General features: G+C 37.8%; 1 protein-coding gene across 1 annotated transcript; it reads left to right on the top strand.

Annotated features, from left to right (window-relative positions):
- Positions 1-53,138: 53,138 nt before the first annotated feature.
- On the top strand, positions 53,139-56,296 carry LOC124613697. Its single transcript, XM_047142414.1, has 7 exons — positions 53,139-53,373; positions 53,700-53,893; positions 53,998-54,022; positions 54,918-55,460; positions 55,514-55,753; positions 55,814-56,036; positions 56,131-56,296. Exons 1-7 carry the CDS (start codon positions 53,139-53,141, stop codon positions 56,294-56,296), a joined length of 1,626 nt encoding a protein of 541 aa, XP_046998370.1.
- Positions 56,297-72,089: the final 15,793 nt, after the last annotated feature.

Below are 72,089 nucleotides of genomic sequence, written 5' to 3'. Positions count from 1 at the left end.
TGTGTGTGTATGTGTGTGTGTGTGTGTGTGTGTGTCACACATCTCACAAATTGCATTATGTGGCCTGGAGGTAAGCTAATGTGTCCAAGTTATGCAGGCTTGGATTCTGTAATACAAGCATGGCTAATAGACGCAAGCAGTGTCGACGAATGTGAGAAAGGTTTCTGTATGGAGGTATATGCTCGTAATTCAGATTATGAAGTTTCTGGCGATGAAAGGCAGGATGTTGCAGTAAGCAATGTTCATAATAGGGTTTATTATTGAAGAAACGGCTTCAAGTAGTCTTGCGAATCTTTTGCTGCAAGAGGCAGGATGCACTGGGAAATTCAGCTGAATCTGGGGTAGTTTGGAAACGTTTTTTAAGAAGTGCTACAATAAATAGTAACTTGGACCAAAGTGAAAGTGGTGGGAACCGAAAGCAAACACACGAAGCTCCACGCCGCACTAATATGCGAGACATTACAGAGCTCTGCATATTGTTGGGACTCTTATTGTATTCTGCAGCATTCAAGTCGAAACATAAGGTAATAGAACACTTTCTTCAACAGTTGATTTTGGTAAAGGTGTTTTTCGGCGTATCATGAGTGAGCATCAGTTCAATATGGTTCTTTTAATGTTCGCGTTGACAGTGCTGTTGTCATGGAAGAGAGGAAGAAAACAGATCCTACAGCTGAAATTTTTGAACTATTTTCGAAGTATGTGCATAACTGCCAACCTAACGATGCCACTGGTACCTCGTCATGCGTCGATGAACTGTTCATAAACTTTCGTGGCCGCTGCAACTTCGAATTATACATACCCATGGAACCTGTGAATTATGGTAAAAAACTGATTTGTCTTTCAGGTGTTAGAGATAGGTAGTTTCGGAACGGATATATCTGTGCTGGTAAAGATTCAGATGATGAACGAATGTTCTCCAAATACCGGTACACCGAGAGAAACCAACACAACGATCAAATAGGACTGTCACAGGGAACAAATCGTTTTCTTCTTCAGAGCATGTGGATACCATGAAGGCCAAAGAACTCACTTATGTTTAGACAATGAGGCAAAATATGAGAGAGACACCAAATGAATTCCTTCCCAGTAAATCCAAAAGTGTTGGTTCTTGTCTATTTGGATTTACAAAAGACAGACTGTAGCCTCGTAAATGCTGAAAAAGAACAATGCAATGATTAATATATCGTTTGCATCATGAGGTACCTGTTGACACCACAACTCAGAAATCAAACATAACAGAATTTTATAACCTCACCATGGGAGGAGTAGATTCTCTGGATTAGAACTGCGCCAGCTACTGTAGTTGTCGATATACTAGACGATGGCCAGTTGTAATATTTTAACGGATTCTGTACATTAATGCTGTTAGGTTATGTATAGTAAACAGATAATTCAGTTATAACGATCAGAAAAACAGGCTTGTGTACATGAAGATTTTGGCCTAAACTCTCATCAGATAGAAAGGATATTAAATAACACGAAAATAAATCGGGAATTCTGGGTGTGTATTCGAAGAGTCCTGGGGGTATCGAAAGAGAAGGTTGCTTGCACAATAGAAGAAAAGTTTGAAAAGACTAATACCTGCGCCTTGTGCGAATCACGTCAAAAACATATTTGACTTCTGCATAAAAATCCAATGTGTATTGAAAGCACAAAGGAATCCCTGCAAACAGTGTAATAACACATGTGAAGTACAGGTGGTCTTCCTTGTCCCAAAATTATGTATTCTTTTGGTTACAAAACAATAGTATTGTTTCTTTGAGTTTTTTACCACAGGTACAAGGGTAGTTTGGTAAGCCTGTTAAGAATGAAAGAATGGAACGTTCTTGTTGCACACTCAAGGTTGGTAAGTATCCTTGTTTAAGTCGGTCAGTATGTCGACTGTGACTGAAAAATGAAGAAAACCGAGTATAATATTGTTATTAAACTTTTTCGTTTGAAGAGTGGACTACTGCACAAGTCAAACCAGAAATGGATTAATTTAATGTGGACTCTGCATCATGAAGCCCTTTCATTTCTGGATTAATGAATTTAAACGTGGTCAGACAAGCATCAAAGACGAAGCACTCTCTGACCGTTTACTTGAGGTCACCACAAAGGAAACCATTAACAAAATTCATGATATGGTAATGCAAGACCGCCGAATAAAAACTCTGCGATTGCTCAGTCTGTAGGCACCTCAACTGAGCGAGTACATAATATCCTGCACAGAGAAATGGTTATGTGACGCTGTGAGCAAAGTGGATGCCACGATTGGTCACAGTCGACCAAAAGTGCAACTGGCAAAATATTTCAACATAATGTCTGGTGACCCACAAGACATTTTGCACTGATTTGGGCCTGCTGATGAAACCTGAATCCGTCATCACACACCAAAGTCAAAACAGCAGTCAAAACAATGGACAAAGGCTGCTGAAAGTGCACTGAAGAAGGCAAAGAGTAGTAAGGTGAAGGCCACTTCTTTTTGGGATTCCCGGGAATAGTTCTCAAGGGTTACTTGGTAAAAGGCAGAATCATAACGAGGCCTTATTGTGAATAGAATAGAATAGAACAGAACAGAATCTTTATTTGCCTTTCAGTTTTTCCATGCAATTGGCATCATCAGGGTGTTCAATACATTTTTTTAAATTACAATAATTCTTATTGTACATAATTATGCCTGTGCAGGGCACACAGATAATTCATATGGCAGTTTTTTGTTTCATGTAGCATATCTCTTTTGTGTCACTGTTTAGAAACTCATCAAGTGAGTAATATGGCATACATTTGAGCCACACTTCTGTTGTTTGCTTAAAGTTATTCATCGGTATTTTGCTCACAGCTTTTGAGAGTTTGTTATAAAATTTCAAGCTAAGGTGTTTATGGCTCTTTTGTGTTGACGTCAGCCTTGTGTATGGTAGGTCTATGTTACTATTATTTCGAGTATTATGAACATGCACTTCAGATCTTAAATTAAAGTTCCTTACATTCTCTTTAGCATATATTAAACAATTATAAATGTATATACTAGGTAGTGTCATTATCTTTACTTCTTTAAAATGATTTTTGCAACTTTGTCTTGGTGCTAGTCCTAAAATGCACCTAATTGCTTTCTTCTGATTTCACTTTTTATTGCTGTTTGACAGGCATTTTTTGAGCCTTCAATATATTCATCATTTACTTTACATTTAGCTGATTTTATTTCATATTTGTACAACTTCTTAAGGTTCACACAGTGTTTCCTGGCTTCCTCATTTTTATCACTATTATTTTTTAGTGTAAGTAGCAGTGCCCTCATTTGCTTGAGCTCTGGAGCATACCACTTGTTAGAGTGCTGAGGTTTCTTTCTGTTGTTAGGGGTGCATCTTTTTGTGATAAGTGGACAGTGAATGTCTACTGCCTTTTAATGATATATAAAAACATAGAAAAACATTCATCAAGGCTTTTTATACTGTGTAGTGTATTTGGCCAATCTACCACCTTCACTTCATGTTTCAATTGTACAATATTGCTCCATTTTAGTATTCTGAAAGTGTCTAGCTGTTTAGTTCTTTCTGGGTTCATACTGCCTATTCTGACCCATATCCCGTCATGATCAGATAACTCTAACTCAATCACATCATGCTTTAGTTGATCCTGATTTACATTACTAATTACATTGCCAAGCCATGCATCTAGTCTAGCGGGTTTTTCATTTATACAGTAGCAGTTTAGTGCCTTTAGGCTGTTAACCATGTCATTTACATTTTTCTGCTTTCCCTTATATCTATATTGAAGTCACCTGCAATAAAAATTTTGTTATTTTTGTGTTTAGCGAATAATTTGATTAGTGAATTTAGTTTATCTATAAGAACTTCCTCATCAGATGTTGGTGTACGGTACACAGAAGCACCAATAATTTTTTGAGTATGCAATACTATGGCTGCTACTTCAAATACACCTTCAATGCAATGTTTGTGTAGGTCTATCACTGAATGCTGCAGATTTAAGTTTTCTTTGATGTAGATTGCAACTCCACCATGTGCAATATTTGTTCTACAGTATTCTTTGGCTAATATGTAGCCATAAGGTACACACAAATCTATTTCTTAGTCATGCAACCAATGCTCATTAATACACAGTATACCACAGTTCATTTTGTCTGCCAAGTACTGTAATGCATTAACCTTATGTTTTAGGGATTATACATTAACATGAAATAGCATTAAATCGTTGGATCACTTGAAACATACATTGGGTTCATAAAATGATGAACTGATAGCTGCCGTCAACGATAATTTTGCAGAGTTTGAAAGAACCTACTATTTCGATGGTATGAAAAAGCTGAATAATCCCTGGAACAAGAGCATTTCTCTCAGAGGAGACCATGTCGAAAAATAAGATGAGTTGTGTAAGAATTAAATATTTTTTCCATTCTTTTTACCAGACTATGAAACCACTCTCCCACTGACAAGTTAACTTCTATTTTTTTTCTTTATAATGGGATGACAGATGTGAATGTTATACAGATGTGTTTTTTTCTATCTTTACAAAACATCACTGCTGTGCATCATCGGCAGAAAATAATCGCAATATTTGAAAACGTAAAAAACAGAAAATGTTTTCATATATCCAGTTTCTGATGGTTCAATTTCAAGTATTAGAATCTAAATATGCAGTCAGTTTATTAACAGTTTTACCAATCCACTTAGTACAAAGGTTGGAATCAATATGAGAAATTTTCTTTTAATTTTTTAAGTTGAATTAAAACACATTACATAAAGCATGCATGCATATATTTGTGCCTACATGTAGTATTTTATTAGTTCCTGTCAGTGACTAAATATAATGCTGTACAATCAGGATATCAAATTTGAGATTTCTATATTTATGAGGAAAAAATAAAGGAAAGTGATCTGGTAGACCTTGCCTCAAAACTATGTCCATGTATAAGTAGTCCACAAATTAAGGGTTAACCAAGACATTCAGAGACCGCTAGGTTCTAGATATACGTATCATCAAGCAATCAGTGAGTGAATAAACCTGTCCCATCCATACAGTAACGAAGGAAAATGAAATTGTCAGAATAGTGTTGGATGCCAGAACAATCAGAAGGATCTTTTTCTGCAAATGGACCAACTAGAGGCTTTAGAGGAGCCTGAGATGGGGCAAGATGGATTTTAACCGTCGAGCAGGCAAGCTGTTTTTCATAACACAAGCTGGCATGAGGTGTACTTCGTACACATGTAAAGAATAGCTGTTTTTTTATATTGCCAAGGTAAACATGTATGAGCAGAATCACAGTTTCATCTTAGTTTAATTAAACAGCATTAAAATAATCTTACATTATCTGAGCTAATTAACGGTTTCATTATAAAAATACTAAAATAAACTTTCATTATATCATTTTCGTGCCATGTACAAGTGTTTTCCCACACTAATGACTTACTCAAACCATTAGGAACCTCACTTGCATCACACCCCTGCCAACCACTTAGTTATCTCATGCATAACTGCCTTATTGTTGGATTGTGCTGCTAGCTTGGAATCTGTATCATTTTCTTGCAAGGATCATAAGCTTTTCTCACCTAGCTAGCTGTTGATTTCACGTTACTGCTTCTCACTTGGATGCATGACAAAACAACTTGTCACGGTGTTAGCTGAAGCAACAATGAAGGAATAGGTTTGGTCTCACAACTGTAAAAGAACGATGGAATGGCACAGGACTATGTGTTTTGTGATTAGCACACTTTGTACATAGGTGTGCCTGCTCGAGGGCTAAACCGTCTGCTATTTATTCCTCTCCCAAGAATAAATAAAATATTTACTTTTCATTCTGTATCTGATACAGAGTAGTCATAATATACCATATGTAGAGGAATTTAAAATTATACTTCAGTTGTTTATATTTACCTTATTGCTTGTTATGATGCACTTTGTTCAATGAGGAGACTGAGTGATTAAACAGTACAGGTAATTAAAATTACAACAGTCATGCAATGGTAAAACCTTGTGAGGAAATAAGCAGCAAAGGAGGGATTATTACTGCTCCTTTGAAAGCAAACACAACTTTTCAAGAATATGTTTAGAATTATCTGAAATTAATTAACTTAAGAGATAAGTAACATAAAGGTTCAGAGCACAAAATTCAAGTCACATAATTTACTGTAATTACTGCAAGATTCTGAACTCTGTCAATATAGCTTTATTGCTGCAAATTTTCTGTATCAGACAACACTTCTCATTAAATAATACCACCAGCATCAAAAGTTTCGAATAATTTAGAGTCATAAAAGGTTTATTTCAATATGTGTGGCATACTAACAAGTAGTGGATACTCATAATGTTCTATGCACTTTTGTGAATTACAATCCTTTTGTGTACACTGATACAATCATATTTTTATCACCATATATTCACCACTGTGAGCTTTAACCAAGTCCATGACATTGCTCAATAGTCAGATGATTCTCATTCTCTATGGAAAAATACTGTAAATTTCGAAACTACAACTGGCCACTAACTTCAATGGAGAGCATATATACTGGAATCAAATGCCTTTAAAATTTATTTCATGTCCAGTCTATGTCTTTTTGATCTACTATTCTTGGCTTCAGTTTTCAGAGTGTCAGTTCAGTTCCACTATGTATGAGACTTCAGAATTCTTCAAAACCACGTGCAACAACGAACAAAAGGTAAGTGGAGCATAATGCGATGAGGAAAGTTTTGCAGAGAGGGCACAGGGACAGCAATCTTTGTAAGAGTGATGTTATAGTGAAATTATATTGCCAGATGTAACAAATTTAGGGGACACCAAGACTTTGCATATAAAGCCCCAGTTTGGACAACTGTACCATAATAGTACAACGCACAATATCTCACACGGTGTGAGGACATTTTCTAGTTTTGGTGTAATCTAATGAACTCATATACAGGCGGAATAGTGACAGTTAATAAATGATCTATGAGCGTCTCAGACAGCACAAATGAAACAAAATTATGTGTAGAATATCTATAAGAGGTATCAAGCAATTGCATATAGTGCTTTGTTGTTTGAAAAGAACACTTCCTTAGTTTGGTTTGTTAATACTAATTAATGTATATGTGGAACATTGGCTTGAGACATTTGCAAAATGTAAGTTACATGAAAGGCCCAAATTCGTGGCATAAGCTAAAGTAATTATAGGCAGAAGCCACAGTTAATGGAGCTGACAGCAGCCAATCAGCTTGTGAGATCAATTGGCCTCATATCCCTGGATGTGGCAGTCTAGCATCAAGGAGCAGACCCAATGTAGACATCACAGAATGGAGCAGGATTACGAGCAGCACGACCAAGCAGATGATGCACTGGCAGCTGTACCCAATGTGAAATATTGTAGAAGGTAAATTACGGAAAGTAAGCAATTTTTGAAAATATAATGTAATTGTACAGATAAAAAATTCGCTCACCAAGACAGAGCAAAGAATATATATATATATATATATATATATATATATATATATATATATATATATATATAATTTTTATCTCTAAAATACATATTTAAATGTTGTTGTTGTGGTCTTCAGTCCTGAGACTGGTTTGATGCAGCTCTCCATGCTACTCTGTCCTGTGCAAGCTTCTTCATCTCCCAGTACCTATTGCAGCCTACATTCACCTGAATCTGCTTAGTGTATTCATCTCTTGGTCTCCCTCTACGATTTTTACCCTCCACACTGCCCTCCAATACTAAATTGGTGATCCCTCGATCCCTCAGAACATGTCCTACCACCTGATCCCTTCTTCTAGTCAAGTTGTGCCACAAGCTCCTCTTCTACCCAATTCTATTCTTTACCTCCTCATTAGTTATGTGATCTACCCATCTAATCTTCAGCATTCTTCTGTAGCGCCACAATTCAAAAGCTTCTATTCGCTTTTTGTCTAAACTATTCATCGTCCACGTTTCACTTCCATACATGGCTACACTCCATACTAATACTTTCAGAAACGACTTCCTGACATTTAAATCTATAATAGATGTTAACAAAATTTTCTTCTTCAGAAACGCTTTCCTTGCCATTGCCAGTCTACATTTTATATCCTCTCTACTTCGACCATCATCAGTTATTTTGCCCCCCAAATAGCAAAACTCCTTTACTTCTTTAAGTGTCTCATTTCCTAATCTAATTCCCTCAGCATCACCCGACTTAATTCGTCTACATTCCATTATCCTCGTTTTGTTTCTGTAGATGTTCATCTTATATCCTCCTTTCAAGGCACTGTCCATTCCGTTCAACTGCTCTTCCAAGTCCTTTGCTGTCTCTGACAGAATTACAATGTCATCAGCGAACCTCAAAGTTTTTATTTCTTCTCCATGGATTTTAATACCTAGTCCGACCTTTTCTTTTGTTTCCTTTATTGCATGCTCAATATACAGATTGAATAACATCAGGGATAGGCTACAACCCTGTCTCACTCCCTTCCCAACCACTGCTTCCCTTTCATACCACTCGACTCTAATAATTGCCACCTCGTTTCTGTACAAATTGTAAATAGCCTTTCGCTCCCTGTATTTTACCCCTGCCACCCTCAGAATTTGAAAGAGAGTATTCCAATCAACATTGTCAAAAGCTTTCTCTATGTCTACAAATGCTAGAAACGTAGGTTTGCCTTTCCTTAATTTTTCTTCTAAGATAAGTCGTAGGCTCAATATTGCCTCACGTGTTCCAACATTTCTACGGAATCCAAACTGATCTTCCCCGAGGTCAGCTTCTACCAGCTTTTCAATTCGTCTGTAAAGAATTCGCATTAGTATTTTGAAGCTGTGACTTATTAAACTGATAGTTCGGTAATTTTCACATCTGCCAACACCTGCTTTCATTGGGATTGGAATAATCATATTTTTCTGGAAGTCTGAGGGTATTTCGCCTGTCTCATAAATCTTGCTCACCAGATGGTAGAGTTTTGTCAAGACTGGCTCTCCCAAGGCTGTCAGTAGTTCTAATGGAATGCTGTCTACTCTGAGGGCCTTGTTTCGACTCAGGTCCTTCAGTGCTCTGTCAAACTCTTCACGCAGTGTCATATCTCCCATTTCATCTTCATCTACATCCTCTTCCATTTCCATAATATTGTCCCCAAGTACATCACCCTTGTATAGACCCTCTATATATTCCTTCCACCTTTCTGCTTTCCCTTCTTTGCTTAGAACTGGGTTTCCATCAAAGCTCTTGATATTCATGCAAGTGGTGCTCCTTTCTCCAAAGGTCTCTTTAATTTTCCTGTAGGCAGTATCTATCTTACCCCTAGTGAGATAAGCCTGTACATCCTTACATTTCTCCTCTAGCCATCCCTGCTTAGCCATTTTGCACTTCCTGTCGATCTCATTTTTGAGACGTTTGCATTCCTTTTTGCTGCTTCATTTACTGAATTTTTACATTTTCTCCTTTCATCACTTAAATTCAATAATTCTTCTGTTACCCAAGGATTTCTACTAGCCCTCGTCTTTTTACCTATTTGATCCTCTGCTGCCTTCACTGTTTCATCCCTCAAAGCTACCCATTCTTCTTCTAGTGTATTCCTTTCCCCCATTCCTGTCAATTGTTCCCTTATGCTGTCCCTGAAACTCTGTACAACCTCTGGTTCTTTCAGTTTATCCAGGTCCCATCTCCTTAATTTCCCACCTTTTTACAGCTTCTTCAATTTCAATCTACAGTTCATAACCAATAGATTGTGGTCAGAGTACACATCTGCCCCTGGAAATGTCTTACAATTTAAAACCTGGTTCCTAAATCTCTGTCTTACCATTATATAATCTATCTGATACCTTTTAGTATGTCCAGGATTCTTCCATGTATACAACCTTCTTTTATGATTCTTGAACCAAGTGTTAGCTATGATTAAGTTATGCTCTGCACAAAATTCTATCAGGCAGCTTCCTCTTTCATTTCTTAGCCCCAATCCATATTCACCTACTATGTTTCCTTCTCTCCCTTTTCCTACTCTCGCATTCCAGTCACCCATGACTATTAAATTTTCGTCTCCCTTCACTACCTGATTAATTTCTTTTATCTCATCATACGTTTCATCAGTTTCTTCGTCATCTGGAGAGCTAGTTGGGATATAAACTTGTACTACTGTAGTAGGCGTGGGCTTCGTGTCTATCTTGGCCACAATAATGCTTTCACTGTGCTATTTGCAGTAGCTTACCTGTACTCCTACTATTTTATTCATTATTAAAACTACTCCTGCATTACCCCTATTTGATTTGGTATTTATAACCTTGTATTCACCTGACCAATAGTCTTGTTCCTCCTGCCACTGATCTTCACTAGTTCCCACTATATCTAACTTTAACCTATCCATTTCCCTTTTTAAATTCTCTAACCTACCTGCCCGATTAAGGGATCTGACATTCCACGCTCCAATACGTAGAACGGCAGTTTTCTTTCTCCTGATAACGACGTCCTCTTGAGTAGTCCCCGCCCGGAGATCCGAATGGGGGACTATTTTACCTCCAGAATACTTTACCCAAGAGGACGCCATCATCATTTAATCATACAGTAAAGCTGCATGCCCTTGGAAAAATTATGGCTGTAGTTTCCCCTTGCTTTCAAAATATAATATCTATATGTACAAAATTTAAACAAATGTGCAAGCTTTCAGAGCCTTCTGGCAGAAGGGCTGAAGGGTGTGGATGAGTAAGGAAGGAAGAGGAGAGGTGAGTTTTAGGAAATGGGAAAAGTTAAGAGAAGTCGCACACAGCCTGGGTCAGAGGAGTCTTGTAGGACAGAATGAGAAGGAAAGACAGACCCCTTCTGAGACCATCCAGTAAGCCTCTCCAGATCCACTGACCCAGCGTTCTGGGCGACTTTTTTGAAGTCCCTCATTTCCGAAAACTCACCTGTCCTTTTCCTTCATCCCTCTTCATAACCCTACAACTATTCTCTGAGAAGAAGGATCCCTTGACTCAGAAAGCTTACACTTTTTCTTAACGTCTGTATAAGTTTTCTACTGGCGCCACCTGTTGATCTGCTAAAGGGATAATGATTTTGTGTTCAGAATAGTTAGTTATAAAATGGTTGACAAGAAACTACAAAACAGTATGATGATGATGAGGTTTGGAAGCATACTGTGGTTATCTGTCAAGAAAAATGCAACCAGTACTGAGTAATTTGGTTTTTATTGTGATGATTTGTTAGGGAAACATCGTCTATGGATCAGTGAAATGTGATACAATGAGGTATGGAACTTGCACATTAACTTTTGTTCGATAACAGAAAATTTTAGTTAAAGGGTGGACAAATTTGAAGAAAGGGAAGAAAGTAGTAAGTGATGTGAACAGTAGTTTGGAAAGGTGTGGTAATAATCTTTGTTCGAAAATAAATATGCTTTTAGTGGTGATATACTACACACAGAAAATGTAATTGAAAATAAATGTAATATGGGTCTAAAATTTGCTATCAAAAAAAGTTTTTGATGGTGTTGAGCCACAGACATACCATATTTTTAAAAAGAGAGAGCGCCATTTGTCTGTATGTTACTATATTTATCTTCTATACTACCTATATTATGGCTTTAATGCCATTTTTAAGTGGGATATTTTTTAATAGAGCCCAAAGCAGCAAAACAAGCCTAATAAATTGATGAAATGATAGAGGTAGTTGAGTTGTGCTGTTGTAACAAAGATAATGACTTAATTTGCAAAGTAGAGCATGAAAATACTATTGATGTACCAGTTGTGTGGGTTGACCAAGATATTCTTAAATAAATATCGTTATCTTAGATATCTTTGATAATGCTGAAGTAAATTGTATGTGGTAAATGAATCATGTTTTGGTTAAGGCTAAGGAGAGTGTGAATAAATGTCCAGAAGAAGGAGAGCATGAATTATTCATTAGCAAAATGAATGCAAATGAGTTGCAAATAAATTAATAAAGAGCAGGATTGACATGACATATGCACAGATAATGAATCAAACTATTGGTAATGTAAATGATATTTAACAGGAAAATAAGGTTATGGAAGAAGCAGAGTCATTGGTAGTTAACATAGGAGTGAAAAGGAGGAACAGTCTGTTGGGAGTACTGTAGATGTGGTAGTGAAACCTGAGTGCTTATTGAAATCAGTAGCCAGGCTGAAGAACTCGTTGAGGAAAAGGGGTATGAATGTTTGCCAATTAGCAGTAGTATAAACGAATGAAATGGAAACAGATATAATTCACCAACAGTGTTGGGATGTATGTGAAACAAGAGGTAATTGTCATACTACTATGGATGACTTTGTTGAGCAGAAAGTTGTTAATGTGAAGGATGATAATTGTGGATGTTGAGGCAGAATGTGTAGAAGTAATGACCAATAGTTTTTAAAGCGTTATTATGGATATTGGTCTAGTGGTATAGAAATCTCTCATAATTAGGATAATGAACTGATTTCTCAGGTAGATCATGTAAATATCGCTAATGTGCCGGGTCTTGGTGTAGATCAGAAAACTGTTAGTGTAATTAGTGATGCAATTAATGTTGAAATAGACTGTGTAAAATTGGTAAACGAGATTGTCAATGAAACTGTTGAGTTTATTAGCAATAAATGCAAGAATTGTGGAAATGATAATTATAATCTGGTTAAAAGATAATGTGCGAAGTCTGTAGTTGGTAGTGAAAGCAATGAAAAACAATTAGTGAATGTAAATTCAAGTAATGTTGCGATATGTAATACTGTTGGAAAGAAAATGCTACTCAAATAAAGAATCCTGTAACGAAGTTGCCAGTGGTGGCTATGTTTAAGTTATCTCAAACTGATGAGGATTTAAATAGACCAATGGGTGTAGAAAGTTTTTGAAGTTAACAGTAAAGGGAGAAATTTGCAAAAAGTAATGTTTAATATAAATGTTGAAACAATAATTTTAATGTGTTGGTAATGATGGTTGCTTTTGTATTTAGTGGATGTGAAACATGAAATTCTTTGCTGTTCGCTAGGGGTCAGATGTACAGCAAATTTATTGTGTTTGCACTGGTGCAGCAAAGATTTTGAAAATTAAGGGTGAAAATAAACTTAGCATTTCAAAGAGAGGTGGTGAAACAGAAGCTCAGATGCATAGTGAATCCACCAGTTGATAAGGGATTCATTATACTGTAGTGAACATACTATCTTGAGCATAGTGGATCCCCAAGCTAAGCGATTCTGTCCATCCTTTCTCACTGTATGCTCTGGCTATTCTATACTTAATTTGCAAGTAGAGAAAGACAGTTGGTCCTGACTATTCACAAATGTATGTAACGATATTTTTCAGTGAGTACTTTTGATGAAGAAATTTGGTAAGTTAATGCATGTTGAAATAAAACCATAAGGGAATGGAAATGCTTATAATGCTTACTAAAGTTCATCAAGAAATCTTTTGTGTGATGTGGGACTCCAGAAGGATGGAATTTTAAGCTAATAATGTTGAATTTATTTCGGCTGAAAGTGCAATGTAAAATAAGAGGTTATCCAGACCATAAGGGAGTGATAATTCTCACAATCTGTTGAGAAAATATAAATATAAATACGAGATCTAATGGAAAATGGCATAGCAGCAGTGAAAACGTTCATTAAAATGCGTAATCCAGTATCAACACTATCATTATATAAAATCGAGAAAGTCATTGGCTCAGTTTGATGTAGAATTAAATTCAGTTTCCTTATGTAAGTTCATTTTTTTAAATAAGTGTGCAGCACATATTGTGCCCTTCAGGCAGAAATAGATGATGTTGTAGAGAAAGTAAATAAGATTTCCTTCAGTAAACTGTATTGAAAACAGAATGTGTAATGGAGTTCTGGTGTGAAGAAACTCAAATGTTTACTGAAATTAGTCTGTGGTCCATTATGTAGAAGAAGGTAAGTTCTTGTCAATAATATGGTTTGATGATGTTGAGTGCCATTCAGCACAGTCATTTATTGTGAAGAAGTAAACGAGGGAGTTTGATATTTGGTTAATGAGGCAATGATTTATGTGAAGCAGTAACAAAGTATGTAATGGAGAACCATACAATAATGAACTGATGAAATGTAAAAGGGTATATGAATCAAAGAAACGTGAAGATTAACAAATCAACAAGATAATGGAATATTTTGAGGTATATGTGAAGGATCGACTGATAGGGACCCTGACTTTGTAGCAACTTCTTTTGCAAATGCACTTCTTCAGTCGATATGTTTGTAAGGAAAAGTGGAGTAACAGGCATCGATAAATAGTCAGGTGTGATGATGTGCAAGAGAATATCCTTTTGTTGTAAAGAACCATCTAAGTAATATGAGGCAACTTACTGAGAAATTAATTAGAAGTACAATAATGTGATCAGTAATAGTTTGGTATTTTACATGAGGAATAACGATAATGATACTGTCTCTTGAGAAATATTGTAACCCAATTATCTGTTAGACTAATTTATGTAATGACTTTTGAATATAAACTGCTGCCAAGATCATTTCAATGACACTATACTGTTTACATCTCAAGTAGTATTATTATTTTCTGACAGTAACAAAATGCTGAGAATTTTAGTAACATAAATACCAGTAAGTAAGTTAAGGGGTCATATTTAAGAAGAGATCAAACGAATAAATAAAACATCTTCCATTTACTTTCAAATTTTCTGCATATGTAACTGTAAATTTTCATTCTCGAATTATATTATCAATTTAATATGTCCTTAAGGAGCAACAGATGTGTATCAAATAAGAAAGATTGTTTATTTGAGGGTTTAGTTATAAGAATTTAGGTTGTACTAATGCAGGAAATACGATTGTCATTTTGTGCCATATAAAATTGCTGAACACCAACATGTCGATGGTCAAAAGTAAGAACACAAATAATGACTCACAAAATAGGCCTGAAGAAGATTTTGACAGCTGTTTATGCTATAAATGTGGTCCTGACAGTGAATGAATGAAGTGATATATATGAATTGACGATAGTATACAAGGCACAAAATATCAGAAAAAGAATAACGACAATCCAGTGACAGTTGCAGAATCAATAATAACAACACACTTCTAATGTTGGATGTACCAATTAACCTATTTGTTTTATCTTGCAATTGCAAGTAACATTAAGTTTATATTCAGATTTGCAATTTAAAACTAAAATTTATACTAAAACATAACTGCTCATGTGTCAGTGAAATATACTTAATATTGGAATAGTGAAGTAATTATGTTTACAAGAAAAACACTGAAATGTGAAACATGTGCTATCTTGTATAGTGACATGACCTTCAGTCTTTGGACGTTTTGTGAAGTAATGGTATAAAAACGGTGGCCAGTGAAGGTCATTAGGTAAAAATTAGCTTAAGATAGAACATTGGAAAATTGCTTTAAAGTGTAATGATGAGGCTATTTTTCTGTTTCTGGACAAATGTCTCAAAATTGGAATTAACCAGGACGTTCCTTGTCAGTGACTAGCTCTTTAATCCAGTGAGGGGGCAGTGAGACATAGCAAAAGGATTTAAGCTATATGATAGGTTTCCTGCTGCCAACAGTAATTAAACTCTTTTCATTTTTCATTCTATATGTGATGTGGTACAAGCATAATATGCCATATGTACAGGAATATGTAAATTCGTTATTAATGTAAAGTCTCATTTAAACTTATACCTCACTTACTTATATTTATCTTCCTGACTGATGTACTTGGTTTAACTAGGAGCCTGAGTAGTTAAATGTTATAGCTAATTAAAGCTACAGCAACGTCAAATAATCGTAAAACATTGTGAGCAAATAAGCAACAGAGGAGGCATTGTTAACTCTCATTTGAAAACAGACACTCCCAACTTCCCAAGAACATTATTATAATTACTTGAAAATAAATAACTTAAGAGATAACAGACATCAAAGGTTAAGACACTAAAAATTTTCCTAACCTATTTTGCTTTCATATACATCTGCATCTACGTTTACATGGTTACTCTGCAATTCACTCTTAAGGACACGACAGGGGGTTCATAGAACTATTTTCGTACTACTTCTCTACCATTCCACTCTCGAATGGCGCGTAAGAAAAAGGAACGCCTAAATATATCCGTTCGAGCTCTGATTTCTCTTGTTTTATTATGACGATCATTTCTCCCTATATAGGTGGGTGTCAACAAAATATTTACGCATTGGGAAGAGAAAGTTGGTGATTTAAATTTCGTAAATAGATCCCGCCACAAAGAAAACCACCTTTGTTTCAGTGACTGGCCCCTATTTGTTTATATCATCATAGGGTTCCTGTTCGTATACTGATATTTTGGCTGCCACAGCTATAGTTCAATTCTTTTATCTTGGCGGCTTGCGCATGCCCGCCCAGACGCGGGAGATTGCTGCGTTGCCAGTTGCGCGCGACGCACGCGCCAAAGAAGCAGCGCCATAGTATAGTATAGTTCGCAAACTTACGTTTAGGGGGGAGCGCGCAGTTCATCAGGTAAAGCCACCACGGCTTCATTAACCCTTTCGCTGCTACAGAGACGTGCTCCCCGCATTCCGCACAGTGCGCGATTTTGTCACTGCACTGCTCGCCTGTGCAGACACATCGTGTTCCGACTGCTTTGACAGTCTTATCATTCGATTCCACAAAAACTATTTGGCCCAAAAATTAGATTTTTACACATCTTCTTGACTGATACCTTCCCCTCATAAATGACTTAATTTTGTTTCGATGTTCAACGCAGTTATTATGCAGCATTAAATACAGTAATCCATTGCACAAAAATTTGAAGAGTTTGCACAGGTAAAAGTCCATAGAGCATACTTTCCGTATGGTCGATTTTAGTTGTCACAATGTTGAGAATGAAATGTGGACAAGATATCTAAATTTCATATAAAACTTACTCTATAGCAATATCTCATTTAAGTACCACATAGGTGTCGTATGTAATATTGAGAAATATTCCGTCTTTCGCGACTGTAACAAAAGTTTTATTTACACTGAGCACGTTTGGCTTTATTTTAAATAAAGAGACAAAACACTAGAAATTTCAAAAAATTGCGTTCAAACGAATATAATTCGTGAAGTAACGCACTTCGATATTGTTTTTAAATAATTAAAGTAATACGCTTCGCACAAGGTTTGAACTCATAACCTTTCGCGTAGAAGCCCATCGCCTTAATCGTTACGCTATTGCAAACTCATCAGGCTGCAGAACTCCATGAAGACTCTAACACGTCACGCAAAATACTGACAAACACTGTTGGTATGATTATGAATTACTCATGCTTCGTCGAAGTGCAATAGGAAATAAACAATTACCGCTGTTCTTTATTGCGAAAAAGCGGTTCGTGTGGTTGATACAAACACCTTTCCTTGCTATCGCCTGAATTAGGAGTCTTATTGCTTGTTTGGTTTAATTAATTAATAGAATATGAAGCAATTGGTATAAAGAATGCTTCTTTCAAACTTTCTATAAAAGAAAGTCTGCTATCAAGACATTGCTTTTGTTCTATTACTTTATTTATGACTGAACGTTTCTAAAACTGAAGACACTCGTCCATGCTCTGCACTGCAGTCGAGATCTGGCAATGTCGTTCTCTGTTCATTGGCTGACTGTGTTTTGTGACGTCTGATGCACAGAACGAACCTAAACTCGGCCGCCAACATAAATGGCGTGCACTTTAGTCATTCCTTATTAGGTACAGAGTGGTGCATTGCCAAAGACATTTCTATTGTGGACTACAACGTTCTCTGTAATGGTATGCTCCCAGATGGTATGGTTTATGGTCCAAATTCCTCCATATTCTCAAGTGTTTGTCGTGTGTTGTCATATCTTCAGCAAATACCTGGGACATGGGCCATGTCCCAACAGGTAAGTATAGTAATCTTGGTCAGAAGGATGTACGACATTTCTAACCTTTGTTTTATGCTATGATGGAAATGATAGGTTCTCTTCCTTATTTCTATGCCATCTAGGAGTTCTTGCCATTATCTATGAACGCACGCCTTTCTTTCGTTATTTGGTGTGGCTCTTGTGCACACTATCTCCTTCACCTTATCACATTCGCTCTTTTCGAGCCAATATTGTGCAGATCTCTTTTTTTTTGCATTATCATCCAGTGTTACTAGGCCTAGTATTAGCAGAAACGCCTGAGTTTACGTTGTTTAATATGCATGTGTCAGATGCAGGAGAAGACTTCCCTGTACTCATCAAAAACACTGCATTGTCTTAATTTTTCTGGCTCCAGAGCCCATAGCCCATTACAACAATTAAGATAATATTGTCATACCTCATTATTGCACTTAGAAGCAACTGTATACTACTTTGACCAATTGTTGCGATTTTGTTCAGGATTTTAATACCTCTCTGGCAAACAATTGCTATGTGAGTATGAAACATCTGACTTTTTAAATTTTCTTTCCTGGTCACAGGTTGGTCATTTATTCTGATTGTGGCGTTTCTCGGTCTTGATAATGTTCCATGAAGTAACATATACCCTGCTTTGTGTGCTGCTATTGTTAATTTATTTTCTGCATACCAATTACTAAGTATTTCAAATATTTCCAGACTATTTTCCTCTAATTTAGATCTTTTGTTAGTAGATACCATAAGTAGCAAATTTTTTTACATGATGCAGCTTGGAGTGTGTGCTGTTTTCAGGAGCTATGTCAGTAATGGTTCTATACTGACATCCCAGAATTCTGCACCACAAACTAAGGGCAACCTTCATAATGTTTTACGCATTTGTTTCTGGAGCATTCCAGTGTCATCCGCCAGTCAGTGCAATAATGTCACATGCTTTTATAAAGACACTTGCAAAAATCCATCTTGTTCATTCTCTTAAACAAGATAGGCCACCATAAAGTACCGAATGCTCCTGCTACATCAATCATTATGGCTATAATGCACTCATTGTCTGAAGTGTTACACAGTATGCATTGCATGAGTTACCCCAACGTCGATGGATTTCCCTTCATTGAAACCGCACTGCAGGTGGTTCGTCTCATCTACCTGTCTGTGATCCTCCAGGCGGCACAGAAGTGTCACCTGTAAGAGTCCAGTTCCCTTGAGTTATTATCTTCTCCATTTTTCAGTATACTAATATTACAGATTTTCCAGATTCCTGGCATTACTGCAGAAGACATTTTTTTAATAACACTGCTAGGTGTGGACTAATTTGATCTGCTAACTGATGTGGCATTTATGCCAATAATTTATCTGGGCCAGGTGCTTTCTTCTTCTTCAGCAAACCAAGTAATACTTGTCAATGTTCTTTCTAGGTGCCACACACATCTAGACTGTATCTTAAAACATTCCTGACTTAGCCATGAACTTAAATCCTACACAATGCTTGTCTTTCACTTTTAATATAAATGTAACATGTATTGTTCTTACCCTACAATATCTATTCTGTGTATTTCCTATTTACAGCAAAAATTCTTACGTCTTCACTGGCATATTCTTACAAAATTATAGAAGTTTTTAGGGTAAGCAGAGTTTCCCAGGCCTGAGACAGGTTCATTCTTGGCACTGCCTGACATAATGCACGTTTTATGACAAACCCTACGAACTACTTGGTGTAACTCACTGAATGGAGGATTATGCTCAGTTAAACAGTACCCTGCACTTGCTACTGGGATCTATAACACATACCAACAATGGAAATTTTTTTTGCTGAAAATACCTTATACTTACGCTTTTTAGGCTGGGAAATCCAAATATGATACTAAAAAAACTCTATCACTCACCATTTTTTCGTATTTTACAGTTAAATGTATTAAATTAATCGATTTTTTAAAGAATTTTACAGCTTTTATGTAGTTAAAATAATTTAAAAAGGAGGTGTAATGAATGTAGATGATAATGGTAGCTTCGCTGAAAAACATTTGCTTGCAAGAGAGGTCGATTCTATTTTTGTGTGTTTTGTTTATGTCGGTAAAATGTCTAATCGTGGTTGTAAATCTCTGCTGACAGTTTTCGTGTCATTTGGAGTGAATTTGTGATTAAAAATCACCAAAGAAACACTACAGACTTTGTAAAAAAGGTTTATCTCTTATACTCTGGCGCCAGATAAGCTATGTTAGGTGTATGTTGAAGATCTGACAAAATGGTCCAAAAAAGAGAAAAAAGGCTTTAAATTTGCTTTTCCTGTGGTATGGAGGGAGGCAAGAAATCATTCCAATGATTACTTCTTTTGTAGTGTTGATATTACTAGTCATAATTCAACAAGAAGGTAATAAGCTACCCTAATCTTCCGTCTGCCATCTGACCAGTAGGGCACAGTGTAGATTTGCCGGTTCCTGAAGTATTTTCTGCTGTGCAATCTGATTTAGATGAACCAGATGATGATGAATTGCATTATAATGCAGAAAGTCTAGCGCATAAATTGTTTACTCATACCAGGCTTAACGATTTGGTTAGGGATTTGGGCACAATGAAAAAAAAAAGCTGAATTGCTTGGCACTAGATTAAAAGAAAAGACTTTATTGGCGGTTGGAACCAGCATATACATCTACAGAAAGAGAGAGCAGCAATTTTCCAAGTTTTTTCAACAAGAAGTTGATTTAGTATACTGCTCAGGCATTCCCAGTCTGATGAACGAGTTTGGTACTGAATACAAAAACGAAGACTGGAGGCTCATTATTGATTATCCAAAACTAGTTTAAAGGCTATTTTATTACACAATGGTAACATGTATGCATCTATACTTGTTGCACATTCTGCACATATGAAAGAAAGCTGTGACAACCTGGAAATAGTAATAAACGAAATATGCTATTCTGCTCATGGTTGGATGATTTGTGACGATCTAAAAGTAACATGCATGCTCCTTGGTCAGCAAGGTGGCTTTACCATATTTCCATGTCTCTTGTGTGAATGGGACAGTAGGGCTAGGAATCAACATTGGTGCAGAAAGAACTGGCCTGTGAGGGAGTCTTTAAAACCTAGTGAGAAGAACATTCTATACACAAACCTTGTAGATCCAAAAAATGTACTCCTACCACCTCTACATATAAAGTTAGGAGAAGGCGTCTTTGTTGGACCTGACATTATAAAATTGATATTTTATGTTACCTTTGATTCCACAATGACTTTAAACGAGAAAGAAGGATGGGTATCATTCAAACAAGTCGTTACAAGAATGTGTTTCTATTATAGCTACATCGTTAAACAGCGTAAAACTTTAGGATGTTTAATGAGTCTGAAATTTCACTGTATGGGAGATGTTAGTGAGGAAAAAGGAGAGCGTTTTCAGCAGGACATTAAAGAGATGAAAAAACGCTACCAAGGCCGCTGGAACACCAACATGATGGGGAACTACTGTTGGTTACCTCACCAAGAAGTTCAGCAAGCAACTCATCGTAGAAAAAGCTCCACAAGAAAAACTTCAATGAAAAAAGAGGAAGAAAATACAAACCAATTCCAGCTGACAATTGAAACGCCTGTTAGCAGATATCGTTGTTTAAAGTAGCTTACTGTAAATACAAACCATGCTTACGTTGTAATGAAACATTTCTTTCATTTCCTCATTTACCCTATAGCATAGGATTTTTATACTATGTAATAAAAAAAAACATTGCTCGAAAACTATGGGCGATAGAAAAAAACTAAAGCTAGATTCGGATTCAGCTTATAAAAATCTATAAAGATCAGCTATCAAAGTAAAAAAGGTTTTTCAAAAAAATTTTTTCGTTGGCCTGTGTAATCTGGCCCTTGGGCCCTTACCAAAAACTACAGTGGCATCTAACCATAACATTATGGGAAAAATAGCGAAATGTCAAATGCAATGAGTGAAAATTCAAGCTCAGGGTGCAACTTATATCTTTATGTCCCTGCCAAATCTCCAGCACTGTGACCAGACAATTCGACAGTATTTGATATTTTGTGTAGTTAAAGAAATAAGTGTAAACTGATCTAACCAACCTAGATTTGGAAGATACTGAGCTACACTTATACTGTTTGCAAATCTCATCACTGAAGAACAAATCAGCGAGACAACCAATTGCACTACTGCATCCAGTGTTTTGGGCAGTTCAATGAGGGCTGTCAGTTGGCAGGTTTGGAGCGTAGTGCATCACTACAAGACAGCAGCACTAACGACAGACTGCATCAGCTGTACTACATATTGGCAGCAGCACCCATCAACACAACACAATGAGACAAGTACATACCCAGTTTGATTTAAATCCAGTGAGTCCATTTTTATACCCACTGTGAATTTAATCCAGTTTGAGTACTTCCTTTTACAGTGTACTGTGCAGGTAGTTCTGACCAGAAAGGTGTTTATGATATATTCAGCGACTTTCAAACGGACAGTACACACATTTTGATGACAATTTGATGTGAAAACGTATGTGAGGTTTCCAGAATGAGGTTTTCACTCTTCAGCGGAGTGTGCACTGACATGAAACTTCCTGGCAGATTAAAACTGTGTGCCATACCGAGACTCGAACTCGGGACTTTGCCTTTTGCGGGCAAGTGTTCTACCAACTGAGCTACCCAAGCACGACTCACGCCCCGTCCTCACAGCTTTGCTTCCGTCAGTACCTCGTCTCCTACCTTCCAACTTTACAGAAGCTCTTCTGCAAACCATGCAAGATTAGTATGATTACGAAGTCTTTCGCAACAAAGTCCTTGCATAGAAAGTACTCGGTTTACTTGCCGCATCAAATTTGGATAACGTCCAAAGCTTTTGATGACTACCTCCGTCATCTTCGTCAGGGATAAAACTGACAGTCATCGAAAGCTTGGGATGTTATCCAAATTTGATGCGGCAAGTAAACCAAGAACTTTTTATGCATGCAAGACTAGCACTCCTGAACTAAAGGATATCGTGGAGACATGGCTTAGCCACAGCCTAGGGGATGTTTCCGGAATGAGGTTTTCGCTCTGCAGCGGAGTGTGTGCTGATATGAAACTTTCTGGCAGATTAAAACTGTGTGTCAGACCGACACTTGAACTCGGGACCTTTGCCTTTTGCGGGCAAGTGCTCCTTTTTTCAGGAGTGCTAGTCTTGCATGGTTTGCGGGATAGCTTCTGTAAAGTTTGGAAGGTAGGAGACAAGGTACTGGCGGAAGTAAAGCTGTGAAGACGGGGTGTAAGTCCTGCTTGGGTAGCTCAGTTGGTAGAGCACTTGCCTGCAAAAGGTAAAGGTTCTGAGTTCGAGTCTCGGTCTGGCACACAATTTTAATCTCCAAGGAAGTTTCAAATGTGAGGTTTAATCACAAACGACATATACCTAGTAGCATAGGCACCTAGGATTTTATATTTACCTACATAATTAAATAATGTTAAATGTCTTTTGTAGAGGTAAACAGAAACATGGAAGGTTTCATACACTTTGTATTAGACCAGTTTCTCTCAAATCAGTAACTGACTGAAACAAACAGATGACTATTTTACAAGGACTGAGAATGCATTAGGTACCATGGCTAATAAACTAAGAGACTTTCCTTCCCCATTTAATGGTAGAATAGATTTGCAGCAAAACTGATTAGATCTAGGATTTAGCCTTGTTTTGGGGCTAGATGGAAGACTAGAAATCGATGAAGAAAAGTTACATGTAAACCAGACCATGTGCAATAAAATCTGAAGAAGACAATTTAATTCAAGGAGTAAAAATTTTAAAGAAATAATTGTTGTCGACTAAAGACATGTCACAAAAGTTTACAAATAAGAGTATCAAATGTGTTATCATTAGTCATTAATGAACTAGAACCTAGGTGGCAGAAACATAAAGCAGGAAGGGAACTATGAAACAAGGCTATACAGAACAAACCTAAGGACCTTTTTGAGACTAGATCCGCATTGTAAGTTACCACAGTAATATGAGATAGATCTAAAACTAGTTACAATGACAATTATATAAAGAATACAAAAGATGTATCACATAACAATAGTAATTCAAATCAAGATATGCAAAACAAGAAGTAAAGAGAGAGGGTGAAGATTTATTAGCATACAGTAAGACAGTAAGTAATGTTTGCGATAATTTCACTGCTGTATTAAGTAATAGACTTTACATAAACTTCTAAAGTACACTATCAGTGGATATACAATGCTGTTTTTGAGATCTTTTAGGGTATGTTTCCTGAAACTTGTATGGATTACATTAAAATAACATTTCTAATAAACTATATCACTGGATGCTCAGTACAATGGGGATTATTAAAATTAGATTTTTAAACCTGTGCAAGATTTTGAGGTCATTTTCAAATCCAAATGGTGTGCAAAAAAAGCTATGTCTAGAACGTCTATGCTTCAAACCACACAATGATAATTCTTATAAGGGTGACAGAGAGTTCATAGACTGGCATATTAATAGAGCAATATACTTAGACGATTCCATGAGAGAAGAACCTCTGTTACAAGTTCTTATCATCCACTTACCATAGAGGGAAGAGACAAACTTTTGGGAAATGTCTGCGATGAAGTTAATACTTTATTGGAAAATTGTGAGCAAATAGACATAGTTGAGAGCCAACTGAAAAGATGGCAAATTAGTAGCAGTATCAACAACAGTAACCAATGCAACAACATGCCTACCCATTACAATAGGTGACAACATGGAATGACAGAAAATACAAATAAGGGAAACTGAAGACACAAGAGTCAACAGCATAACTGATCAGGACATACATACAGGAAAGGAATCAACGAAAAAAAATAGTTCAACGACCTCTCTTAACTGATTAAAGTTTTACACTAGAAATATAGTATTCAAAGAGAATGGTATAAAATCTTGCACTTTCAACTACTTATTGGGCACAGAGTTCTTAATCATAGTGGAGAAATAAGGTGTGTCACTATTAACACTGTATTATAGTACTAGTAAGACAATTTTTTGTTATTGCCCTAGCTAAGGGATGGCAATTAAAATGTGATTATAAAATTAATGTTAACATTAAGATTCAAAAGTAATCTTACCACGAAATCGAAATGTTGGCTTCCAGTGAACCAGAACATTCTGTTTATTTCACCATAGAGGAGTTATTGGAGTGATATGGGTGTTTGGTGGTCTCTGCATGGAGGATGTGTGGAAGTAGCAGCTATGGAAGAAGGAGATAGTCCTTGTCATTCAGGTCACTGTCCTTATTACTATTTTATAAGCCTTCTTAAATGTGTCCCTTACTGCAAGGAACGACTTTTTAATAGGTACGAGCCATGAAAGTTACTAATGTTGATAGCAATATCGCAAAATAGAGCCTAAACCATTCCTGAGTCTGTCCACTTTGAACGCCAAGTTATGCAGCTACAGTATCCACCTTAAACAACACTTGAGCACTAAGTACTGTTTCTAAACTAGTGAAGGTTTCACATGAAAAGTTTTTAAGGCCTATACACGAAGAGGAAGAAACTTGTGTATAACTTTGTTAAGTCATGTACATTATTATGTTAAGTTTTAAAGGTGAAATTTTGTTTGATGGCAACAGTCAGGGAAGGTTTCTATCTTTCCTTACACACCTGTGTAAGATTAGCTTGAATTGCTTTATCTATTCCTAAAAATAACTCACTGACAAGTCGTACAATTGTCTTAACAAATACCGTCCAGGTATGCTGCACTTTATTGAATAAACGAACAGTTCTGCATGTGCCAGTTTCTTCCATCAGAGGTAATCGCATTAACTGTTTTATCTTGTAAAGACAGATTTCATTATTTTTGCATGTAACAAATATAACTGAATTAATCCAAGCAATCAGATATATGGCGCGTATACAAACTGTTCATCTTAGATATTCGGCTGTGTGATATGCCTGTACTATCTCATATTGGGCGAAGAGAAGAACTCACTCTTGTACTGGCACTTCACTAGTAAAGAACAGCAGGTCCTTACCTAAACGGCGAGACTTGTGTCCTTTGCTGGGGTGTCACTTAGAGCCTGTGTCAGTCATCATCTGAACCGTCAGAGGTACTGCTTCTTGCATCTCGCACACAGCAAGTGATGAATGGGTTTACTTATTTGTTCTCAGTCGGCTGTCTAAATGTCTGACGTATTCCATCACGCATAGTTGTGTCGCTGAGTCAAATTGGTTTGAGAGACCAACAAACGGGTTCACCTGCATACTATAATCCACCAGGGCTTCAGAGACTTATAGGGAAATACCTGGATTGCGAATAAGCCCAACATGACACTATGTATTTGCATCCTTCCGGGCGCGCGCTTTTAATAACAGATTGTCGCTGTCCATGACATCAGTCGCCGACTGCGTTGTTGTGTCCCACCCTCACCTTCAGACGGGTAAGGTATTCGATGCTGCGGAGTAGGGCTCCAATATATGCTTCTCAGCACCCTGTTCTTTGGAACCATATTTTTCTTTATGGAATCGTAGAGTATAGATGCTTGATAGTGGCGTAGTTTTTGGGCTGCACCACTGATTGACATTATGAAGTCAGACAAAGCGATTAGTTCGAGTTAGTGTAGCGTGTTGATCCCCAGCTGATTACTTTGTTCACCATAGACTGGGTTTTAGTGAAACCGTTTGTAAGATAAAAATGTTTCTGCGGCGTTTCTTTAGCCACCTTTTGTTATGTTGTGTTGTTGTTGTTGTTGTCTTCAGTCCGGAGACTGGTTTGATGCAGCTCTCCATGCTACTCTATCCTATGCAAGCTTTTTCATCTCCCAGTACTTACTGTAACCTATATACTTCTGAATCTGCTTGGTGTATTCATCTCTTGGTCTCCCTCTACGATTTTTACCCTCCACGCTGCCCTCCAATGCTAAATTTGTGATCCCTTGATGCCTCAGAACATGTCATACCAACCGGTCCCTTCTTCTTGCCAAGTTGTGCCACAAACTCCTCTTCTCCCCAATTCTATTCAATACCTCCTCATTAGTTATGTGATCTACCCATCTAATCTTCAGCATTCTTCTGTAGCACCTATGTGATGTTAAGAACGAATAAATCATTGTTATTTAGAGCACAACTCCTCCCTGTGTTCCGATTAACATTACCTATGCCGTTTTATTAAAGTCTTGATTGCAATTGAAAGAGCAGAATCTTGCAATTGGCGAACTGCTCCCAGTATCTAGGTCCCTGGCACTTCTGTGATGCTGACATTCAGCGTCCTCGCCAAACAGGTCCACATTATGTTAGTTAAAAATATAGTTCAGTAGTATGTTGTAAATACTTAGTTCTCTGATTGCGTTGTTTATGTGTTCATCTGTTTTATTTACAGTGCATTTCTGTCAGTGACTTCTGTGTCGTTTGTCGACCTGATATCCAAGAAACAAACAACTTGGGAAATTGAATTCAGGAACTGCTGTCAAGCATATACCTCGGATATGTCTGTCAAAGCAGAATTATGTAAAATAATGATAAAAACAAGTCTATATGAGCCTAACTGCAATTGTAAATTTTTACTGAAACTCAAATGGAAACATGAATGGTTATATTAGTTGCCATTTACAAGACCTGTGTTGTATACGTAACCTGTATATTAGAATTTGCATCGATCTTGGCACTGAAATCTTCGTTATCCTGTTTCCTGGGCTTCTAGATTACACGCAACCGGAATCTTCTGCATAGGAATTGTGCATGAGGTTCTGCCAAGGCATGTGTGGAGCAGTTCAGGAAGAACAAAAGTAATATCACTTGTAAATATGTAATTTGCTGCAAAGAAATAATATGGATGTCAAACGCTTCTGCTTTCAGTAAAATTACACAGATCCCCAACACATACTCCTTACTTAATTGATACAGTAGTTCGCAATTGTACTAAAGGATTAGTTCAACAACTTTTGGATATTTTATGTGAATGTAGACTTTTCCAACATATAGACTTCATGAAAAGCTGTTTGGATTGCAGCCGGTTTGCAATACTATAAAATCGTGACGTTTCGTCGAGTGACCTACTCATCATCTTCTGGCGAAATGCTGGGATTTTGCGGATACCGTCGTACTTATATCTGCGATGTGATCTCCCCAGAACACAGCATCAATGAAGATTTCACATCAGACTTTGAGAATACCAAGGTGCTCTGCCACGCCACTGGCTATTGAGAGAGTCCCATAAAGAGTCCATCGAAATTCGGATTTACGAGAATCTAGTAAACAAAGCGTAGCGGGACTTTGAATTTCGCCGCGCTACACTCGTTCCCTCAGATATAAATTATACCGTCGCAGCTGTAGGAGCGCTCGACGGCAGAGAAAATGTTTATAAGAAAATGAAGGTACAAAAATTGTAACTCTTTTTGTTTTCTACACGCTCTTGTCTCTTGAGAGCGGAGGCTTAGCACCACTTATTCGCTAGTCTTGGTATGATTTAGACGTAAAAAATTTTTCGTTAGTCATGGTCTGATTAAGACGTAAAAACTTATTGATGTGCAGACATATTGTATTTTGGAAGCTTGTATGAAATTTGGAGAATGGAAGCAGCCGTAAAATGCATTGCATTCAATATCAAGATGGTTTTAATTCGTAGACATTAGTAATTCCTGGACGATGAAGTTTACTGCAAGGTTTTGGAGCAGCTACGACTTTTTCATGCAGAAATCTACGCCATTTCCCCCTGTTAATCACAGTTTGTTATTCTCTGTTCTCTTTCAAATAATTTTGTAGTGGGAATTGGTTTGACTTTGATCAGAAACGCCACAAGGACCACCCCAACATAGGCTTTTCCAAATCACGAAGTCCGATAGCTTTTCTGTAATACGAGGTTCCATTTGCATTTCATTCTTTCCCTTTTTCACGGTCATTAACGATTTTAAAACCCCCTTTTTATTCACCATTTCTTCCCACATTTTCAACCTTTTCTTTTCTTCTCTTTTTCTTTTTTATTAACCACTACAGAAGAATACTAACAGAGAGCGAAATGGAATCCAAAGATAGCAGCAATTCATCGAGGGCGCCCCCACCACCGTCCTCCTAGGGAGACAGGGCTGGATTTGACAGAGACGCAGACGACACGCCCACTACCTCCAGCACTGCGACTTAACCCCCGACCTGGCCCACCGGCCTCTTGGCATCCAGCATCCCAGAACCACGTGAAGGGGGTATACTGCAGATATATGCAGGATGGTATCCGCAGTATCTCGACACTTTGCCAGAACATGACGAGTATGTCACTTATTGAAATGTCGCTGTTTTATAACACTACCTCTCGGCTGGAAACCCTAGAGCTTTTCATCAATTTAATAATTTCTTTGAAAAATCTCGTATTATAGCCTTGATCTACAGATAAAATTCTTTATTTATACGATACAACCAGTATCAGTCAACTGACCATCATCAGATTCATAAAGTTATTCTTAGGATCGTGATAGACGAACCATAAAGTCATTATTTTGCCTAACATGATGCTGTAAATACTTTTATGAACTTGATAATGGCCAGACAACTGAAACTGATTGCACAGGATAAGTAAAGTATGTATTTTAACAACTGCTCAAGGAGATAATACGGCGTTCTTCAGCTATATAAGAGCTGTGGGGCCTCATCTCCCGAAAATATAATATTTTCTTATCGTACAGTAATGGACTCTAACTCACTCTGCGTCCAACATATTAGTGAACGTCATTACAAAAACATCAATGTAGTTGACGTTTCTGTCTGTTGGATGTTTGGGTGATTAATTTTCCTTGGAGCAGCATACGACATATACATCTCTTTGTTGCAGTTGCAGTGACATCAGGTGTCACTTGACCAAACTCAGTGCCAAGAAGTTCAACAGGAATACCTCAGACCAACAAACTGAATAACTACAGAGCATAATCTAAAGAAACAATTACTCCAAATAGAGGTAACTTTAATTCAGTAAGTTGAATTTATCCCTCACACTTGTTTATTTATGTCTACTAAAGTATGAGAGCTTCCAAGCAGTCCACTAACTTCAAGCAAAGGTATTACTGGTAAAGCTATGGAAAATCTCATACCTTTACATCTGTTGCCACTTATTAATGAACGAACATCAAAATCACTACTGAAGTATCATAAACTATAAACTAGTATAAAATCAACTTTGATCCTCTACTCAATACATGCAACTATTGTCAAGTACAAATGCTTTCTTTTTTTACATAGACACTTCTTTCACTTTTATTCTCATTCTCTGCATAAATTCTCTGAATTTCATATGTATACGTATACACATGGTTACACAGTATAAACTGATCAGTGGTTTCATTCACCTTAAATTTTTATATGTATTGCTATGGTTTATGCAAAGCTACATTCTCCTTAATAGCGAATAACTTAATGAGACAGTAGGTTAAATTCTTTTCCAATAACCATTTAACACTAATTTTGACTGACAGTATTTAAAGTAAAAATTCTCTGAAGCCCTGGTGGATTTTAGTGTGCAGGTGGGGCGTTTGCTGGTCTCCCAAACCAATCTGATTCCGTGACACGACTATGCGTGATGGAATACGTCAGACATATAGACAGGCGACTGAGAACAAATAAGTACACCCACGCATCACTTGTTGTGTGTGAGATGCAAGAAGCAGCACCTCTGACGGTTCAGATGATGATTGGGACAGGCTCGAAGTGGCACACTAGCAAAGGACACAATTCTCACCGTTTAGGTAAAGAGCTTCTGTTCTTTACTAGTGAAGCGCCAGTACAAGAGTGACTTCTTCTCTTTCTCTAGCTATCCTCACCAGCTCGGTAGCATAGCACATTTACATGCTTAGACTACACCCGCTTTAGCACAAGCCTATCATCAGCTGGAGCTCGGCATTCGAAGCTGGGAGACCGCCCCCTGATGTGCATACACAGATTTGACCAACAAGCTACTTTAAAAATTAGTTGGGCGGAAAGGTAAAAGATTCAGCTTTCCGGCCTCGTTCCCATGCATTTACCCCGTGTCTTTGGTAAAAGCGTGACCTGGATGGAACCGCTGCCCTCCATACAAAAATCGTTAACTCTCCCGTTGTGTCCATTTCGAACTTTCCAAAGAATGGCCATAAATTTGCTAAAACCCACGTTCATTCACATATATGTTTTGTAGCAGAGTCTGGACGCCTGGGCGCCACTGTCGTGTCCCATGAAAATTCGCAGAAGCTCACAGCCGTCTCATCGGCTTCCTACATAAAAAGGGCTCATCCTCTGCTTTATTGCTGGTCATCAATGCTCTGCTCATAGCTGCAGTACAATGAGACCGAGGGAATTGGTACTCCACAAACGTTTTTACTCAGGTTCCGCTGAAAAAACGCTCTCCTCAGCCCTCAGACGCTGTATGCTCTTACTGCAGTCAGTTAACTCAGCACCCTCTTCCTTTGAATGCAGGTAAAGCTTACCGCTATTCCTTCACTAGAGAACACCAGCAAGAGCGTTAACTACTGCCAACCATTTCATCATATGAATGAAGTCAGATCATATCCAGTATAGCAAGCAAGTAATAAAGATCGTCTTCCCTAAGAACATTAAACAGCATGACACTGTATCAGAAGTGAGAGTGCCCTGCAGTCTCTCAAAGGGAGTAAGGTCTTTTTGCCTTACAGTGACCTTTGGTTTTTTGAGATGTGAGCACAAGCAGATGGAGGTTGATTCTACCAAATACTGTTGTTGGCTGAAGCTGAAACAGGAGATGGTATGCTTAATGCAATAGGAGGAAGTGAATGTACTTGTATTCTTTTGTGGTGAAGAACCAGTTAAAATATAATAAATATTTTTTGATATAAACATAATGACTGATTAAATGCTTAACTATTTCGTATTTACTCCCCACAAATCTCCTCACATACACATTAAAACCTTATATGTGGGGACTGTGGATGGACAATGTCCAGTGAACACATATGCAAGGAAAGATAAACTGAGGGAAGAATATTGAAATTAAGATATTGATTAGGAGGAACAGTGGACAATTCTGAAAATAGACACAACAGTACCCATTATCAGTTGGCAAGGGAGTATATAAGATCACGTGGCTAGAGCAGAGTTGATATTTCAAATGATAACTGATTAAATGGAACACATTCAGAACACTGGAATGATGGAAGAAATATGAGAACTCCAGGGAGCAGCCTTCAGCACTGTAGAAGACACAGCACTTTGCAGCAGCAACAGTTCTGGATGACAAAATAAAGTTTGCAAGAAACAAAACTGTAGTTTTGCCAAGGAGTTATGCAGCAGAACAACTGACTGAAACAGTCATGATTTTGTGCTGTAGAATAGTGAGTGATGAGTCAAGGTGAAATCTGTTAGATCTGTACTTCCTATGGTTGGACAAAATTTTAAAATTGAACTATTACAAAATTATTGATCATGGCTCGATCCAGAAGTAATGTTAAAAGCAGTGGCATGCCTTGTTGAAGGCCACATTAAGAGTGAAAAGATACAGACGCCATTATTAATGAATTGAGGTAACTAAAGCTACTAGAAGCATTAGTGGAAAAACAGCACAAAGAACTGGAGGAAAAAGATACTCAGTGAAGAAAAAAAAGAGGCAGTAAGAGAGGCACAATGGTGAAGAGAACTTACAGATTTTTGGGGCAAATATTACACAAGCCAGAAGAAGATATAACAGAATTCCAAGGTTTGGAACCGACAATCAAGATGGAGCTCCAAAACAGAATGCAGAACTACAGAATACAGAGCCAAACAGAAACATCTGCAGACACAAGTGACGAAATCCAAGTGAGTGCAGATTTAGGTGACGAAGACTTCCAGAGAAAAGAGGCATACACAAAGAGTGAATAGCAGTGTAACTGAAATAGAGGGAGAAATGTATAAAGTGAAGGCTCTAGTAATACCAAATTTATTTGTGGATCATGCATTGGGAACAGACTGGATGACTGAATGTCAGGGTGAAGTTAATTTTAGTGTAAGTGCTGTGAAGATTAGGAAATTTGAAAGAAAGCAAATGGTTAAATTTAAAGAGAAGAAGAATCTAGAAGACACAGGGCTACCTATAAGGATTTAGTGTTCAATGGTAGAAGAATATGGTGGGAAATGGGAACAAATAGATCATGTGAGATGCAGCAGTTTCAAAGAGTATTTGGAAGAGGAAGTACACACAATAGAGGGAAAGGAAATTACCCAGAAAATTTCAGAGAACAATGTCAAAGCTGAAGAAAAGGAATGAAAATATCAAAAACAGAAAGTGAACACAGAAAAGACAAAGACAAAAGAAAATGAGGGCGAGATAGGAGAGCCACAAAAAATGTAGGATTCAAAACTATCTCAAAAACATGACCCATATGTCACAGAGGAAGGAAGGAAACTTATTTTATGGCATTACAAAGAACCCCAGAAAGAGAAAGAAAGAGAGACTAGAAGTGTCTGTCATTAAGTTGTAATGACAGCAAGGACACAGCGCTGCTTCGTAAAAATTTAGGAGTGTAAGCTAGTCTGCCACTTTTCAAAATGTGAATTGTGAGCAGATACTCAGGTGCAACATGATTAACTTCACGTCTTCTAGACTTAAAGACCTAACATCAAGAGTGAATTCAGATATCATTGTCACGCAGGGGATGGGGGGGAGGGGGGAGGAGATGGTAGGGCTGCACCCTGCCACCAAGTGGCAAGCTGTATCATGCTAGGATATCAACACTGGGCAGGCACAGGAGATGTCATCCTGACCAGCACAGCAGCTATAGTTTTGGTCACTGGGGGCAATTCTACGCATGTAGAGAGCTGACATCCAGCACCAGATGGAAGCCTCAGATGCCAGAGCAGCAGCTGATGTTTAGCAACAAGGCCATTTGCAGTAACAAGTGTGGTGTGTGACCCATCCTACCATGACAGACAAGTGCATCATGCTTACAAATGACAGTGTTTATCTGTGAAAGTGCAAATGTGATGAAAGAAGTCCTTCTTGTTTTTTGTCAGTTTACCTGCTGTTCTTTTTTTAGATGGCATTCAAAAGTAATACTGTTGGTATACAGCATAGCGAAATAAAGACTGTATGGCGACATAGACTAAGATGGATTTGAAGTAATGGTGTGACACAACTGATAACATGAATAATGTGAACCTGAACTATAAGGTGGATGATGTTTCATGTCTAGTTACTCTCCCTAATTATTAACCAAATTTTATGCTTTGTCTGTTGCTATCTTAAACTCAAAGAACACTGAATCACATAAGTAAGGCAGATTTATTTAGCACTTGTGAATATATGCAAGGGTTTGTATTTATATTATGAGATTATAGAGTTGTCTCTAACCTTGTCATAACTGGAACACTTGTGAGAGAAAATAACATATTATTCTAGAATATGGTTTATATTTAATTATCTGCCAGTTTTTGACCATTTTTAACTTATTGTTTCCCAAATTTTCTTGACAAATTTGTAAAACAAGTTAGTGAGGGAACAAAAGGTACCATTGCCTTGTATTAATCTTTGGCTTTTTTCAGGTGTGGAGGGCACGCATTTGGCACATTCTTGTTGTGACTTACAGTCATACCAGATGCTACTGTTGGCAGTATTTTAAGCACAAATTATTAGGCACAATGCAATAGGAAAAAGTGTTTGTGCTGGAATTCTATTGAGTGAAGAACCAGTTTCAGTACAATAAATAATTTTTTTTTTTGTTGACGTAACTGTAGTGTTTAGAGTTATTTATCTTCCTTAATGAATGACACATTGAGCGACTTGTTATTTAACTATTTGGTATTTACTGCCCCCCTTCTTCCAACACACAAGCACACCAATATCTTATAAGGAGACCTAGGATAGGCATCATTGTACAAGTAAATTCAGTACTTTGTTACATGCTTTGAAAATTAGTTACAAGATAAATGAAAGATTTGCTATTTCTTTCATCTATAAAATTAAGTAATTTGTTGTACATATACTGCCTGCATAGGTAAGCATAAAACTCTACTTTTGTTCTCATTTAAAATTCACTGTTTTTAATCACTCTGATGTTTTCATGAATTACTCATAATATTTATTAGACCTACATACTTAATATACTTCTACAGAGCTGAAACCTGGTATCAAGATAGTGAGCTAGAAATTAGGAAACACAAGAAGGCAGAAACGTTATAGTAGGCACACACATTGACACAGACAAGTACATAAGAAGCAGATGTTTTTTCATCAGATAATGACACAAGGAAGGGGAAAATAAACAAGTGAGATCACATCACTGTCAAAGAGTTAAAAACACTTGTCAGCTAGGAACCCTGTATACATCAGACTGCCTTGTGATGAATAATCAAGGCCTACATGAGAAGCAAGAAAACAAATAGAGGGACAAATATCCTGAGCCAGCCCTCCCTTCATCTTCTTGTTCTTCCTCTTCAGGTTAACATTTTCCGACCTCTTTGGACTTGTGAATGCCACTGATGTAGTAGGAAGCTAATGATCTTCACATCTGTGTTAAAGTTTCCTCATCATTTCAGCTTAGTTTGTCCATGTGGTTGATCACCATTGTTTTCCATGGTCAAAGTAAGAAACAGCCACACCAGCGAAGTCAACTACCCCATTTTCTCTCTGATGTAATTGGAAACATTATCTTCTAAATAAATGTTTATCGATGGTGTTTTCACTTCATAGATGGGACCTAAGATGTACTGGTAATAGTATGTTTGACTCCTTTCATGACTTGGAACATTCTGTAATTTGGAACTGATTTCAAGGTTTCTGCAGGTGCAATATTGACCTCAGTCCAGATTGATGGAGACGGCCATAATGTGAGATGCAAAGTCCAACTTTCTGAAATCTAAGAAAGCCCTGTTCATGTTGAGGGTTCCTCCCAAAGCAGTTCAATGAGTTAACAAGATGTGATGATAGCATAAGGTGTATCACATGCTTTAGCAAAATAATAATATTTTGAAGGAAACTCTTAAGCATGGCCATAAAAATGAGGTTATAGATGGCAGCATAACCTCAAATGCACCTTCACATGTAAAACAAGGATTGATTTCCAACATTACTTAATATACCACAATGTGCAAAGAACTGCAAATTTAAGTTCCCTACCAAGGAGAACATGCAGGGCCATTCAATTAGACATGTAGAGAAGAGTATGCAGCAAATGGGGACCACACTGAATATAATCTTCTTCTTATTTAAGATATGTGCCTTCAAATAAAATTCTCAAGCATGTGACATGACAGTTGCCTCTTCATAAAGAAAGTAATGATGACAGTTATGGAAAACTGAAACATTCCTTTTACAATAGTTTCTTTTAGGCCTGTCAGCTTAAAATATTTCAAGCAGACCTCAGATGTCAAAACATTTAGAAATATATAGTACTAGGAGACAGAGGGCACATTAGGATTTTTCATGTTCTAACCAAAAAGAGCCAAGATTTTGATTTGCAAGACAAAAATGGCTTGAAAGCAAATTGCTGTTTTTTGTATTATTTCTTCATACTTTTATAACACAGAAATAGAAATTATGAAATATTGACTTAGGACTTACGCATATATATAAATCAAAAACACGGAGACAGTATTCATTTTATGCTTATAGTAATACCATTAGAATAGTGGTCATACAAGCTCTACAATATATTCTTTCTCACCTTTGCTATACCATGATTCAGGAGCACATATTCCTTTAAAACATCCCAGCATATACCAAACACAACCGAATCCATGAATGAAAAGACTTAGTGCCATTATAATATAAGCCAACTGAAGAAATGTGATATTGACATTCAGGCGCACTGTATGGATACTGAAGTAAGTCCATATGTAGTGCTGTAATGAGAAGAAAGCAAATCATTTATTTTTCATTTAACTTGTGGCATGGATGACATGCCATAATAACTATGATGTATACATATTACCACATACTTCCACTAAAAATCCACTGGTTCTACCTTATTCATTAAGAAATTTGGGTGAGTGGCTGAGAGACTAAATAGATAATTGTAATTCAGTATTGAAAATGTTTACGTTTTTCGTTATTTTGACAACTAATCTAAGTCTGATACCGGGAGGTACCCTAAAATAAGGATTTGTCTAGGTTTCTGTCTTTATCTTTGTACAATGAGATCTATTGCTTCGTCTCAAATGATGGTGATAATGTGAAGTCTTAATCTTTCTTCCCCTCTGTCTTTCTTTTCAAAGCTACAAATTTATCAGCTACTTCTTAACCATAATTGTAATTTTTATCCCTTATAAACTAACCTCTGAGAGATTATATCAACTTGAATGTTTGATACACTGTCTTCCTCTGCATGCCTTTATGCAAGAGAAAATGGATTAGTTGTGATAGAATATCTACAAGTGATCAACCTACAATAAAGGGAAATGAACATGTATATTTTATGACATAAAATATATCTGCAGACAGGCTGCAGGGGAGTATGTGTGCGCTAATTGGGACATGGGACAAATAACTTGGCCATCTAGGTAATCGTCTAAGACCAACTATCTGCAGAAACTGGCGATACTGCGGGCCCCAGCAGTTCCAGGAACAAGCCTTGTCTTCTGTTTCAATTCTTCTGTAATATTTACATTTGTAGACTAGCAATAACCAACATGTGATCTGAATGCAATTGATAATGCTCGAGATCACTTGTGATATAAATCATGTTCAAGTCATGGGTGTACTCATAGTGCAGCTAGAATGTATCGAACTTTTGGAGAAAATGGCAACAACAGCTCCATCCAGTTACATTCCTGTGGCACATTTCTTGGCAGAATGTATATGCTTAACTGTGACATTCCCCACAGCCCTCTGGGACAACTTTGCTGACAGCTAGCTGTGGCTGTGGCGACAGCATTGTACTACCACATACTTTGTCAAAAGTGCCAGTAAATACTCATGAATAAACTGAGTGAATGCCTTGCAGAGCACACTCTACAGTATTGTAGCTACATTGTACAGTCTGATATCCACATATGGATTCATGTAGAATTTAACCCTAATAAAAGGTCATATTTAAGGTATTCAGTTAGATTTAAAACAACAATACTGATCAATTTTGAAGCAACACAGAGTGGATGGGAGGTATCAGTAACTTTGTCAGCAAATGTCTACAGGGGATGTCTAATTGTGAACTGTGGAGACTCAGCATCAAGGAACGATGATATATTAATCAGTATGTTCACTTAATAACTGTCTCCCTTTTAGGTGTATTCTGAGTGGTGAACTAAACTCACTAAGCATAGCTGGGGTAAGCTGTCCAGAGACATTTGTACAGTAGAGCAGCTTGATATTCACAAATCTATCATCTACCACCAAAACAGAAACAGAAATGCACCATATAATTATTCAAAAACTGGTTCAAATGGCTCTGAGCACTATGGGACTTAACATATGATGTCATCAGTCCCCTAGAACTTAGAACTACTTAAACCTAACTAACCTAAGGACATCATACACATCCATGCGCGAGGCAGGATTCGAACCTGCGACTGTAGCGGTCCCGCGGTTCCAGACTGAAGTGCCTAGAAGCGCTCGGACACACCGACAGGCATATAACTATTAAAAAACATTCTGAATCACGCACCATAGGGACAAACTCTGAGGAGACGTTTAGAAAACAAGTTGTCCTATTAATATATGAATCACCATTGGGTTATTTTTGGTTTTTAATCGGAGTCAGTGATAAACACTTTTTATAATGCGAAATTATTATGATGTGAGGATTCTAAGATTAACATGTTGACTGAAACTCAAGAAAAAAAGGAAGCTTTTGAGTAGCCTAAGCAGATTTAACAGGAAACCAGTCTTTATTGACTCCACTAGAATAACAAGTTGTCATTTTCCATGTAAGATAGTGTCTTCAAAAACACTAAACTGCTGTCAATGAGACTCTAAATGCAAGCTTACGTCTTTCATATTACAACACACTAGTAACATGTATAAATTCTTCTACATCCAAGGCAATATAACATGAATGAGAATATAAGTGAAACTTCTACACAGAAAAAGTAAATATTTTTATTAAATAGAAGCAAAAGAAACATGGGAAAATGTGTTGCAAAACTAATAACCAATGAATCATTCAATGCATATGTTAGTACTTTCATGTCCACATTAGAAACATGTTTTCCTAAAAAAAACTCACAGAAATCAGTACCATGCCAGGGAACAACAGCCAGTGGTTATCACCTGCAATCAGAATATCTGATCAAACTGCAAAACATCTGAGCCAACTCAGACAACACAGCAGAGGCAAAGACTTTACTGATTATGTTAACACTTTTTATAAAATTTATAGGAAAAAGATAAAAAAGCTAAGGCATTGCACAGTGGCAAAGTAGTTATAGGGATAGTAAATAACTCAAAAGGAATATGGAATGTAGTAACAAAAGAAATATATAAAAATGTTAAAAATTAGTATGGCATCGTTTTAAATGATGATCATTGAGTGGTACTTAGAAATCTTACCATAGCACATTACAATAACACACCACAGCAAAATGAAATGAGTGAATGTATGAACAGGAACACAATTTATGTATTGATCATCCTTTTCATCATATACAATGATACAGAAGTTATCATATGTTGATACAGAAAAATTTAATTAATTGTGCCTGTATACAAATCATGCAGATAATTAAATACATAAACAGAAATGAATCATGCAGATAATCAAATACATAAACTTAACAAATTCTAAGTTTACATTATATCCAGTATATTCAGTGGCACATAGCCAACTTAAGTCATGAATGTCCACAAATATGGGTAGATATACGTATTTCAGACCTCAATTGGAATATCTAAGTATATCAAATTGTCCTCAACTATTTATTTAAGTGGTGACAGACTGGAAACTATACAGATGCTTCAGAATCAACAACTGACATATTACAGAAAATACTGATATAAGAAAAGAGTGCTAATTACTCTTGGTATGGAACCACATCAAGTAACATAAAACATTGTACTGATTTGGCAGACATGAGCAGTGATTTACATGTAAACTTTGTAAAAAGAAAAACTTAATGAACATCACCTAAAGTAAAAAAAAAGGTGGAATGTAAAAATGATGGCAGTCAAGTAGTCTTACCTGCCCAAAGTTCTTTTTGAATAATAACAAGGTAATCATATTAGTAGAGCTAATAGTCAGCAACTCAGCAACAGACCTACTATAAATCTAATGAGCAAATAATGGAAGCCTAGCAAATGGAAATAGTTTTTGTATTTTAAAACATATGTGACTTACAATGCGTATAAGGCGCGTCAGTCGTAAAATGGACAGGATGAATATATCTTGTGACAGGACCAGAAATACGATGAGCTCTATGGGTAACGGTACAATTTCATAAAATTGCCTCCACTTTATATATCTGTAACGAAAATAAATAAAAACATTGTGTAGACATTATACATTCATATAAATGACATATAATACTTGTGAAATATAATGTTTATGTTATTAGTTATTACCACAGAGAGACTTATTTCAAAACTTTAGTCCATCATTTAAACCAGAACAGCAACAAATTTTCTTTCCTTATACAAATACAAGTGGAATATAATAGCTTGGTTATTGCTAACTGTTAATACCATGTATAGAATTCATCTTTCACGGCTGTGTCTCTTTGTTAACGCAGATGTCACCTCATCTTAGATTCATAAATATTATACTTCACCAAGGAATAAACCGGTTATTGGAAATGTATGAAACAATATATGAGTAAATGAATACATCAACCTTATGTGATCTCTTTATTATTCAACTAATTATGATATGCAAAATAAAGGAAAGGCAACCACCTACCTCTGTCTCACTGGTTTATGGTGCATAGAAACACTTAATAGAATACAGTACTCACACTAGCTCCCAAAGTCTTGCTCTGTCCCTAGCAAAAGAACACAGATTCGCACTAGCACACACAACCACAGCACATTATTGATGGCAGAGGTGGGGAGAACATAGAGAAGAATGCATGAGGGTGAGGAGGGGATAGCTGGATGGTGTGAGGTAGCTCTTTTGAAAGATTAATCAGTCGCTGCACAACAAGACGAAAGGGGTTCAGAGATGTATAAGGGGTAGAGACAGATAGGGGTGGGAAAAGGAAGGAGATGAAATGAAAGGAGGGAGACGGAGAGGCAGACAAGAAGAAAAGGGAGAAAGGGAGATGGATGGAAAATGGAGTAGAGGCAGATATAGAGAGAAAGAGCATTTCTGCATAGTGGTGGAAGGAGGACAGAAGAGAGTCAGGAAAATGCAGTAAATGATCTGCTTGGTTCAGAGAAATTAATTATAGAATAGAGCAACTGTTGAAATAATTTTGTTCCAGTGTGCAGCAAGTAAGGCAACTAGATGGTCTAGTCTGCGGTTTTCCATAGACTGGTGGTGGCCATTCATGCCAGTAGACAGTTTGTTCATTTGTCATCCCCACATAGAATGCTGTATGGTGGTTGTAGCATAGCTGATATATAACATGGCTAATTCCACTTGCGACCTTGCCTTTTAAATGGCAGAAAATGCTTGTTACTGGAGAAATGTATGGGACAGGTCATGTGCCTGGATGGACCACAATGGAAGGATCCATGCAGTGTGCAACTGGGAACAAGATAGGAGTAATGGTGGACAAGGATGTTCTGAAGGTTTCGTTGGTGGTGGAACACTATTTTGGATGATGGTAGGATTCTGGGTAGGATACCCCTCATATCAGGCATGAAAAGAGGCAGTAAATGCTGTGGTGGCAGAAATGGTTGAGCATTTGAAGGCAAGGGTGATCAGAGAGGTACTGTTTCCTGGCTGGTTAACAGGTTTATTGGAATCGGAAGAGGAAATGGCACAAGAGATCTGTTTGTTAATGAGCTGGATAAGATAATATCTGCCAATAGAGCCTCTGGCAGTGTTATCGGTATATGTCAGCAGCATTCACAGGTAATGAAGCTGTAAGGAGGGCTTTTTGACACTGAATGAGTGACAGCTGCCAAAGTTGAGGTACCAGTGGTGATTGGTGTGGTTAATATGTATTTGTAAAGCCATCTGAGAGATGAAAATTGACATCTAAGAAGATGTTTTGTTGAGTTCAGAACAACCTGGTGAGTGGATTTGGGAGGAAATGTTCAGGTCATGGAGGAGAGTGCATAGGCTGTTCCTGGTATGGGTCCAATTCATGAAAATGTCATCAATGAATCTGAACCAGGCAAGGGATTTTAGATGTTGACTGGAGAGGAAGGATTCCTGCAGAGGGCTTATGAATAAGTTGGCACAGGTTGCTGCTTCTGTGTTTGGGAGCACTGTATCCAGCCACAATGGGGTGACTAGTAGGGAGACTTGTAAGCTTGGTTTTTTGGAGCTTGATGAGTATGTAGAATGTAGGAGTGTGGGAAGGGATGGTGTGAGGTGGGAGATGTGTTCATTTGGAATGTACATAAAGCCTTGAGGGACTGTTGGAAATCCTGTGGGACTTATAGGACAAGATTGTGGTTGTAAGATTTGTATGAAGAGGTGCTGAAAACTACTCAGAGACCCTCAAACACATAGTCACTGTGATTCATGGTCAAGATGGTGTAGCTTTTATCTGTGGGAAAGATGATAAGCCCTGATTGGTTTCCAGATTAAGAATAGCTGTGCATTCCATAGGAGTGATGTTAGGCTCACTGGGGAGGGACTTATGAAAGGAAGCTGCGGTCTGGTTAGAATTGAGGAATTCCTGAAAGGAGATTAGGATCACAGTTGGAAGGAGGCTGCAACTGGTCTGAAAAGGTATCTACGTAGGATTTTGATTGACTGTTGTTACTGGGGTGTGTGGTGAAGAAATGCTCCCCTCCAGAGGACAAGTAAACGAAATGAAGTCCTTTACAAGTCCAGAATGGCTGATTCTATGTTTTGGGCTGGAGATTTGGTATTTTGAAGCTACTAAGACTTCTGCAGGTGTCATAGTTTTGGCGAAAATGTTGACAAAAGTATTACAGGATGTTCATGAGTAGGATGCATGTTCACAGCAGGTGGCGGAAACCTTTGAGGATGTGGAGTCAGAAAAAGCAGCAGGACATGGTCGGGCATCTATGAGGGGTTGGTAGGGGAGGGGGTGGGACTGTGGGGATGGATGGTCAGGGGTTAAATCAGAGTGGTACACTCATTCTCGGCTATAGGTGATCCAAACTGGGCATAGGACAGAAGGAGCTGGAATTGCTGTTCCAGCTGTGGAAAGACAAGAGTTTCTATTAGGGTTATATCATTCAGAAAGTTGAAATAACAGAGAAAAAGGCGATTGGGGCACAAGCTTTCAAGTATGGTTTGAGATTGAACTGTGTGATTATGAAGAACCAGAACTGCAAGTGTGATGAACTGATGGAATGGGAAAAGGTGAAGATTCTTGTAATAGGATGGGTGACAGCCCAAGACGCCAATTTTAGTGGTAAATGCATTTGGTGATATACCAAGTGCCAGACAAGATTTCAGAAGGAAGATATGTGCTTAGAGGTTTGCTAAGACAAATAAGAGTCTTCGAAATGGGTAGAGGCGATTGAGTGGGGATTCACGGTTGGATCTTCGGGAGACAAAATGAGTGGCAGGAAAGCAAGTAAAAAGTTTGAAAAGAACAAAGTCAAAACTGATGGGCGAGATGTTATAATGGAAATAAATAGTAGGTACCATATAGAGAGCTGTATGGGAAATTATAACGAAGGCCAGAAAATGTTTTAAGGGAAGAGGAAGTAGTAGGCACGTTTGTGAACAGATAAGTTCGATCACAAGACATGTGGATCAGTAAATAAACGCTTGAATAAATAATGCAATCGTAACAAAACAGATGCCATCGGTTAGCAGTCAAGTTGGGCGGCACGAATTGCTAGTTGAGAATGTGTTAAAAACCACACTGGAGTTAAATTTTCGAAAAGGAGCCACCGACGTGAGAGCAGGAAGTTGTAGTACAGGACTTATTAACTTGGTGGGCCTTGACGACAGCAGGTGTTCAGATTCCGCTACAGATTGTGGATGCTATGTGTTTTGAAGGCGGGTGCTGCAGAGGAGAAGGAAGTATAGACCTATCATGAAAATGTAGATAAGTAAAGAATTACAGTATTATCGTCTTATGTGGTATCCATAGATTTCTATGAGAAAAATACTTTTCACAGATTCAAACACTTTGTTCCAGAATTCTTCAGATATCACCATGTAATGTTGCTTTTATTTCATATCTGAAAAGTATTATTTAGAGATGTATAATTAAAATCTATACTAATAACGTATGTGGGAATTACTTAGTGGTGAATATGCAAAATTAACAAGCATATGTTGCTGCCACTAACCGCATACTTTATTAATTTAAATCCGCACACAATAAGACGCAAACACTTCAGTCGTGAGCGGACACAGCTAGACAATAAAGAAACCGAAATGGCAAAGACAATAATCAATACAAAGAGAAACACTCGTTAATTGTTCTTAATGTCAATTTTGTACATCTACATCGATTTTGGTGATCGATGACGCCACAGAGCCCCACTCTACAGTGCAGACCACCAAGTAGTGGATAGGGTGGAGACCCTTCTCCAGAACGTAACTCTGCAGGAAGGTGGGAGGGAATAGGTGCTTGACGTAGCAAAGGTGAAGTGTTATCGCCATTTGCGCTGCTTGAAGCAAGTGTCTGCATGTCAAATTCCGCCATGAATTTAGGATGATCAGCCCAAGGGTCCTCATTGACAGAGATCGAGTTTCTTTGGTGTCAGTGGCCATTTGTCTTCTTCCTGGTCAGCCAACACCAAAGCTGGCTTGAGGAGCTGGATGGTGACCATTGAAGTTTTACCATTAAGGAGGATGGAAAATGTCTGTTCCCATCGTAGGAGTACAGATTCTAGAATGAGGCTGATGGAGAAAAGCACGAGTTATGTCACATTAGAATATCATGTGGGTGAAGTTGATTGATGCCTTAAGCACCAAAACCTACTGTAGACTATGAGCTTCAGGAGGCTGCCTATAAATGTGAATTATGTGACATCTGACTTTGTTTACCAATGACTGCAACTCTGAGGTTACCACCAGCAGAGGAGACAAGAGAAAGTCTGATGGTAGCATAAGACATTCCTTGTACAAGACTTCGGTGTGAGAGGATTTTAGATCGTCCTTGTAAGCTATCCCTATACCCAGCAGAACCCACAGTAATGCTTTGGTGTATTGCGAATTGAGATTCACCAACACAGCTTTTGGGGATTGCTGTTACCTTTCAATAAGATTGTTGCTTTTAGAGTGGAAGGCGGTTGAGTGGAAGCATTGCACTCAGCACAATGTAAACTATCTCACACAGAGGAATAGTTCAAACTGTTGCCCCTGAGTGCTCATGAGAGACAATGGGTGTCAAAACGAGATATCCACATATATGTAAAAAACAATGCTGTAGTGTCCACTGTCATAGTCTTCAAGGGAAAGGCATTAACTCACCATGTCATATGAGCGACAGCTGACAGAATATCCATGAACCCACTGGATTTGGGTAACAGTCTGATCAAATCCAAATGTATATGTTGAAAACAGTGTTTAGGTGTGTCATATGTACATCAATACAGAAAGACATGGCGTCCTATTTTGCTGTCTTGCCAATTAAAGCAGGCGTGAGTGCCAGTTAGACCGTCAGTGAGAGAGCACCATTAGTTCCTGCTACTAATAAGGTCAGTACACTGTTCGCTTGTTACATATTTTTACGAGCTTCAAACAGGAGCGACTTATTTTCAGTTACCTGTGTAGTTACTAGTTTATTTTTGTAATTTCTTGCGTGTTCGAGTGCTTACTAGGCACAATCTTTTATTTCAATAACAGTGCAGTGTACAATACCGCCGTTGCTATCGACCGTTGTGTCGACCCTCGTATCATACAGGCTTTTATTTGTTTGGTTAGAATAGCTCAGTGTCGCTTAGACCGACAGCGTGAGCACACCGCTAGTTCCTGCTACTAATTAGGCGAGTACACCCTTCGCTTGTTACATATTTTTACGATCTTCAAACAGGAGCGACTTTTTTCAGTTATCTGTGTAGTTCCTAGTTTATTTTTGTAATTTCTTGAATGTTCCAATGCTTACCAGGCACAACCTTTTATTTAAATAACAGTGTAGTGTACAGTACCGCCATTGCTATCGATGCTTCTATCGACCCTCGTATCGTAAAGGCTTTTGTTGTTTGGTTAGAACAGCTCAGTGTCAGTTAGACTGTCACCGAGAGAGTACTTCAATTTCCCACTGCTAATAAGGCGGCACACCGTTCGTTTGTTGTATACTTTTACGAACTTAAAACAGGAGCAACTGCAGTAATGGATAGGAACTGTGATTGTTGTGTACAGATGCGAGCTGGGTTGGCGACCCTTTGCTCACAGCTCCAGGTTGTGTTGGCTTCCATCACATAGCTTGAAGCTGTTGCCAAGGGGCATCACTGTGGGGAATCGGATGCGGGGATGCGAGGGACATCGAGCACATCCCATGTTTCCTCCAATCGGTTCATTGCTGTGACCACCTCGGGTACTGCCTGCACTGAGGTTGACCCCTCACCTAGGGTTGAATGGGAGATCAATCCAAAGTCTGGCAAGCAGCGAAAACCTTTCCAAGGGGCCGATCGTAGGTCCTCCCTGGTTCGTTTAATGAACAGGTTTCAGGCGTTATCTGTGGCTGACATTGTCTCTGAGCTAGATGCAATCATCCACCCTGTTCCAGAGGAAGCTTCTCGGCCCATAAGGTCTGGGCGTTCACAGAGGGTGGGTTTGCTGCTAGCTGGGAGCTCTGAAGTTAGGCGTGCAATGGGGCCCCTTAGCAACATGGCTGCCAAGAAGGGGAAGGAAGGCAGTGTGCACTCCATGTGCATTCCATGGGGAGTTATTCCGGATGTGGGATGGGTGCTCCCAGATGCCATGAAGAGTACAGGGTGAAGCCAGCTGCAGTTAGTAGCTCATGTCAGTACCAATGACGTGTGTCACTTTGAATCGGAGCAGGTTCTGTCTGGTTTCGGGCAGCTAGTGGAAATGGTAAAGACCGCCAGTCTTGCTTCTGAGATTAAGGCGGAGCTCAACATTTGCAGCATCGTCTATAGAACCGACTGTGGTCCTTTGGGGCAGAGCCGAGTGGAGGGTCTGAATCAGAGGCTCAGGCGGTTCTGCGACCATGTAGGCTGCAGATTTCTTGACTTGTGCCATTAAGTGGTGGGTTTCTGGGTTCCACTTAATAGGTCAGAAGTCCACTACACACAGGAGGTGGCTACAAGGGTAGTAGGGGCTGTGTGGAAGGGACTGGGCGGTTGTTTAGGTTAGAGGGTCTCAGGAAACCACAGAAGGGGCATCCGTCTAAAAGTGGGCAGGTAAAACACAGTAAGGTAGTTGCAGAAACAATTGGTATTGGAGTTGTAAATTGACGTAGCTGTGTTGGGAAAGAAACAAGCCCTAATAGAAAGCACTGAAACTCAAATAGTTGTAGGTACAAAGAGCTAGCTAAAGCTGGAAATAAGTTCAGCCGAAATTTTTTCAAACGATCTAACAGTGTTCTGAAAGGATAGATTAAATGGCAGGAATGTCTGATAATTCAAAAATTAAATTTGTCAAAAAATTTCTTGAAGGGGAGGCCCTGTCCTGGGCTAACCAAAATTTCGATCAGTGGGAAACCTTTGCAAATTTTGAGAAAAGCTTCTTAAACAAATCTTGGTCAAAATCTGATCAGGGGAGGATTAAATCCGAATTTTTAAATTGACCTATTTTCAGAGGGAGAGTGGGCACCATGAAAGCATTTTGTAAAGATCAATTGAGAAAATTAATACAGTTAGATAAACCTTTTGGTGAAATGACACAGATAGATGCGCTGAAAAGAAGGCTACTTGAAGAATTGCAATGGGATTTAGTTCATGGGCCTGATGATTCTGTCAAAGAATTTTTAAAATATGTGGATAAATTGGATAGGGCATTAGAAAGAGGGAATATGCAAAATATTAACAATGGTGAACACCAACAGGGGGGTGGTATTCAAATAGGTATGGAGAGAGAAGAGAATACAGAGACAATAGATATGAACAACACAGGGGAAACAATAGGAATCATAATGGTAATGACAGAGACAGGGATAGAAATTTTGGAAATAGAAACAGATGGGATGACAGAAACAGGGGGGAACAAAATTGGAAATCAAACAGCGAAAACAGGTAGGAAAACTCCGGACTGCCTCAATGAGGGTCCACAGTTTTGGGGCAAGAAAATTTAATCACAATAGGACCTACAATAATAACTGGGAATTTACAGACAGAGGAAGAAGGAGAAATGTAACTTATTATTATAATAAAACCAGTGGAAAACAAAACAAATACACACCACAAATAACAGACACTCATGTTCAACACCAAATTAATACTTTAAATTTTGATCAGAAATTTTGGGATACAATAAGAGAAAGTAATCATGTTGAAAGCAATAAGGTAACTACTTCTGAGAATAAGCCAGATGAGGATATTGCAATTGTGGCAGAATTTTATAATTGGGTAGAGAATAATAATCTATGTAATTCTTAAGTATCTGACAAACATTACAGCTCTGATTTGAATAAGTTATTTAATGAAAATGAAAAGTTATGTGAAGAGAGAGAGATGGAACTTAATGTGACTGTGGGTAGGATGCATGATGAAGAAAGTTTTGATTCTGATAAAAATATGGAAGCTAATGATGTTGTTGAGAGTTGTATGGAGGTAAGTAATGGTGAGATTAAAGCTGTGGGTGAGTATCAAGTATTCGCTGAGATTATTTCAAGTGAAGTAGTGTAGCTATGTGAAAATGAAGTTGATAATTGTGAGCATTATGATGAGGTAAGTGTGGTTAGTGATGAGGAGGAGGACACTCGTGCATCTGAAGAACAGGTAAAGTTAAGTCAATGTAACCAGTTTAATGTAGCGGAGGACTGTAATGTTGTAGCAGCTAATAGTATGAAGTATTTAAACCCACATACAAGTTCTGAAGGAAAAGGTGAAAAATTTTTAAAAATATTATGGAACAGTTGCAATTACAAAATAGATAGGGAGGAGTTGTGGAACTATTTAGCTAAAATTTGTAGAAGGTTATATCCTCATTGTTGGCAAAGTGTAAAATGTAATGAATATCTGTTGTATGCTCAACCTGTTGTATCCATAGATGATGTTAATGAAAGTGTCAATGTGTGTGTGAAGCTGTTAAAAACTGATCAGGAAAATAATGAGGGTAATTTTAGAGAAATTGAAAATGACCTGTTACATGAACCATCAAAAGAAAAAGTAGAAGAATGTGAATTAGGGTGCCCATACATTAAAGCTAAAGTAAACAATTGGGAGGGTAAATGTCTCATTGATACAGGGAGTCCTATTTCAGCTATTTCAGAAAAATTTAGAAATAAAATTAAAGACAGTGTTAATTTTGTTGAGGCCCTTGTGATGGGAGTAAAGATAAGAGGAGGTACAGGCAAACACAGTAAAGTCAACAAAAGTCAAGTATTTTTATCATTTGAAATAGAAAATGTAAAATTTTAGCAGGGTTGTCTTGTTATTCCAAGTTTAGAAGAGAACATATTGTTTGGCATAGACTGGGTGTTAAAGGTAAGTGCTGCATTTAGCTGGAGTGAGATGAAGTTCATTGTGTATGAACGCAAAAGCAATATTATTGTGTGTACACAACTGTTTATTATGCACTGTGGAGAAGGTTGCAATCATGTCAGGAAAATCATAGACTATGAAGAGAATTTGTACTGTTTTGATAACAAGCCTGAGCTAAATTTTTCTGGTCAGAATTATGAAAACCTAGTTAAAAGCAAAGTAGAGGAAGCAATTAATTTGGACAGTGATCAAAAGAGACAGTTGGAAAATTTATTGTGGGAATTTCAAGATGTTTTCAATGAAAAACCTGGAAGAGTCAGGAATTATCGATGCACTTTACACCTTAATAATCATGAACCTTTTTTCCTCAAGCCTTATAGTATTCCTTTTACAAAAATAAAAGAAGTAGAGTGTGAGATACAAAAAATGGAAGCATGGGGTATAATTGAAAGAAGTAATAGTGATTATAATAATCCTTTGGTGGTGGTTTCCAAATGTGGAGGTGGTGTTAGACTTGTACTTGATTCTAAGCACCTTAACATAGTTTTGAAAAGAGAAAATGATCATCCAGAAAACATAGATGAACTGCTACATAAATTTGAATGTGTGAAATTCATGAGCAGCTTAGACTTAGCTTCAGGCTTTCACCAAATTTCTTTAGAAATAAATTCTAGAAAATACACTGCATTTTTGTATGGGGGAAAAAGTTATCATTAGTGTGTTGTACCATTTGGACTAACTGTTTCTGTTGCTGAGTTTATTAGAGCATTAGAGTTTGTTTTGGGGGATGAACTACTGTCTAAACTTACAGTATATGTAGATGATATTTTGATTTCCAGAAAAACATGGGAAGAACATTTTGAATTGCTAACACAGGTGTGTACAAAATTAAGGGAAGGGGGTATGACCTTAAAGTTAGAAAAATGTAAATTTGGGGTAAGTGAATTGAAATTTTTGGGACACATTATTTCGGAAAAGGGGATTGAACCTGACAGAGAAAAAATTGAAGCTATAGAGAAATTTCCTGTTCCTAAAAATAAAAAACAACAAATTTTTTTTTGGTTTTGCTGGATTTTACAGAAAGTATGTCAGTACTCAATCTGTGAATGCTTCTTGTTTATGTGATCTATTAAAGAAAAATACTGTCTTGGATTCGTCATCTGATTGTCAAAAAGCATTTGATGAGATAAGGAAACAACTTTCGCAGAGCAGAATTCTATATAGGCCTGACATGTCTTTACCCTTCTGTTTAATGACTGACAGCAGCGATACAGGATTAGGAGCACACTCATTTCAGGAAAAAGTAGTAAGAGATCATATTGAACACCATTCGATTTCATTTGCTAGTAGAGTATTACAAAAGTATGAAAAGACTTACACTATGACTGAAAAAGAGCTTTTGGCTATACATTGGGCTTTCAACAAATTTAAAAATAATTTTCTTGGACACAAAGTGATTGTTTACTCTGACCACAATGCACTAAGTTACTTACAGGAGTGTAGGCTTTATCATAGTAGACTCGCCAGATGGGCATTATTTTTACAACAATTTGTTATGAAATTAAATATATTAAGGGGAAGGAAAATGTTATTGCTGATGCACTTTCTAGGTCACCTATTGGGCTAAAGTTTGATAATGAAACAGACATTGATGACAAAAATTTCAAAATTATGTATTTGAAGGGGATAAAAGAGGAAGGAGAAATTTTAAAAATTTGTAATGACATTAGGAGACACCAAAATCATGATGAAAATTGGAAAATGGTAAAAAGTTATTTGGGACTTAAGCAAAAGATAGATGATTATTATAAGGTACACAAAGGGATTCTGTTCAGAAGATTAAGACCCGATTTGAATGACTGGAAATTATGTTGGCCTGAGCAGCACATAGACACATTAATTAAGTATATACATGAGAGCTTTGGACACTGTAGTTCTGTCAAATGCATACAAAAGATTCAGGAAAATATCTACTTTTATAAAATTGCCAGAAGAGTGAAGAAAAAAGTAGCATCCTATGAACGATGCCAAAGAGTAAAGGTGAGTAATCAAAGATGCAGAGGGATCATGCAAAATATTTTGCCCAGCAAAAATTTAGAGCTGACAGCTTGCGACATTTATGGACTCCTCCCCAAGTCAAAAGGAGGTTACAGTTTTATCTTTGTGATTGTTGACATATTCTCAAAGTTCATCAAAATGTATCCATTAAGGAAAGCCACAAGTAAACAGATTACATCTAAATTAACCAGTGATTATTTCAATAAGGCAGATACTCCACAAGCAATCTTGTCAGACAATGGCTCGCAATTTACATCAAAAGTATGGAAAGATTTTGTTGAAAATGCAAACATAAAACATATTTTGATTTCAGTTTATCACCCGTCCAGTAATCCGGCTGAGAGGTACATGAGAGAGATAGGGAGGTTGTGCAGAAGATATTGTAGTAAGAACCTGTAACCTCCCCCTCACTTATCGACCTCAATGAGAGTGAAAAATTAAACCGCGCATACCTAATGGAAATTTGGGAAAAGCAATCATCACCGAAGTGTATCTGTTGGTAAAGAGGGGGGAAAGGGTTACATATAAATGAAAGGAAAAATGCAAATGAAATTGGTGGAAATTAATTTTGAGAAAAGGGTAAAATTAATAAAGAAAGTAAATGTGTGGTCGTCACGTTAACAATTAATTGGCGTTAATTAGATATTTGAGATTTGGGGAAAATTACGGTCGTGAGTCCTATGAACAACTACTATAATAACTGGAAAAGAAAGGTTATTGCACATATAATTAGCACTAAAAGCGTGGCAACTGAAGGTTGACACAAGTTGTGTGAAAACTGAAAGTTTGTCAGAAGTAATAAATTTCGCTACACTCTGACTTAATTTAGCAAAAGAATTAATAAAATCGGAAAATTGAAAGTTAGTTTAGTGACTGAAATTAATAGTGAGATTTGTTTCTGAAGCACTACAAAATTCAGTAAAATACGATTAGTCTTGGGCTATCACAAAAATCATTTCAAAAGCTGCTTGAAACTACACAATTTAGAAATAACAGATTTAACTTTGAACTTGAATTACATGATTCTGAACAATTAACAATAGTAAAATTTAGTATGTACCAAGCTGAGCTGCAGTCACAGGTAAGCTAAAATATGGTAACAAAACTCGCACTCTTAATTTGTGCTTGTGTAATCTAAATATTGTAGCCAGCTATGAATACTTTCACTGAACTTTGAAATTAAAGCAGTGAAATCGAATGATATTACTTTAATGCTGGCGTTTGAATTTCAATGACACTCGAGTTCATTTCGGAAAAGGAAGGGACCCTGCTTGGTAATGCAGTTGGGACAATGAGCAACAAAGGTTCATGCTAAGTTGCTGTATTTTGCTAGTGAAATAGTTTGAAATGCTGAGGTCTGCCATACAGTTCTAAAACTTTACGTGCTTTCAGTCTTTCTTGTTGGTTGATTGAAGATTTGAAGTCGTCGGTCGAGGAGGTGGCGACAGTCACTCATTGTCGGCCGTCGCTGTTGCAGAAGCTGGATGTTGGCGTGCCTTCTTCCCTACACTGTCACCAGGCGAAACGGGCTCTTGATGTGCGCCAGCTAAAGCTTCCCATCCGCGACACCGTGTCAGAAACTATCATAGCAAGTCGAGCGCAATTACATGCTGCCAAACCCCGAAAGCGTGGCAACTCGCGGGAGCATCCCACAACACACACTTGCGTCTCGCGACCCGCTGGTCGCGATGCTGATTGGCTGGCAGTTAAATTCATGACGTCATATACAGTAGCCAATCTGAAGTATAGGTGACATCTGAGCGAATGCAACATCTTTGCTACACACATTCTCTTATTCACAGTTGACGTGAGCGAATATCCTTGCACCGTGTGAGAGTGAGATTTCGATGGAATGGCTGGTTCTGTTGCTTGTTATGTATGTGATCGAGAATATTCAGCAAGGAAACATTTGAATGTTCATTTGAGAAATGTGCATAAAATTCAACCTGGTGAAGAAGGTACGATAAAGTGCTCAAAAAATGACTGCAGCTTTAAATGCAATTTTTTGGCTAAGTTGCGCCTACATGTGGAGCAGGAGCACATGGTTGAGATGGTAAAAGAAATTAGTGAATTTCAAACGAAGGACGGTAAGTAAAGTGTACACTGCCTACTTAAATTAATATCGTCCCTTATTATTACATACTTGTCTGACCCGTGGCCATTAGATCTTGTTTTTGTTGGTCAATAGAACAATTGCCTATTTGAAAGCCTGAAAAGACGCATTTCACATTAACTGTGAACTTACTGTCTGCTACATTAAGTAGAAGTTAAATTGTTGCAAATTTAAATGATTAAAATCAGACCAGTAACTTGTGAGGATATCTGACAGTGCAGGTTTTTTTTTACTCCTGCTGTGTACTTTGCACTTGTTGAATCTGAATGGAATTGCCTTTCATCGATGCTTTTGTTTTAGACTTTATGAAGTGGAAGTCTGAGGAGGAGAGAAAAACAAAAAGTAGTTTTGTCTCTAGTTATGGCACTAAGCGTTTAAAGGATGGCACTGCAAAAACCACCTTTGTATGCCACAGAAGTGGCACATTTTCTTCGAAGTCAGGTGGCAAAAGGTTGTGTAAGTCCCAGGGCACTTGCAAGATGGGAAACCATTGCGTTGCTGCCATACAGCTTCACGAAGAAGAAAGCGGAATCTGTAGTGTCATTTACTACAGAACACATTTTGGCCACGACCAGAACATTGCTTTTCTGCATCTCAGTGGTTCTATAGAGAAGCCATCGCTGGTGAGTATTACCTTAATTGTAGAATTTTGCTGGCCTTTCAGTGATCCCCAAGTAAATATGATGTGAAAGTTTCAGAATCCATTGTCAGGCTTGCTTTTAGTTATATGTAGTTGACTTTTATTATTTTTGCAGTGAAGGAGCATTGTTTTTTACTGCTGAGAAATTAATATTGTTATGGATATGTGATCTGGAGTAAAAGGTGTGAATATATCGATTGGCAGTTCATATGAACACAATTTGTGATGTTACCATGAAAGCAGTTGTAAAAGACCAGATGTTGTGATCCATATTGACCACAATATTGGTGACTGTAATGCCATGTACTTAGGTGTGTGTGAGAGCAAGTGTAATGCATTACAGTAATGCAAGTGTGGAAATAAGTTCTGAAATACTTATGTGTTGCCCTGTGTTATTGCTTGTGTCATAGTAATCTATTTAAGAATAGATCATTAATGCATCTAATAGACTAAAAGCAGTAGATTTATTGTTTCTTGTCCAGCATGTTAAACATGGTGGATCAGGGCATTTGCAACTACAATAATGGATTTGAGACTAGCCTAAAACACATGTACTTGTAGACCTCGTAACCATTTGAAAATAGCCTTGGTAGGTGAAACTGGGAAATATCACATTGCAACAGGTGCTTTAATCAGGCCTGTTTATTCTCCCATCCCCGGTGTGTTAATAGTATCTTCAGTACTGTTGGAAGGCTACACTGAATATACTGTTAAGCCATTTGTTAAACTATCTGGTTTATAAGTACTTAGCAACTGTTATATTGTATGAATTTATTTTATTGGGGGTGGTTAACTACAGTGTCCTTTCTGAATAGTGTTATCATGTACATACTCAGAATTGGCCTCTTTGTAGTTGGAGTAATTTTAAAATGTTGCAGGTAAAATTGCTGAGGGGGTCACTTTCCAGAGAATTCTCGATGATGTGTGGGACTCAGTTCATTCCAGCGGAGTGGAGAGGCTGCATCTCCTGACTCGGCATGACCTTCATAACATTAAGAGAGACTTCGCCATTGGTGATGATCAGCAGCATAACATTGATGAAGTCGGTGTTAGTATGTGGCTGGAGAAAATGAAAGACTGTGTTCTCCTCTATAAGAAAGAAGGCGAGGCAAGGGAAGATTTTGATAGGACTGACTCGGTGATAGTGTTAATGACTGACTACCAGAAGCAGTTATTACAGAGATTTGGACAAAATATTGTATGTGTAGACTCCACACATTGTACAAATGTTTACAAACTGTTGGTGACCACATTGTTAGTGGTAGACGATTTTGGTTCAGGTATGCCTGTAGCATTCTATGTTTCAAATCGGGAGACTACTTCCATAATGACTCATCTCTTTAGTGCTGTGAAAGAGACAGCTGGCATCATAAAAAGTCTTTATTCGTGTCCGACTACACTAATACTTTCCGTGGTGCATGGTCACGAGTCATGGAATCTGCAGAAAATAATCTACAGTGTGCTTGGCACATAGACCGCAGCTGGCGGAATAATTTGAAGAAAGTCCATGGCAATGAAGAAAAGAAAGCACTTGTGCACAAAGCTCTTCATACATTGCTTGAAGAAGCAGATATAGACAATTTTAATGAGCTGTTGGAATCGTTCGTCGGGCAGCTTCAAGCAGATGAAGGTACAAGAGACTTTGGTGTAAATTTCTCGTCAAATTACTTATTCCGGCCTCAGCAGTGGGCATACTGTCACCGTCGTAATCTGGGTATAAATACAAATATGCACCTTGAAGCAATGCATAGAGTTTTAAAATAATGTTATCTAGAGGGAAAAACAAACAATAGACTTGACAGACTACTTGTTGTGTTGATGAAATTGGTGTGTGACAAACTGTGTGCTCGAATGGTTAAATTGTATAAGGGTGGCCATTCATATAGAATAAATCTTATTGAGGCTCGTCATAAAGCTTCATGTAGTATTAAGGAGAATGACATTACAGTCAATACTGATGGTATAAAAGTTTCATGTGAAATCCCAACCACATTGTGGTGTAACACATAATGTGATTTTAAATAACACTGAATGTAAATTGGAGTGCAAGTTGAAGTGCTCCAAGTGTAATATATGTATACATGCTTTCAGTCGTTCTTGTGTGGACAGTTTAATTCATTTGAACATATGCAAGCACATTCATGCAGTGTCAATGACGTATGCATTACATTCAAGTGCCACATTTACACTAAGTGAAGCAACGGTGACAGAAGAGGCTTCTGCCATTTTGTGTTCACTCACTGCAAACAAATACTGATGATCAAGAGAACACATCTCTGGCCCGAGAACTAGTGTCCACATACCAAATTTTGATTAACCGTGTCAGTCCAGGTAAAGTGTCCACGCTTAACCGTGTCGGTTCAGGTAAAGTGTCCACAGAAATCCTGAAGTCGCTGCAGAAGGATGCAGCTCATTCGCTGTCACTTTTTCAATCAGACTGCAGGGAAGTTCCACGACGCCCCAGCAACGAGAAGGTAAAAGTGCAACGAAGACCTGGTAAATGTAACAAACAGCCAAAGGGCAGTTTGAAGAAACCAACTCTTCCTGAAAAAGCAAATATTGTTTCGGCACTGAGGCAGCCTGAAAGTGAGATATTAAATGTTCACGTAGATTCTGACCATAATTACTGTCGGTACTAAGTTTTAGATGTGTATGTGCTTCTGTACATTCCATGGTTTGTAGGCCTACTGGGGAAACTCGCCATGTAAAACAAAGAGTAACGCATTGTGCTTGGTACCCCTGTTGGTGATGTGGAAACCCAAGTGATATTAATAAAGTAAATAAAAACTTTTGCAGTGTTGTCTTTCAATTGATACCTTTATCCTTTTATTTGCATGTGCAGTTAAAACCTTTATTTGAAATACTACTTGATTACATTAAAATGAATTGCTGTGTAACTAGTGGAGAAAATTGATGTCTGCAGAGCTTGTGTGACATGAATTTGAAGCCTCTTATCACATGATGTACTGAAGTCTGTTGTAACAATACATTCCAAAATACAATTGCTTGCATAAAAATTAAAAAGATATTTTTCACTTCTGAATCACATTTCAATTTGGTTCATTACTAAGAGTTCAACAGAATAAAATTCAGTGCACTTAAGCTAGGTATCTGATGTTCCCTTATATTTATTTAAAGGCTCTGAATGTAGCAACGTCCTGAAAAATTTTGTATGTACATTCCTACAGTAATTGACCAAGGAAATTTGCGGTAAATTTTTAGAGTTTGTAGTCTCATGTGCTTTACACCTAGCAATTATATTTTTAGATTTATATACCTTTACTTGTCTTCAGTACCTTTTGAGAGTCATCTTTCAGAATAGGAGTTTTTATGTAGATAGCAAAGAGGAAAACTTTAAACTATTTTGGGGTCATTCGCCCAATTTTTATTGGTACAGAAGATGCTGTAACTGGCTCTTTCTAGTCAGTACAGCAGTTGTTATAAGTTGGCCTTTAAAAGACTTTACAGTAATGTAGAGAAGAAATTCATCATTACTGCATAAAGGTAATCCTATTTTCATGGATCTGAATTGTGTGCTTTCTTTCACTGAATATTCTTTACAAGTTGTCAGTGGCTTTTTTTTTAATAGACAATAAATGTCTGAGCTGCAGTAACTCTACTTACAGTAAATATGTTTCATCTGTTTTTTGTTCACACTTCACTGATGAGAACACCTCATTCCTGTTTTTCAGTTTTAGAACATTTTTCAGAGTGAAAGTGGAATTTGCATTTGCTATGCTGGTCACTTTCTTCCTTTTTTTAGCTACGCATATTTCTCAGCATGATATGTTTCAAATGTAAGAATTTTACTTCAAAATGGACACTATTCTGCTAGGATATTGAGAGCAATAGAAGTAATAATTGATTCTGAGACACCAGAAATTGTGTGAAAGTGGACTGGAAGAAAATGTAATCAAGATGTACAATGTTCTTCTATTTGTAAGGTATGTGACCATTCAGACTTTCCATGTAGTAATTCCATGGAAATGCTTTAATTGCTAAAAACTTTATGGGTTTTGAGTCATCAGATAATTGTGGCAAATTTACAAAAAAATGGTTCAAATGGCTCTGAGCACTATGGGACTCAACATCTTAGGTCATAAGTCCCCTAGAACTTAGAACTAGTTAAACCTAACTAACCTAAGGACAGCACACACACCCATGCCCGAGGCAGGATTCGAACCTGCGACCGTAGCAGCCTCGCAGTTCCGGACTGCAGCGCCAGAACCGCACGGCCAGCGCGGCCGGCGGCAAATTTACACTAAAGACAAATTATGAAAGCTAATACATAATAATAATGAGGCAAAAGTAACATCAGGAATGAAAATACATACTGGGTACAAGTACCTACAATATGCTTAGGCAGGTTCATATGAGATAGCAACACAAGAAAAACACACCGTCTCGTACGCAATTGCTGGTAGGCAACATTTGGAACAGAAGATATTATCTGGGAGCTCACATCGACAAACGGTGTATTTCTATCGCTGCTCGTTTAGTTTTTTTGCCGTTTCAAATATACCGGTCATTTTTGAAACACCCTGTATATATTTAAACAGAAAGTTAAAGGATACCATTTTGTGGACAGACAGAAACATACAAAAATTGTCTTGACGCAGTGGATATACAGAGAAAGGAAGAAGAGCTTAATACTAGGGCAGTACTGATCTCCAAGTTGTCAGGTAAGACATTTTCTCAAGTAACTGCATGTACTACTAGAAAAGGATACCAGAGAATTCCCTTAAATAATAGTAGTAGGTGATAGGATATTATAAAAACATTAGAAGGCAGTTCTCATTCAAGAGACTTATATGATTTAATCAGATCTTCACAACCTACATTGAGGGGGGGTGGTATGCTGCTGTTCCATCATTAGCAACACTGGTAAATCATGTCATCAGTCTATACAAAAAGTTCCTGTATTAAATATTAATTTCAGACCATTGCAAGTTGTTGATAGAAATAATTGACAAATCAAAACACAATGCATTTACATTTATGGATGTAAGACAGTAAAAATAAATAAATATGTTACATTTAGCTCAGAAAAATGGAGTAATAATAATAAAATTTTATTGTCATTCAGCTTGTTAAAGCAATAGACAAAGTCAAGAAAATACATTTCCCTGTGTATTTTAGTTTGTGTGAAATGGACAAAAGTAGAAACCACATGTTACCAAGCAGTACTTTCCTCGTAAAAAATTCAACAACAGTATAAAAAGGATCAATTACTAGTAGCTTATAGAATTTGGCTTTAAAAACATTTACAGGTAAATCTTTAAAATCTTTGTTTAGTCTGTTAAATGTACTTAGTCCAAGGACTAGGTAGGAGTTCTGTGATTTACATAGTCTATGACATGGCATGTCTACACATGTTCTGTTTCTAGTATTACAGGTATGAATATCACTTCTCAATACAAATTTTGAAACATCGTTTCTAATGTACAACAGAACATTATAAATGAATAGTTTTACTACTGTTACACAATGCAATTTAACAAACATAGGTTTACAGTGTTCTGATTTACTGGAATCAGTAATTATTCTCAATACTTTCTTCTGCAAAAGCAAAATATCATTTATGTGACAATTACTACCCCACAATAAAATTCCACAGGATAAAATGCTTGGAAGAAAGCAAAATATGCTGATCTTACATAGTTATCTGGAACATATCTTTTTAAATTCCTAATTAAATAAATAACTCTTGAAAGTCTACCTGATATATTTCAATTTGTTATCAGTTGTAGCACATAAAATTTCAACAGTTTCTAGTTCATGGTGCTCACGGATCTCCGAGCTAATGAGAAGTTTCTGGGTTTTACTTTTAGCAAGAAACCATTTGCTCTGAACCGTAATGAAGATTAAGTAAGGGTATTTTTGGTCAATGTTTTCAGTTTGGCTAGATGTGTGCTTTTATTTCGAAAAGTTGTATCATCAGCATACAGTATTGTGTGAGAGTTTGTGAATAAAGGTAGATCAAATATTCTGAGCTGTTGCTCATCAACACTGGTTAGCGTCCATGTTTTGCATCCATAGGTTACAGCTGGCCTGATCATGACCTTATATAGTTGCAGTTTCAGCTGCCTATTTAATAATCTAGAGGCCAGCAACTTCTTAAAGATGGGAGCATCTATTACAACTTAGGATGCGCAGTGTTATTTCAGTTAACATGGAATTTATGCTGTTAATATTAGAGCCCAAATAGTCAAAGTTCTGCACATGTTCAAAATTGAAACCGTCTGCTAATATAATTTATCCAAGTTATTATTTTCCTTCCTGGTGAAATTCATGTACTTAGTCTTTGTTTCATTTACAGAAAGGCCTCTAGGTCCTGTCGCTTCTTTCATCTCACATATTGTCCTCTCTAGTGATACCTTTCTTCTACTAATAATTGTTAGATCATTGGCATAAGCACATATCTGAGTCGACTTTGTGCCTATGTAACCAGATATCTGAAGCTTCCGCGTGGCTGCTTCAAGAGTCAGATTGAAAAGCATTGTAGAGAGTGTGTCCCCTTGTCTGACACCTTTACTAATGCTAAACCAATTGGTCAGTTCTCCATCCACTCGCACTGCAGCCTTGGAACCAGCCAATATTGCTTGAATAAGTGAGACATACTTCGATGGTATACCAAGTGGCAGCAAATCATTTAACATTTGTGCTCCATCTAGACTGTCAAAGGCCTGCTTGAAGTCTACACAGAGGTTATGAAGCTCAATGTTATACTCATATGCATTTTCATGTATTTACCTAAACACAAATATCTGGTCTGTTGTTGATGTATTAGGCTGAAATCCATACTGATACTCCCCCAGAATATCTTTTGAATATGGTGCTAACCTGTTGTAGATAATACTAGAGAAGATCTGATAGGTTACATTTAGCAAGGTAATTTGAACAGCAGGTCTTGTCTTCCTTCTTGTGTATTGCTTGGATTACACCTAAGGTCCATTCTTCTGGCATTCTTTTCTGATTCCATTTCAACTAAATAAGTTTGTGGAATCGCTTATGAAGACCAGTTCCCCATTTTTAGCAGTTCTGCAATTATTTCATTGGTTCCTGGTGCTTTATAATTTTTTAAACAATGCACTACCTTCCGTACTTCCTCTAATGTTGGTTCCTCTCTTTCTGGATCTACGGTATAATAGAGTGGCTGCCCATTCCTGGTAGGATTGCCCTCCAAAATTCCCTTGTATTATTCACTCCATCTATCGAAAACATCTTGTTTATCTGTCAGAAAATTTCCCTCTTTGTCCTTACAAGCTGTTATTTTTGGTCTATGTTCTCAAGTTCCTTTTTTGTAGTATTTTCTGCTTTCATTCCTTTTGTACTGCTCTTCCATCTCTTCTCTCTTCATGGCTTCCCTTTTCTCCTCCTGCATGCCCTTGCTGCCTCTATTCTCTTTTCATTATATAATGCCCGATTTGATCTAGTATTCTGCTGAAAGCATTTCAGCCTTACTTCCATTTTCTGTTCCACTGCCTGTCTACATTCATCATACCAGTCTTCATTCCTAAGTCTCCTCACTTCTCCCAGTATTTCATCCGCTGTTGTCCTAATGACATCTTTAATAGAGCTCTATTCTTTGTCTATATCACCTCCACCATCTTTTGTTTGTAACTTCTGTCTTGGTACTCCTAAACAGTAGACCTATCTTTCAGTTGTTCTATATTCCATTTCTTTACTCTGGTACGACCTGAGTCGAAACAAGGCCCCCGGAGTAGACAATATTCCATTGGAACTACTGACGGCCGTGGGAGAGCCAGTCCTGACAAAACTCTACCATCTGGTGAGCAAGATGTATGAAACAGGCGAAATACCCTCAGACTTCAAGAAGAATATAATAATTCCAATCCCAAAGAAAGCAGGTGTTGACAGATGTGAAAATTACCGAACTATCAGCTTAATAAGTCACAGCTGCAAAATACTAACACGAATTCTTTACAGACGAATGGAAAAACTAGTAGAAGCCAACCTCGGGGAAGATCAGTTTGGATTCCGTAGAAACACTGGAACACGTGAGGCAATACTGACCTTACGACTTATCTTAGAAGAAAGATTAAGGAAAGGCAAACCTACGTTTCTAGCATTTGTTGACTTAGAGAAAGCTTTTGACAATGTTGACTGGAATACTCTCTTTCAAATTCTAAAGGTGGCAGGGGTAAAATACAGGGAGCGAAAGGCTATTTCCAATTTGTACAGAAACCAGATGGCAGTTGTAAGAGTCGAGGGACATGAAAGGGAAGCAGTGGTTGGGAAGGGAGTAAGACAGGGTTGTAGCCTGTCCCCGATGTTGTTCAATCTGTATATTGAGCAAGCAGTAAAGGAAACAAAAGAAAAATTCGGAGTAGGTATTAAAATTCATGGAGAAGAAATAAAAACTTTGAGGTTCGCGGATGACATTGTAATTCTGTCAGAGACAGCAAAGGACTTGGAAGAGCAGTTGAATGGAATGGACAGTGTCTTGAAAGGAGGATATAAGATGAACATCAACAAAAGCAAAACAAGGTTAATGGAATGTAGTCTAATTAAGTCGGGTGATGCTGAGGGAATTAGATTAGGAAATGAGGCACTTAAGGTAGTAAAGGAGTTTTGCTATTTGGGGAGCAAAATAACTGATGATGGTCGAAGTAGAGAGGATATAAAATGTAGGCTGGCAATGGCAAGGAAAGCGTTTCTGAAGAAGAGAAATTTGTTAACATCCAGTATTGATTTAAGTGTCAGGAAGTCATTTCTGAAAGTATTCGTATGGAGTGTAGCCATGTATGGAAGTGAAACATGGACGATAAATAGTTTGGACAAGAAGAGAATAGAAGCTTTCGAAATGTGGTGCTACAGAAGAATGCTGAAGATTAGATGGGTAGATCACATAACTAATGAGGAAGTATTGAATAGGATTGGGGAGAAGAGAAGTTTGTGGCACAACTTGACCAGAAGAAGGGATCGGTTGGTAGGACATGTTCTGAGGCATCAAGGGATCACCAATTTAGTATTGGAGGGCAGCGTGGAGGGTAAAAATCGTAGGGGGAGACCAAGAGATGAATACACTAAGCAGATTCAGAAGGATGTAGGTTGCAGTAGGTACTGGGAGATGAAAAAGCTTGCACAGGATAGAGTAGCGTGGAGAGCTGCATCAAACCAGTCTCAGGACTGAAGACCACAACAACAACAACAACATACTCTGGTACTACTTCCTCTGGCAGCCATGCCAAGTTTCTGTCTCACTTTGGCTCTACATATACTTGGTAACTCTGACATTCATGCTTAAGTGCCTGGCAGAGGGTTCATCGAACCATTTTCATACTATTTCTCTACCATTCCACTCTCGAATGGCGTGTGGGAAAAAGAAACACCTAAATCGTTCCATTTGAGCTCTAATTTCTCTTATTTTATTATGATGATCATTTCTCCCTACTTAGGTGGGTATTGCGTTTGGAAGAGAAAGTTGGTGATTGAAATTTTGTAAATAGATCTTGCCGCTAAGAAAACCGCCTTTGTTTCAGTGACTGCCACCCCAACTTGCGTATCATGTCAGTGACACTTTCACCCCTATTGTGCGATAACACGAAACGAGCTGCCCTTCTTTGCACTTTTTCGATGTCTTCCATCAATCCTACCCGGTAAACATCCCATACCATGCAGCAATATTCCAGCAGAGTACGGACAAGTGTAATGTAGGCTGTCTCTTTAGTGGGTTTGTTGCATCTTCTAAGTGTTCTGCCAACAAAGCGCAGTCTTTGTTTTGCCTTCCCCAAATTATTATCTATGTGGTATTTCCAATCTATGTTGCTCGTAATTGTAATTCCTAGGTATTTAGTCAAATTGACTGCCCTTAGATTTTTGTGATTTATCATACACCCAAAATTTATTGGATTTCTTTTAGTACCCATGTGGATGACCCCGCATTTTTCTTTGTTTAGTGCCAATTGCCACTTTTGAAATATTTTGTAATTGGAATCGATCATCTGATGATTTTACTAGACAGTAAATTACAGCGTCATCTGCAAACAATCTAAGGGGCTGCCCAGATTACCACCTAGAACGTTTATGCAAGTCAGGAACAGCAGAGGGCCTATGACACTACCTTGCGAAACGCCAGATATCACTTCTGTTCTACTCAATGATTTACCATCTATCACTATGAACTGTGACCTTTCTGAGAGGAAATCACGAATCCAGTCGCACAACTGAGACGATACTCCATATGCAAGCAATTTGATTAATAGTCACTTGGGAGGAACGGTATCAAAAGCCTTCCGGAAATCTAAGTAGGTAACGGTCTGAATTAGCTCCTTGGAAAGTGCGCTCATTTTGCATATCACACGCTCACATCTTTGATATAAATATATGGTCTATTTGGTTTGCTTCATTTGTTTCTGGTATTTTCCATGTCCCTTTGTAGATATTTTTCCTTGGAAAACAGGTACTTACTGCCTTCAACTTGTTTGCAGAAGCAAACTGGGCAACCCTCATACCATTATTATTACTTTCATCATGCAGACTTTCCTTACCAAACACACTTCCAAGTGCCTCTGCCTTTCCCAGTGTGGCGTTCATAGGTCATATCGACAATGAACAACTTAATCTTTGACCTTAGATCGCTCTTCCGAGCCGCGATATTAATTCATTCAGTCTGCATTTGTATCTCGTGTCATGTACATGTGTCTGACTACAGTAAATATATATACTTATGTGCAGACATTTGTGGAAAAGTTTGTTCAGTATACCTCTATACACATCCCATTCCCATACCTGTTTTCCATTATAGTCGCCAAAACTATTTTGGGATCATATATGGGTATTCTGTTGCGCACTTTCTGTAGTTTATCATAGAAGATGTCTACAGTATCTTCATCTGATTCTTCTGTTGGTGCATATACATTAACAAAGGTCACACTGTGAAATATGCCTTTCATATGCAGAGTACATATCTTTCATTATATGGGGTAAGGGTGATAACTGATTTACGCATATCCTTGGAGACTATAAACCCAACTCCATACTCCCCTAGTCTTTCATCTTTTCCTCAAAAGTACATCAAGAATGTCTGCTTATAAATCTCTCCTCTTCCCTTTCACCTGATTTCGTGCGGTGCAAAATCTCCCATTCCATACCTTAGCACCTCTTCTGCAACACTATTCATCACTCCTGTTTGCAACAGCGTGCACACGTTCCATGATCCAAATATAAGCGTTCATAAATCCATATTCCCGTTTCCTAGCTGTATGTCTACGTAGGGGCAGTGTGGCATTCCTTGTTGAATTATTCGCAATAATAGATTTTTTACAAAGCACACAAACCCTGTGCTCAACTCCCAACCTGGAGGACCAAGCTTTCATTACGGGGTTAGCTCTCCTAGAGGGGTTGACAACCTATAGAGTCCCCCCTACCCTATGGTGTGGGACACACTTCGTCTAGCTCCTCAGTCGAGGGGTGACCCTGCCAGTAGCTACACTACCACTGATACAGCTCTCAACCTCATCACAGCACACAAAGCCTCCCACGCAGTGCCGTAGGTGCCTATGATAAGGTGGTGTGCCCTGAGAGGGTATCATTAATCATTAACAGAAACAATAAAGATCCGAGCACTGACACTTGTAGCATTCCATATCTAATATAAACCAAATTTTACTTCTCTCTACCAATGCACACAACTTGTTGGCAGTTCTCTAGGGAAGATTTAAACATATTTATACTGTTGCCATCAAAACCATAATAGAATACCTTATTCAACAAAGTATTATGCTCTACACCAGTGGTTCCTAACAGGGGGTCTGCAGATCCCCTGGGGTCCGCGAGCTATGCCAGAGGCGTCCGCAAGATGCTATTAAAATAAAAAATATATTTCATATGATAACAGATTTTTTGTTTTGGCCGCTTCCTGCATGAGCAGAGCTTTAGCGAATGCTAACTTCTGCGTCTAGCATCTTCCTAGAGCCAACTGACACTAGCACACTTAGTGCACAACTAGAATTAACTAGAGGCAAATAGTTCTGTTGTATGCTGTTAGACAGTGTGCGCTGCCTCTTTGCAGCTGACAACTGACAGTCACTTTACACAGAAACTCGCATTTCAGATGACAATCGGCCATTGTTAATTTATTTCCAGAGCTTTCACAGATCATGTGGTTTACATATTCAATATTCTGTATTAAAACAGTAGTGTTTGTAAAGCATTGTTTTTCGTGGAAGCTACGGTTCGCGTAGTTAAAAACAGACCGTTGGTTAAAAAGTGGTTCATTAAAACGAGAAAAGCCTACAGATGAAGAGGAAGATAATGCATCTCATGTTCCAGCAAGTAAGCGAGTGAGTCTCGAACCGAAGTTGTCAGTGTCCATTGAACCTAAATTGTCGGCATCCCTTAAACCTAACCCTTCCAAGATCAGTGTTAAGCTTACTGGAAAAATTAGAAAATATAACTCTGATTACTGGGAAATCGGTTTTACTTTCACTTGACCTGCACAACAGCCTAAACCTCAGTGTGTAATTTGCTATGAAAGCCTTTCGAATGAATGTATGAAACCAGCAAATCTCTGGTGCCATCTTGAAACAAAGCACGCAGAGTACAAAAGTAAGTCATTAGATTTTTTCGAAAATAAATTAAGAGAGTTGAAAATATCTCATAAAACAATTACCAAACACTGTGGTGCAATATAAATGAAAATGCAACCCTTGCGACTTACGAGGTGGCTCAGCTTGTTGCTAAATGTGGGAAAAACCACACAATTGCTGAGGAACTTATACTGCCATCAGCAATAATACTTTGCAAGAGAATGTTAGGTGATGCAGCTGCTAAGATAACAGGAACTGTCCCACTCTCAAATAATACTGTTCAAAGACAAATTACTGATATGGCAGTTAACGTGAAAGAAACATTGCTGGCTAGACTTTGCATGAGTGACATGCACGCTCTACAATTGGATGAAAGCACAGACATATCAAAAAAAGCCATAATGTTGGTTTTCGCATGATTCTTATGGGAGGGCCAAGTGTTCGAAGATTTTCTTTTTTCATGCGAACTACTGCATACAACAGCAGGCAATATTTTTACTGCATTAAATAATTATCTCAATGAACATGATGACACCTGGAAAAAAGTGTAGGCTTGTTGACGGATGGAACAAAGTCAATGGCTGGCAAAAAAACAGGACTTCTACCTCATATCAAAGCAGTAGCCCCTGAGGTGAAATGGACTTACTGTTGTATCCATCGTGAAGGCTTAGTAGCCAAAAGATTGCCTGAACCTTTGCAAAGATACTTAACGAAGTAGTTCAAATAATCAACTGCATTAAAACTCGACATCTGTAATCCAGATTATTTCATTTGTTGTGTAAAGAGATTGGCAGTGAGCATGAGCAACTTCTTATTCATACGGAAGTAAGATGGCTTTCTCGAGGTAGGATCTTGTCAAAAGTTTTTGAATTTAGAGATGAGCTTCGTGTCTTCCTTCTTGACACAAAGTACGTGGATTTTCTCACTAACTTCTCTTGGCTTTGCTCAGTTGTGTACTTAGCTGATGTATTTGAACACTTGAATGTGTTAAACTTGAGTTTACAAGGAAAAATGTAGACATATTCAAAGTTGAGGATAAGATTAGTGCTATGGTCAAAAAGTGTCAAATCTGGGCGTCAAGGATAGAAAACGAGTCACTAACTAACTTTTCTAGTTTAAAATAATTCTTGGAGTCATCGGAGGAGAGTTTGCCTGACCAGATCAAGATCAATGTAGCCGAGCATCTACGCAGCCTAGCCACCACTTTTAGAGAGTATTTCCCTGAACCTGACAACAGATGGATTCAAAATCCCTTCAGCTGTGAAGAAATAGACAAAATCCAAGGCCTCACTGAAGAAGAGAAAGGTCAACTTGTGGATCTGTCCAGCTGTGGTATGATGATAAACATTTTCATTGATGATAAACTTACAGACTTCTGGGCAACAGCACGCAAGGACTACAAGAAACTTGGAGATAAGGCAATGAAAAAAACCCTTCCATTTGCAACCACATATTGGTGTGAGCAAGCATTTTCTTCCATGTGGTTCATGAAAAACAAAATATAGGAATCGGCTCGATGTGCGGTCGGATTTCACAGTGGAAGTTTCAAGTTTGGAACCTCATATTTCAGAAATAAGGGACTCAGAGGTCAGATTGAACTCATCTCATTAAGAACTGAAAATTAAAACTAATTGTATACTGATGGAGTACTCTGTGGTAACTGTATTTTTTCAAATAAATAATACCTTGTATGAAATTAGTGTTTTCATATTTTTCACACGTCTACTCAATGCAATCTCAAGTGTAGTACACTTGAAAGACCAATACACTCAGTTTAAATTTTTTCCTGTCATTTTCAGTTCATACTACATTTTTTTAAGGACTTTGTTATGCTAAACACTCAGATTTGAAGGCAAAGATTTTGAGCAATAATCAAAAATTTAACAATAATGATGATGGCTAAATTGAAAAACTTTTGAGCTCAATATTTTTTCAATAGAATATGTCAATGTTTTTTCTAAGTACCAGAAATAGAAAACTTATAAAAAGACTCTTAATTTGGCTTTTTAGGTACTTGATACTGTGATATGACAAGGTACCAATCATGTTCGATGAGGGGGTCCTTGAGAAAATTTTGTTGAGAAGCCCTGCTCTACACAATCAAAAGCTCTGCTCAGGTCACAAAACATAGCCGGAGCATAGTCCCTAGCGTCAAACACAACTAGGACAAATTTTACCTGTGAATCCATTGAGTCAGTTGTGCATTTACCTTTCCTGAACCCAAATTGTTTATTGTTGATTTGCCGAAATAAACACTAATTTTTTAATACATTATTGTTTCAAAAATTTTAGAAAAAAAGGAGTTATGAATATGAGCCTATAGCTAGTGGGACAGTTCTTTTCAACTTTTTTATATATGGACACAACTCTAGAAATTTTTAGTTTGTCATTGAACTTATTTTCATCTAGAGATTTATTTACACAATAAGTTCAAGGATAAATTACACAGTCAATAGCATCTTTAAACAAATTACATGACAATTCATAGTAATCAACACTGGCTGAAGGTTTGAAATTTTTACCTATTTTCAGGATCGTACTTGGACACACTCCTGTGAAAGTGCTTGGGAAAGGCTTTTCAAAGCAGTTGTCACTGATACTAACTGCACTTTCGGGAGGTCATTTATTAACTACTAATTTCTTCAAGAAAACTAGTGTTCTATGGGTTGGAGCTTGGAATGTCAAAGTGGCAGGTAGGTTAGAAAATTTAAAAAGGGAAATGGTCAGGTTAAAGCTGGATATAGTGAATCAGTGAGGTTCGATAGCAGTGGGAACAAGACTTCTGGTCAGGTGAACACAGCATTATAAATAGAAAATCAAGCAGGGGTAATGCAGGAGTAGGTTTAATAACGAATAAAAAACAGGAGCACGGATAAGCTACTATGAATACCATAGTGAACGCATTATTGTAGCCAAGGTAGACATGAAGCCCAGGCCTACCACAGTATTACAAGTTTATATGCCAACTAGCTCCACAGATGACGAAGAGATTGAAGAAATGTATGACGTTAAAAAAATTATTCACATAGTGAAGGGAGCTGAAAATTTTATAGTCATGGAGGACTGGAATTTGATAGTAGGAAAATAAAGAGAAAGAAAAGTAGTAGGTAAATATGGAATGGGGGGTAAGGAATGAGAGAGGAAGCTGCCCGGTAGAATTATGCATGGAGCATAGCTTAATCACAGCTAACAATTTGTTTAAGAATCATGAAAGAAGGTTGTATATGTGGGAGAGGCGTCAAGACACTGGAAGATTTCAGATATGTTATACAGTGGTAAGACAGAGATTTAGGAGTCAGGTTTTACATTGTAAGACATTTTCTGGGACAAATGTGGACTCTGACCACAACTTATTGGTCATGAACTGTAGATTAAAACTGAAGAAACTGCAAACAGGTGGGAATTTAAGGAGGTTGGACCTGGATAAACTGAAACAACCTGAGGTTGTAGAGAGTTTCCGAGAAAGCGTTAGGGAACAATTGACAAGAATGGGTGAAAGAAATATGGTAGAAGAAGAATGTGTGGGTTTGAGAGATGAAATAGTGAAGGCAGCAGAGAATCAAGTAGGTAAAAAGATGAGGGCTAGAAGAAATCCTTGGGTAACAGAAAAGATACTGAATGTAACTGATGAAAGGAGAAAATATAAAAATGCAGTAAATGAAGCAGGCGAAAAGGAATACAAACATCGCAAAAATGAGATCAACAGGAAGTGTAAAATGGCTATGCATAGATAGCTAGAGGACAAATGTAAGGATGTAGAGGCTTATATCACCAGGGATAAGATAGATACTGCCTACAGGAAAATTAGAGAGACCTTTGGATAAAAGAGAACAACCTGTATGATTATCAATTGCTCAGATAGAAAACCAGTTCTAAGCAAAGAAGGGAAAGCAGAAAGGTGGAAGGGGCATATAGAGGGTCTGTACTAGGGTGATGTACTTGTGGGCAATATTATGGAAATGGAAGAGGATATAGATGAAAATGAAAGGGAGATACGTTACTGCGTGAAGAATTTGACACAGCCGTGAAAGGCCCCAGAAGTAGACAACATTCCATTAGGACTACTGGTAGCCTAGGAAGAGCCAGGGCCAGGACAAAACTCTACCATCTGGTGAGCAAGATGTATGAGACAGACGAAATGCCCTCAGATTTCAGGAAGAATATAGTAATCCCAACCCCAAAGAAAGCAGGTGTTGACACGTGTGACAATTACTGAACTAACAGTTTAATAAGTCATGGCTGTAAAATACTCACACAAAATCTTTACAGATGAATGGAAAAACTGGAAGAATCCAACCTTGGGGGAGATCAGTTTGGATTCCGTAGAAATGTAGGAACACATGAGGCAATACTGACCCTACGACTTATCTTAGAAGTTAGATGAGGGAAAGGCAAACTATGTTTCTAGAATTGGTAGACTTAGAGAAAGCATTTGACAATGTTGACTGGAATACTCTCTTTCAAATTCTGAAGGTGGCAGGGGTAAAATACAGGGAGCAAAAGGCTATTTACAATTTGTACAGAAACCAGATGGCAGTTATAAGAGTTGAGGGACATGAAAGGGAGCAGTGGTTGGGAAGGGAGTGAGACAGGGTTGTAGCCTCTCCCCAATGTTATTCAATCTGTATATTGAGCAAACAGTAAAGGAAACAAAAGAAAAATTCGGAGTAGGTATTAAAATCAATGGGGAAGAAATAAAAACTTTGACATATGCCGATGACATTATAATTCTATCAAGAGACAGCAAAGGACTTGGAAGAGCTATTGAACAGAATGGACAGTGTCTTGAATGGAGGATATAAGATGAAAATCTACAATAGTAAAATGAGGATAATGGAATGTAGCCGAATTAAATCAGGTGGTACTGAGGGAATTAGACTAGGAAATAGACACTTAAAGTAGTAGATGAGTGTTGCTATTTGGGGAGCAAAATAAATGATGATGGTTGAAGTAGATAGAATATAAAACGTAGACTGGCTATAGCAAGGAAAGCGTTTCTGAAGAAGAGAAATTTGTTAACATTGAGTATAGGCTTCAGTGTCATGATTTCCTGAAAGTATTTGTATGGAGTGCAGTCATATGTGGATGTGAAACATGGACGATAAATAGTTTAGACAAGATGAGAATACAAAGTTTCAAAAAGTGGTGTTACAGAAGAATCCTGAAGATTAGTTACATAGATCATGTAACTAATCAGGAGGTATTGAATAGAATTGGGGAGAAGAGGAATTTGTGGCACAACCTGACTGGAAGAATGGATTGGTTTGTAGGACATGTTCTGAGGCATCAAGGGATCACCAATTTAGTATTGGAGGGCAGCATCTCTCATACAGAGAGACCAAGGCATGAATACACTGAGCAGACTCAGAAGGATGTAGGATCACCAATTTAGTATTGAAGGGCAGCGTCTCTCATACAGAGAGACCAAGGTATGAATACACTGAGCAGATGCAGAAGGATGTAGGTTGCAGTAGGTGCTGGGAGATGAAGAAGTTT

Source organism: Schistocerca americana, chromosome 4, assembly GCF_021461395.2.
Source record: "Schistocerca americana isolate TAMUIC-IGC-003095 chromosome 4, iqSchAmer2.1, whole genome shotgun sequence".
NCBI lineage: Eukaryota > Metazoa > Arthropoda > Insecta > Orthoptera > Acrididae > Schistocerca > Schistocerca americana.
The sequence above is the reverse complement of the archived record's forward strand: the minus strand, read 5'-3'. Positions and strand labels throughout refer to the sequence as shown.

What these genes read in the sequence shown, in the direction of transcription:
- LOC124613697 (XM_047142414.1), top strand. Translation starts at nt 53,139, where the DNA reads ATGGCTGGTTCTGTTGCTTGTTATGTATGTGATCGAGAATATTCAGCA. An exon ending in GCAAGATGGGAAACCATTGC is followed by an intron (nt 53,894 to 53,997) that starts GTTGCTGCCATA and finishes TCTGCATCTCAG; the next exon opens with TGGTTCTATAGAGAAGCCAT. An exon ending in GAAATCCCAACCACATTGTG is followed by an intron (nt 56,037 to 56,130) that starts GTGTAACACATA and finishes ACATGCTTTCAG; the next exon opens with TCGTTCTTGTGTGGACAGTT.